The 72,089-nt window shown below is 42.3% G+C and overlaps 1 protein-coding gene, 1 long non-coding RNA gene and 1 pseudogene across 3 annotated transcripts; 1 reads left to right on the top strand and 2 right to left on the bottom strand.

Annotated features, from left to right (window-relative positions):
• Positions 1-7,212: 7,212 nt before the first annotated feature.
• Positions 7,213-9,851, bottom strand: LOC132657114 (3 beta-hydroxysteroid dehydrogenase/Delta 5-->4-isomerase type 6-like; annotated as a pseudogene).
• A 40,067-nt stretch (positions 9,852-49,918) lies between these two features.
• On the bottom strand, positions 49,919-56,239 carry LOC132656958 (3 beta-hydroxysteroid dehydrogenase/Delta 5-->4-isomerase type 6-like). The gene is made up of 3 exons (XM_060393002.1): positions 56,036-56,239; positions 51,939-52,103; positions 49,919-50,761 (listed from the first exon to the last, which is right to left on the bottom strand). Exons 1-3 carry the CDS (start codon positions 56,178-56,180, stop codon positions 50,283-50,285), a joined length of 789 nt encoding a protein of 262 aa, XP_060248985.1. The 5' UTR covers positions 56,181-56,239; the 3' UTR covers positions 49,919-50,282.
• Positions 51,925-64,386, top strand: LOC132656959 (uncharacterized). Of its 2 annotated transcripts, XR_009594802.1 has the most exons (5): positions 51,925-52,044; positions 52,168-52,214; positions 53,023-53,121; positions 60,134-60,194; positions 61,091-64,386. It is a non-coding gene; the product is annotated as an uncharacterized LOC132656959 (long non-coding RNA). The 2 variants fall into 2 exon arrangements; XR_009594801.1 differs by lacking the exon at positions 51,925-52,044 and having other exon boundaries at positions 52,097-52,214.
• Positions 64,387-72,089: the final 7,703 nt, after the last annotated feature.

Below are 72,089 nucleotides of genomic sequence, written 5' to 3'. Positions count from 1 at the left end.
CCTGGTCAAAGGGTAGTCTTTCTGGGGCTTACATGTAATGCTTTTTGTTATTGCTTATAAAATCTTCTCTTGGCCTCAACCTCTTTGAGCATCTCACAGTCAACTGTAGTCATGCATGTGCTCATCTGAAAGAAATAACACTGTTTACTTGAATAAGCTTCTTTTGGTGTTTGTTTGTTCAGATTGACAACAGTAGATGAGTAAATGAATGGCCTTATGGGAGAAACACACTAAGGCTTATGCAATCTACAGCCCAAACGCCCATGTAGCCAAGCATTGCTCTGAACGCAGCCCAACATGAAGGTGAGATTTTACTTAGAACATGATGAACAGTTCATCCCATTTAGTGACTTTATCATGAGGTTTCTGAGCATGAGCTTTGGAGGTGACCAAGTCTAGGTGCATGGAAGGGGCTCACTGCCTTTTGGTGTTTGAGGTTCACATGGAGCCCAGTGTAGGTCCCATATGGGACTACTGTGCAGAACCTTTCTCTACAATCACAGCAGCCTTTACTTTGTACAGGAGAGCTCATATGTTGTGCTGGTTCACACCTAGCATAATACCTGAAAGTGGTATAAACATGGCAAGGGACGTGCTTAGGTTATGTAGGTAAAGAATCAGAAGATTCCAGAGAAGGCACCAGAAACAGACTCATGGGTTTGCACATCCAGGAATCCTATAAAAACAATCAACTGAAAGACATATACACAAGGTATCTGAATGATAAAAGGAGAAAATATATAAACTAAATAAAGTAACATAATAACAATTAGATAAAAATAAGAGAGGTCTGACATGATCTTATGAAACAAAAAACACCTCCAATGATGCCATTTTGTTAGTCTTCTGTTGGCCAACTAGTGCCTGACATGCATTCTACTCTTATGAGTAAGTAGTTTGTTTCCCCAGTGAGACTTCCTTAGAAGAAACTAAATTTTCACTTGCAAGTGGTATGAACTGGAGATTGCTTCTTAGCTAGGAATGGGAGCATTTGTTCACATCTTCCTTCATCTCCAGGACTCCAGTCGATGCAGACCTGCACAGGCCTTGACGTGCTGCCTCAGTCTCCGTGAGTTCACATGTGTATTGATCATAGGGAATAAAAAGGCATTGTGATTTGGTGTTCTCCAGGCCCTCTGGCTCTTGCTATTTTTGCCTCCTCAACCATGGGGTTTCCTGAGCCCTTTCTGGGCTCTCATATTTATATCTCTCAGAGTTCTAGACCATGTCCCATCTGTATGCTGCATGAGGCGGGCTGTTATCAGCTGGCAAGGACCATGTCTTTAAGGAGGCAATTACCAGCTGTGTACAAACTAAAGCCCAAACTAAAATCCTGCACTTGGCATAAAAACAAAAACAAAAACGTATTTACAAAACACAAAGAAACCCAAACTTCTAGTACAGATGTGACCCAGTCCTGGTACCTGAAGCTTCATTTGCTGACAGGAGATACTCAGTTTGGGCTCTGTCTCACCCAGTATTTGTTCATTTTATTTAGACCACCTTCATTTATGCATATATTTTAGGAAGTTTCTACTATATCAGGTGTCCATGTTACCCATCAAATGGCCTTTAACTTTAGGTGTCTCCCAGTATTACATTCATCTTCTCCTTCTTTCCTCATCAACTTAATTCTCTCATTCCAGTCACTTCCCTTTATCGACTCATAGATATTTATTTTATTTCCTTTCCCTAGGGAGATCTGTTTGCCCCCAAATCATTTATTGTATGCCTAAATTTGGTTGTTTTACTAATTGTAGCTTCTTATCACTGACTCAATAGATAAATATCCACACATAAGCAAACACATACCATATTTATCTTTCTGGGTCAGAGTTATCTCACTCATGCTGTTACTGTTCCTCTCAACGGTTTTCCCACATTTTCACTATTCATTCATTTGTTGATGGACATCTAAGCTGTTTTTAATTTCTGGCTCTTATCAAGAGAGCATCGATACACTTGGCTGAGGAAGTATCTCTATGGCAGGATGAAATGTCCTTTGGGTATATGCCCAAGAGTCTTGAGGTAGATCAATTCTCACCTTCCTGGGGAACCCACAATAACTTCCATATTATTTGTACAAGTTTGCACTCCCAACAAGAATGGATGAGTGCTACCTTTGTTTTACATCCTCACCAGCATGAGCTATTACTCATTTCATTGACCTTATCTACCCTGACTGGTGTAAGGTAAAATCTCAAAGTTGTTTTCATTTGCATTTCCCCATTGACTAAGGATGTTGAACATCTTTAAGTCTTTCTCAACCATTTGAGGTTTTTTTTTCTTTCAGTCTTGTACACCACTTTTAAATGGGTTGTTTTCTTGTTATCTAGTTTGTTGAGCTCTTTATATAATTTGCATATTAGTCCTCTATATTGAATGTGTAGTTGGTAAAACACTTTTCCCATTCTGTAGTCTGCTGCTTTGTCTGAATTCTGGTGTCCCTTGTCCAGCTGAAGCCTTTCAGTTTCATTAGATCCTATTTGTTAATTATTGATCTTAGGGCCTGTGCTAACAGTGTTCTGTTTAGAATGTCTTTTCCTGTGACTATGGGTTCAAGGCTATGTTCCACTTCCTCTTCTTTCAATGTCAGTATATTTGGTTTATTGTTCGAGGTCTTTGATTTATTGGGTGTTGAGTTTTTACAGAGCGGTAAGTATGGATCTATGTGTGCTTTTCCACATTTAGGCATCTAGTTTGACCAGTACCATTTGTCAAAAATGCTGTCTTTTTTTCCAGTGTACATTTAAATTTGTATTTAAAATTAAGGTGTCCATATATTTGTGGATTTATGTCTCAGTCTTCCATTTGATTCCATTGATTGCATCTGTTTTTTTTCTAATAGCACTCTGTCTTAACATTATAGGACTGTTGTACAAATGAGAATCAGACATAGTGATACCACTAGAAGTTCTTTTATAATTCAAGAATGATTCATCTAGGCCAGGGTGTGTGTGTGTGTGTTTCCATATGAAGATCTTTAAAGAATTGTCTTGGAATTTTGGCAGGAACTGCACTAATCTGCATGTTTGCCTTTGATAGGATGGCCATCGTTACTATGTTAATCCTTCCTATGAGCACAGACATTCTTTCCATCTTCTAATACCTTTTTCAAGGTCTAAAAATTTTTATCATTCAATCTTTAACTTGCTCGATTAAAGTTATCCTAAGATATTTTATATTATTTTAGGCTATCGTAGCGACTTTTGTTTCTCTGATTTATTTCTATGTCTATTTGTCATTTGTGTATAGGAGGCTATTGTGTTTTGTGAATTAATTTTCTGTCCTGATACTTTGCTGTAAGTGTTTAGCAGCTGTAGGAGTTTTCTTGTGGAATTTTTCATACTATTTAAGTATACTATCAGAGTGTCTGCAAATAAAGATGTTTTGACTTCTTCCTTTTCAGTATGTATCCCTTTGTTCTCCATCAGTTTTCTTATTGCTCTAGCTAAGACTTCAAGTACTGTATTGAATAGGCATGGAGAGACTGAACAAGATTGTCTTGGTCCTGATGCTAATGAAAATGATTTGAGTTTCTCTCTGTTAGGTTGATGTTGGCTATAGGTTTGATGTAAACTGTCTTCACTATGTTGAAGTATGTCCCTTGTATCCCTTATTTCTACAGTACTTTTCTGATGAAAGGACTTTGGATTTTGTCAAAGGCCTTTCTGCTTGTAATGAGATGATCCTAAGGATTTTGGCTGTCAGTTGGTTTATATGGCCTATGTTTATCAACATACACTTGTTGAACCATCCCTGCATCTCGGGGATTAAGCCAAGTTGACCATGGTGGATGATCTTTTTGATGTGTTCTTAGATTCATTTGAAAGTATTTTATTGACTATTTTTGCATCTATGTTCATAAAAAAATTGTTCTGTAACTTTCTATTCCTTGGTTTCTAACTTGGTTTGGCTATCAGGGTATTTGTGACATCATAAAACAATTTGGTCACTATTTCTTTTGTTTCTTTCTTGTTTTTTTTTTGGAATAAATTGAGGAGTATTGGCAATAACACTACTTGGAAAATCTGGCAGAATTCTCTTTTAAAATCCTGTGGCCCTTTGCTTTTGTTGTTGGTGGTGTTGCTGGAGAATTTTAATGACTGTTTCTATTACACTAGGTTGTGTAAGTCTGTTTAAATTTTCTTATCTTATCTTGACTTAACTTTGATAGGTGATGGGTATTGAGAAAATTATCCATTTGTTTTTGATTTTTCAATTTGGTTGAGTACATGTTTTTACACTATGTCTTTATAATTGCAATTTCTTCAGTATCTGTTATGTTCCCTTTTGAGCTCATACTTGTTAATTTAGTTTTTCTCTGGCTTTTTGTTCATTGGTTATAAGGGTTTGCCAATATTATTGATTTTCTCAGAGAATCAGCTCTTTCTACTGATATTTTCATATGTTTTTGCTTATTTCACATATTTCAGCCTTGAGTTTAATTATTTCTTGCTGTCTACTTTTTTCCTGAATGCTAGCCATGGCATTGGGAAGCTGCATTAGGGTGGCTTTGAAGGCAGTAGTCTAGCTCTGGTTCTACCTTTGCTCTCTACCTCATGGTACATCATGATGTAAATAGTTAGAGAATTCCTAGATAGTCATAAACATATCGTAAGGCATGACTGGTCAGAGAGTAGAAGACTAGAATGCCAATATATATGTATTTGTAAACACTATTTCCATGTGAACTGTATTATTTCAAATGTAAATGAAGACTATTGGCCCAGAAACCACTTGTCTTAGGTTTTGACAATCTCTTTGTCAAAAAGTGTAAGTGCAATCTCCTGAGAAAACATAGGACAAGTGGTTTCTTTGGGCAGAGTGCAGGGAATTCTTTGAAAGAAGTGGAAAAATGTAAGATCAGGTGAGGATAGGAACTCTACAAGGAGAGCAAGAGAACCAAAAAAATCTGAGCACAGGAGTCTTTCCTGAGACTGATACTCCAATCAAGGACCATGCATGGAGATAACCTAAGACCCCTGCACAGATGTAACCAATGGCAGTTCAATATCCAAGTGGGTTCCAGTGTAATAGGAACAGGGACTGGCTCTGATATGAACTGATTGGCTGGCTCTTTAATTACCTTCCCCAGAGGAGGAAGCAGCATTACCAGGCCACAGAAGAAGACAATGAAGCTACTCCTGATGAGACCTAATTGATTAGGATCAGAAGGAAGGAAAAGAAGACCTCCCTTATCAGTGGACTTGAGGCGGGGCATGCATTCAGAGGGTAGAGAAAGGGAAGGATTGGAATAGGAGGAGGGAGAGAACCATGGGGGGGGAATACAAAGTGAATAAAGTGTAATTAATAAAGAGTTAAAAAAAGAGAGATTGTTTCACTCATCCTCTAAAATATTTGACTAAAGCTCAACTCAAAAGTAGTGAGCTAACTAATCTGCAAAAGGAAATCTCACTAGGACAATGTGGTTTTTTGCATTTAGGCTCCACTGGATAAAAGTGTAAGTGCATTCGAATACACTAACATTCAGAATACAGTAATTTTGAGAGCCCTAATCCTTGTCTCAGAAAGGAACATTCTTCTCTTCTCATAAATGTACATGGGCCTTAAGGCACAAGTATGAAAAGTGCCATCATTGGTCACCCATTGACTAACATTGTGTTCCTGCCCATTCCTTTGCTGTGTGAGTATGGATCAGACCATGTACTTTCTTTTTTATTGTATTTCAGTGTATTTACTTTACATCCCAAAGGTGTCCCTCCCTCCTCTCCTTCCAGTTCCCTTCACCTTCTTCCCTCTTCCCCTCTTCCCTTCTTCCCACGAAAGGGGAGCCTCCCTCACCCCATATCAACCCTCACCAGAACATCAAGTCACATCAGAACTGAACATATCCTCATCCCCGAGGAGAGGCAAGGCAGCACTCCCAGAGAGAAGTGATCCCTGTGCAGTATAGTGTGAAATCAGGGATGTTGCACCACCACTATGATTACCCTATAGTTCTACCTGTAGGAATTTAAGAAATTGCCGAACACTTAAGGGGGAACCAGATAAAGAGAGAAATCTTCATGCTCCTCTTTGTAGGATTAGGCCTGTCCTCTCATCAGGAGGGGAAAATGGGGTCTCTGGGAAAGCACTAGTACAGACACAGCTCCTGGCTGACAACTTCCAGGACTCGCTGGACCAGGTCATGGCTTCCACACTGCACAGCTTCCATTCCCTCCAGCAGCAGATAACCTCTCTTGTTGGGTTGTATTACAAAGCAGGAGAGCTCTTGACCTGCTGACAGCTGGGCAGGGAGGGACTTGTGTTGTACTGGGGGAGGAATGCTGTTTCTCTCTTCATGAATCTTGGCTGGTGGAACAAAAGATACATGTATTAAGGATCTCCAGTGAGATTTCTGAGCCTGCTATGCCCAAGTACTTAAGCTCTCTGGTAGCTTGAATCTTCCCCATTTTGGCCCTTTACTGTCCATTGGGACCTTCCTCCTTTTGGCCCCCTGTTTCAATTTCTAAAAGAGAAAACCTCAAAGCCAAGTCAGTTTTCCTACACAGTCAAGGGGGAGAGGGAGGGAGTAAGAAAAGAAAGGAGGGAGAAAGAGAAGGAGGGAGTGAGAGACAGAGAGAAAGAAAGAGAAGGAGAGAAGAGAGAGAGAGAGAGAGAAAGTCATAGGGAGGGAGAGAGAAAAAGAGATGTGTTTAACCCCAGGTGTATAATGTTACCATAGAAGAGAAGTGTCCACAAGGAATCAGTTTGTAATAGTTTCAGGTAAGGAAAAAGTTCCTACATGACAAGAATCCTAAGTGCTCCTTTTTCTTATCCAACCCTTTACACCATGGGTTCAAACAAACAGGGGACCCTTTCTTAAAGCAAAGAGTTCTGAGAAGAAAGCATGCTCCATGTTTTCAGAAACTGGAGAATGTAAATAAGAAGAATTAAGAATTATTAAGGACAATCTACTGAGAACTTTTCAGTTACAAAACCTGACAGTACAGCTTTCTTTCATATAAGGCCAGGCTGGAACCTAATGCTAAATCTATTTATGAATATGTCTTTAGAGGCAGTTGATACAAACAAGCTCTGAAAAGCAGAGTGGTGGTGGTGGGGGTCTCCCTACCCAAAATGCTGGAACCATGCATCAACCAGACAAGACCTCTCTCTACTGGGCAGTCTTTTCAAAACCTGGTCCTACAGTCTGGGATCTGAGGACCATCTCTCTGTACTTTACAAAGAAAAATCAGAAAATCAGTATCTTGTGAAGGGGAGTGGGTTTATTTATAGTTCTGTCTTGACTATGGAGGGAAACTTTCTTACCTCTCCCTACCTTTCCTATACCAGTGTTACAATTTTATAGGAGAACTGGAACAAAATCCTCCAGCCAGGTGTCCATTTTGTTGTGAGAAAACGTGTAAACCTGAGAATGTTCTTTTAGAGGGAGCCTCAACAGGACCCAGCAGGGGTGGGATCTCCTGCAGAAACTGTGATTCTTTGGCATTCCTTCCGTCATGGTTCTTCCTACACAAAATACAGTAATCTATTCTAGTCATGTATTACACCGCAAAAGGACAATGTGCTGGGATTTGTCTCACATCCCCTCTGTTCATGGCTTTTCCTCAGTCCCTCAAATCCACAATCCATTTCTGATTCAGCATGGCCACGTTTATTGACAGAAAAATGTCTGCAGATGAGCTATTAACACATGTTTATTGTTTCTTTCACTCAACTTCATAAACCAAAGCAGAATTTTCCAAAGATGAGAAATGCTGTTAATGGGGAGATGACGCCCATGGAGAAAACTCTTGAGCAACAAGAAGTGCTTAGTAGTTAGGAACCAGGAGCTGAGGCACAATGGCCTGTGTGTCACTGGGCAGGTGTTTGGGGAAGAAAGCTTGTGGCTGGGTCAGTGCCTGGCAAGGATTCTGGGTACTTTAGGAAGACACTAAGGTGGCTTCTATATCAAAGGGAGGCAATAGGACCTGGGTTGTGACTGTATCCTTTCTGAGGACCTGAGGATGATTTCTGATAACACCCAGGGCCATGTCCCTGCCATCTTTACATCACTGAGTCTTTGAGTTCATTGTCTCTTTGTGCTGTTCCACTAGTGTCCCGATCCACTCTGCGGTTTTCTGCTTGGCTTCCTCCCAGGTGACACAGGGCTCATAGCCGAGATCATGCTGGGCTTTCTTGTAGGAGAAGGTGAACATACTGTTTAAAAGTATAACCAAACGGTGGTTAAAGGGGGCCTGTAGTTGTAGACTGGACGCAGCAGGAAGCTCACAGTTTCCAGCAGGAAGGCAAGCCAGTAGAGCAGGGGCAGAGGAAGGCTCCAACTGGAATCAGGGCAGAGGCCCCATTCCTTGCTCAGGGCATAATTTAAATCATCATAGCTTTGGTGAGGGGTGTCATCTGAGATGTAGTAGAACTGTCCTTTGATGCTGGGGGACTTCTTGGGGTCGCGTGGGCCCCTGGCAGCCAGAATGTGTGCCCAGGCAACATTGTCCACATACACTGGGTTGGCTCTAGAGAATTTGCCAGTAGTATCCAAAACACCCTTATTTTTCAGAGCACAAGTTACTGTGTCATAAAGGAATGAGCTTTTTTCCCCATAAATGTACATGGGCCTTAAGGCACAAGTATGTAAAGTGCCACCATTTCTCAGGGTACACCCATTGGCTGCCAGCACTGCCTTCTCAGCCATCTTTTTGCTGTATGGGTATGGATCAGACCATATACTTTCTAGATTGTCTTCTTCATGGCCATCCAAGATGATCTGCTTGTAGGAGTTGGGCCCTGCCACCTCAACTGAGCTGGTGAAGATGAAGACTGGCACACTAGCTTGGACACAGGCTTCCAATAGGTTCTTGGTACCTAATCATAGACAATGCATTGTCTGTGTCAAGAGATAAGCCAGGGGCCCAGTGTGTGCACAGCTTCAGGATTATTCTTGTCTTTTTGCCCAACAATACAACGTTTACAGATTACAGTTCATCTTCCCTACCTGGACTCAGCTACCAAGCTGTTCCCAGAAGACAACAGGTGGGTTCCAGAGAGCACGTATCTCTAGGCTTTTGTGTTCATTGCCTTCTGGATATGTGCAAGCGTGAGTGTATGTGACTGAGTGGAGTTTTCTTTATTATTACTTTAAAATGCTTTAAAGCTTCTCATTAATCTATTCTTAAAGTGCCCATGAAATAAGTATAATTTTATGCATATCAATTCATCCATGATTTTTAAATTATAGAATCGGATCATATTCTTTTAGATTGTGAACGAGAATAGTTCTTTTCACTAAGAATCATTGAAGAATTAACATCATTCAGGCTCAAGTATAGTGTGTACAGTTGATATGCATGGTACATAACCATTTCATAGGTACAGCTTGTTGTTGTTGTTATTTGATAAGAATCAAAATGGGCCAAGGACAACAAGTCTGACTCAGGGAACACATGGATATTGGGTTTGGGGAGATGTAGAGATACAGCTGTATTCCTGATTGTATGCACAATCTTTAAAACCTTTTGGTTCTATCTATGACTTCATTTTACCTGGTTATATAAAGTAGGGGTGATACATATTCCTTCTAGTTTCATTCTGGAACCCAGCACTGATATCTGTTGCTCTTAGTAGTAAACTAAAAGGGCTTATGAGCCTCCTGCTGGGCATTTTTGTAAAGGCAGGACATTGAGAGGTCCTGAAGACAGAACAGCCTGCAGAGCAGGTTCCTGCAAAGTCTAGGCAGAAAATGGGTGGGTGCTTGTCAACTGCTTGGAGTTGGAGTTCAGTCTCCTCTGCATGGAGGACAACAGAAGAGCTTTTCTTGGAGGTGGAGTGACATGGCTGTGGCCTTACATCCAGGGTTACCTACTTTCTAACTGCTGGGCCTTAGCCATGAAATAGCAGTGATCTCTTCAAGCAGGGTATGGTGTGCTAAGGCATTAGACTCAGAGAATGGCAGGTATTCTATGGTGAGAGCATTCCTTCCCAATCTGTGTTAACATTTTCAACCTCCAAAATCTCACCTTCTCCTCTGCAGATACTCTAATTTCAGATTGACATCTAGCATGGTCTGTCTGGGAATGACCCCTGAGACATCAATGACAGCAGCGGTGTGGATGACCACAGAGATGCCCTGGCAGGCTCTCTTCAGATACTGGGCATCCAGAATGTCTCCCTCCAGCACTGACACCTTTGTGTTTGTCTTGAGGTCTGTGGAACACAAGGCAGGTCATTGAGAAGCTCTTCTCTGGGCTAAGATGTTCCCTGTACACAGGTGTTGACTACCTATGTCATCAAGAATTGTCCAGGAAGACACACATGGTATGTATCTGTATAAGCACATTTCAGTTACATAGTCCAAGATAGACAAAATCCAATTTACAGACCCAAGAGTATAAGTTACAAGGAGGACCAAAGGAGGATGCTTAAATCTCACTCAGAGTGTGAAATAGAATAGACTGGAGAAGTGTCTGAAGAGACGGAACAAGACAAGACCCTAGCATAGCTGTCCTCTTAGATCTCCACCCAGCATCAGATGAAAACATATGCTGAGACTCACAGGAAATACTGGGTGAAGAGCAGGGAAAGTGGAAAATTGGGAGGAAGGATAAAAAGACCTTTAATTGCCAGCTCCACAAGAAGACTACCAGAGCAAACTAAGGCCCCAGAGGTGCTTTCGGGGACTGAAACACCAACCACAGATCACGTATAGACTAGACCTAGGCTCCCTACACAGGTGTAGCAGATGGGCAGCTCAGGGTTTGTGTGGGTTACCTGGTAAGGGGAGAAGAGGCTGTCTCTGACATGGACTCTGTTGCCTGCCTGCTCTATGATCACTGCTTCCTGTCAGGGCTGCCTCACCAGTCCATGGGGGAAGAGGATTCCATCAGTTCTGATTTGACTTAATGAGTTGGGGTGTGTGGGTATGTATGGCTCCCCTTATCTGAGGAACAGGATAGGGAGAATAGGTTTATAATGAGAAAGCTTGAGAATGAGAGCAGAGGAGGGAGAGGGCTATGATCTGAGTGTAAAATGAATAAAGAAATTTTAAAAAGTGTATTGTTCTAGGTAGAAACCCGTTAGAGAGGAAGGCTGGAAAGAAGGGAAAGCATTGTTTCTTTCTTCAGGAAAGCAAATCAGCTTAGGAAGCTGTCAAATGTGCCTGGGACATGAACTTGTTCAAGAGGGTGCTGGGAAGTTCATCCATTCACAAAGTGACTCAGGAGGTAATAGAGAGGTGGGGAGAAGTGGGTTAGCAATCAGAATGTCTGTCCCAGGGTTTTGATGAGGAACACATTTCTAGCAGTGGCAGCAGAAGGAAGACTCACAAATATATATCTTGGGTGTTCCCCTTGCCAGAGTCTGGTATTTTCTGGGTCTCTGCTGGGCAAAAAAGGAAAAGTTAACTCAGAGCCAATGGCTTGGCTTCAGTACCCAGGGAGGTCAGAAGCTCTGGCAACATGATTAGGATGGGCCCAAGTTGGATATATCGGAATATCTCCTGTGAGACCTTATCAAGAGCAAATGTCGATGCTCTAACGGGCTTTCTCAGGACTTCCTTGTACCATCTATTCCAAGGCCCTAAATACACTAGCATGTTCATGTTCTTCTGGACTCAGCACATAACACTGCCTATTATTTTGTCACTTAATTCGCAAAATGAACTGTTTGCCACATACAGTCTTTGCCAGTACTCTACACTTGCTGTGCTTCATAATTCAAACCCAGGTTCAAGACTATGCTTCTTCCTTTCCCACACTTCCTAGAGACTGGTCCTGTGTGCCCTGCTTAACAGATGAGTAAAGTGATGCCCAAGAAACCTGAGGACACAGTTATACCTATACCTACTGAGGACACCTTGCTTGCCCTCTGCCTACACCTGTGCCATTAGCCTATGCTCTGGCATTGCTTGGAATCAATTTTTCAGGGAGAGATTAAGGACATTCAAGTGACGTGAAATTGTCCCTGAAGCCAAACAGTGAGAAAGACAGGAGAAATCTAAGGCTAAAGAAACATCTCCAAGGGACAAAAATAGAATGGCTTTCCCCTAATTCAGTACTCAGCATACCCTATCGAAGCCCCTCCTCTCACCATGCAACTCCCAGAAGGCCTGGAATTAGAAAAATGTAAATTTGGGGCTGCTCAGAAGTTATTATCTGCCTGAGGGTTGAATTCTATTATTATGATCTGATCACCCCACTTCTTCCTTTTTCTTCCTTGATACTGATGTTAGACCTGTGGTGACTCCCAACAAAAAAAATTATTTTCAGTTGCTACTTCATGACTGTAATTTTGCTACTGTTATGAATTGTATTGTAGTATCTGGTAGGTAGGATACCTGATATGAAGTCCCTCTAAAAGGTTAGTTAAATCTCAGTGGTCTCGTGACCCACAGGGTAAAAACCACTGTTCTAGACAGACTGTTTCAAGGATGTGGCTGTGACAAGAGGAGAACTCCAGACTTGTAGTGAAAGACTCTCATCCATGAGCTCTCTTAGGACCCTGAGGTCCTAGGAGAGGGCCTGTAGAGAGTGGTTTGGTGGAGCCATAGCTGCAGTAAGATTTAAGTCGTCCTTATGTACAGATAATTGCCAGCAACCTCGTGGGGTGGTGCAACTTATGAGCTAGATCAGAAGGAGACCCCGGTAAACACCACCACCCACCGGGTGTGAAGATCATAAAGGCTGCAGGTAGTCTTCCCGATCTCCACCCCAGTGTGTTTAATCTAGCTGTGGCATTTGTGCAAACCAGTTAACCTTTGCACTATTCCTCTACAGAAATAGACGCTGAAAGCTTTAACTACATCCCAGAAACCTTACACACACCTAAGAAGTGATCACCCCAGTTTGCCCCACAGGCCAAGTTGACTGCTGAACTCTGCCAAGACAGGGCAAGCAAGTCCTAAATGGTTCTGCTTCACATATATGTTTGTCAAAGATACTGGGCCAGAAGGCTGAAGATGATGCTCCACCATTATAGAGAGTTTTGGGTGGTTGTTCAGGTAGCAAACTGTCTCTGTCAATTTCTATTTTTAGAGGTTACTAACATGTATATCCTGTTTATTTATGGTATAAATTTTATTCCTTCTTAAGTGTCTGATTGTGTTGAGAACCAGATGGTCTTTGTTTTACAATTAGCTTAGTTGCTTACAAATTAAAAAGATGTTTTAGGTCTAGATAGATGTTTTTAGGTTGATAGACACAAACTCTAAAAATAACTGAAGCACAAACCTTAGACCCTCATAGATAAGATATTTTTCTCAAGGTTGCCAAATGCATTTAACTTAGATATTATACATAATAGTCTTACCTATTTTAAAAATATTTCCTAATTTTTTTCTTGTAAAAATGATGCCTTTTTATTTAGACAGAAAAAGGGGAATTGTTGGAGGTTGGTCTGAGGTGTGTTACTGGCCCTAAAGATCTGGGTACACCTATCCTTGTTGTATAAACCTACCTGATTGGCTGCTTAAACAGCCTATACCTCGGCATGACAGAATGGTTGTACGCATGGCTAAGGTTCCCATGCTTTGGAGCACAGGAGATTCACGGGAAACAAATGGACAGGAAAAGAAGAGGAAGGAGGACACTGTGATGGATTAGCATGGAGAAGAAACCACATGGGTTGGGAGGTAGGACTCTAATAAAGGCATGAAAGGGCCCAGATGAAGAATAAATGCAAGTATTTATAAGATTACGGGTAGAAGATACTTCAGATGAGGATGATTAAGGATAATGGCATTGGATGGGAGCTGGGAGGTGAATGGTGAGGTTATTGAGACTGTGTAGGTGAAATATCTTCCTGCCCCAATGTAAATAAGGCAATTATGAAATCTAACAGGTATCGTATTATTTCTGTTAATAAAGTTAAATAATACTGCCACAAAAATTATGGGCTACTACTAATAATAGAAAACATTACATATCCCAACACTTAGTTTTTTATTTAGTACAACGAAGGTGCCAAAACATCGAACACCTGTAGAGGACACTTACAGGTGGAATCAGCTGGAGACCATGTGTGCTACAAGTAGCAAAGCCATCTGCATAGCATTGCCCAACCCTGTTGCAGCATACTGGACATGGAGGGCAAAAGTCTTTCTTTACAGAGATTGTCTCCTTTCATTCTTGCCTTTTGCAATTCATGCAACTAATTTTGGACCCGATTTAGATGTGAGCACAGGTTTTTGGTACAAGGTTCTCAGGTATTCTTCTAGAGTCTAGAAAGACTTGTGGCAGGATCAATAAGTTAGTGAACAAGTATAGTCATCAGGAAGTGTGAACCCCTCAGCCTGTATTTAACTTTCTCCAGCAGGCTGGAGAGTCCTTGGGAAAGGTAGCCTGAAGCAAGAGGACATGTGTGAGGAGCTGTATGAGACAAAGTGGGATGTGCTGCAGAAGGGCTAGTCCTGGAGGAGCCTTGATGTAGATGGAGTGTTTTCAAGTGATGGTAAAGGATGGTTTTCTCCCTCACTGCTTCCCTTCTTCTCTCCCTCCCTACATATGGTCCTCTCTCCCTCTTTCTCTTTTGACCATAGATTTCTAGTGGCTTTCTGTTCTTTGATTCTCTTCAGGTTTTTACAACTGTCTCTTGTGTGTTTTGAATTTATAAATTTTTTAACATTAATCAATTCATTACACTGTATTCACTTTGTATCCCAGCTCTAGCCCCCTCCATTATCTCCTCCCAGGCTCACTCAACCCTCCCTCTTCTCCCCCTATACCCCTACTTTTACAACTGGCTCATGTTAATCAGTTCTTGAAATTCCCTTGTATATTTATAGTCAAAACATTCTGTCTCTTGTCCACCCTTTCCTCTTGTAACAGCTATTTGATAACATTTGTTTCTGCTGGACACCGTTTTTCTGTTCAGTTACTCAGAGTAGCTTGCATTGTCAGACAGTGTTGACATAGCAGTGATGTATGACATATCTTCTCAATACAAAAAGAGGAAAATGACCCTCAGCATATTTTTTAGGTTATAGCAGTTAGTTATAGAGAAGTCATGGATGATTTGTAGTGAGAAACATTGTATAGTGAGGGAATAAGGAGCTCAGAAGAATGTGTGAGCAGAAGACACATCTGTTGAGAGTTCCAAAATGTGAAATTTAATTTCTGGGGTAACATGTTTGTGGTCCTGGGTGCAAGTTTAGACAAAGAAGCAGACAAGTTAGGATAGACCCTTGTTCCCAGCCTTGAGGCCCTTGAAAGGCATCATTGCTTGGCAACCATTCAGATGGCCAGCCGTCTCCCACACAGCTAGCCCCTAGCTGGTGATCAAGGTCACATATTCCTGCTACTAGGAAAAAAAAAAAACAACCAAGGTGTGCTAATCATGTCCCCTCCCTAACAGGAACAGAGATGGGCCAGGACCATTATAGCCTTGGTGCCTAAAATAAACAAAGGCTTGAAAGTTCCAGGCTTGTTGTATTACCCTTTAAAAACCCTGTTCCTCCAGACCTAAGAGCTACATATCTCTCTTTTTCCACAGAGATCTTGCACCTGAGCTTGAGCTTGTATTAAACCCTAATGTGTTCACAGTGGAGTTGATTCCTGGTGGTCTTTGGGGGTCAAGTGAACTGGGCATGAGAAATGAGACCATCCTAGACTAGAAAGCAAAACAATTAAATCTTGATTGACGTCCAGATTAGAAAGAAAAACAACTGGGGCTACAGAACCTTGAATAGAGATCAGACCTGATGACCCTCCCTAGAGGACAGAATGAGCTTATTTTGAGAACTAGGGAACCTGGGACAGGGTGGAATGCTCTTGGAAGAAACCACAAGCTGCCAGCTGCAAAACTGTTTTTTATGTTATCTTTTGGCTGACCAGTCAATGTAAAGAAACATGTGTGGTCTGGTTTTTAGGTATAAAAACTCTGTGCTTTGTGTTCTCAGGGTTGTCTCCCACCTTGAAGGGGCGACTCCATCGCAATCAGAATAAATTTATACCTCTTGCTTTTGCATTGAACCACAGTCTCTGAGTCTCTTTGGGATGGGAGCAGTTCCTGCATAGGGACTGCAGGTTTTACATGTGGTGTGTTGGCTGGGAAACCGACGTGTCCCTTCCCTGACTCTCACCAGACTGGGCTTGTAGGTTAGGCCTGAAACAGGTTAGTCTTTTCTATTTGTCAGATCTCTGTTTTACTCTGTTTCTGCATAGGTGCCTGTCTCAACCTTCTTTGTTGTTTGCTTAAGCCATTGTGGTAGACGGATGCTTCAGAATATCGCTTGGCTGGGAAACTGGAGGACGCTCCAGATTCCCTTTGGGAGGTTGGCTCTGAGATAGTCCTCCTCCAGTTTGATTTTTGTAGAGAACGACAGCCACCATGCAGCCGTTCTATCAGGGTATTGTGGTACCACCCACAAGGGCGTCCTTGTTTGATTACTTGCCTGATTCTTTTTGTTTCTGTTGTTGTTGCCTCTCTGACATTTTTGACAGATGATTTCATTATGGGACAGACTGTGACTACACCCTTATCCCTCACCCTTGACCATTTCTCAGAAGTGAGATATAGGGCACATAACCTCAGTGGAAGTTAGGAAAGGAAAGTGGCCAACTTTTTGTTCCTCGGAGTGGCCTACCTTTCAGGTTGGATGTCCACCGGACAGCACCTTTCACCTTGATATGATCCTTGCTGTTAAGGCTAAGACCCTCCAAGCCTGAGGGGGTCATCCTGATCAAGCACCTTATATTCTAACCTGGGAATACATTGTTCGCCACCCTCCTCCTTGATTGTGCCCCTTTGTTCCTTCCAGAGGGACTCCTTTGACAACTGTTTGTGCCATTAAGGAAGAAAAGTGCTCACTTCTCCAGAGGCAGATCTCCTTCTTTTTGACCTTCTGCCCCCTTATCCACCTGCCATCTCACCTGCCAGTTCTTCTGCTGTTTTTCCCACCAGACCTCCAACTGTTTTCTCTTCAGTCTTCTCGAAGGCTGTCAGTTCTCCTGCAGGGCCTAGGGCAGGGCATGCATGCAGTTTTTCCAGTCCTCTTATAGGAACTTCACCAGGAGCTGCTAGTCCCTCAGCACTGCCGCAGACACTGCCAGAGGTCCTGCTGCAACTAATGCCTGATCTTCAGAATGAAGATTGCCCAGCAGCTGGAACACAAAGAACAGCTCAGCCAGACTTGGTGGCCCTCCCAATACGAGCTTATGGGTTCCCTGATAAGCATAGGAATCAACTCCTCCAATACTGGCCTTTTTTCCTCAGCTGATCTCTACAACTGTAAGGCCCACAATCCCCCTTTTTCTGAGAATCCCCAAGCTTTAACTTATTTATTTGGATCTGTCCTCTTCTCTCACCAGCCCACTTGGGATGGTTGCCAACAGCTTTTACAGCCTGACTACTGAGGAGAGGGGATGGGTCCTTCTAGAAGCAAGAAAGAATGCCCCAGGGGAGGTTGGGAGGCCTACAGTTCTCCCTGACAAGATTCATGATGTGTTTCCCCTCTCATGTCCTAACTGGGATTACAATACACCAGAAGGTAGGCAGTGCTTGAAGGTCTGTCACCAGACTCTGATGGCAGGTCTCTGTGGGGCTGCTCGAAGACCCACTAATTTGAATAAGGTAAGAAATGTGATCCAGGGGCTAGAGGAATCTCCTGCAGCCTACTCAGAATGGCTGATGGAAGCATACCTCTGGTTTACTCCCTATGACCCTAATTCAGATGAGCACAAGGCAACAGTGGCTGTATCTTTTATAGATCAGTCAGCTAGAGATATTCGTACAAAACTTTAAAAATTAGAAGGTCTGCCAGATAAGTTGTTGAAGGATTTAATGCAAGGGGCAGAGAAAGTTTTCCATAGTCGAGAGACAGAAGAAGGTTCCTGAGTCCTAACCTTGAACGATGACAGTGATTAGGTGCCACACCCACTCCTGCATCGCCAATGTAGCATATCAATAGATTGTGCTACAGGGCGAGAGACACGCTTTCTTTGGAAATTCACTCCCTGGAGGCCAGTGGAGGTCTTTCTGACTACCTAAGTAAAAAAGATGCAGTCTAGGGTCTCTACGCTTTTTCGGTTGTGGTTGTGGGGCTGGATTAATGAGTTTTTATATATTTCTCCATGATTCCTGAAACAGCACAATTAACTATTCAAGGAATTATATTCTTGATAGATTACCAAAAGCTTTACCAAGAATAGGGCGGAAGAAAGTAGTTTTAAAAGAAGTAATGAATTAGATTTAGTATTAAGAGCATTATAAGAATAGTGAAAAATAATAGGCTCCTTCTTAAGAAGAAATAGCATGAGAAGTACAGCTGGTGGGAGTTTCCCCTCCCTTCAGTGCCTTGTTCCTAGGGAAGATCGTAAATCTTTAGCAGGACATATGAAAGGATGGTTAACAAAGGTGTAATTAGATTTTGATACAGAAAAAGATTTTGGCAGGCATCTGACTTAGCTCCTGACTTTCCTCTTCATTGGTTAGCAATAATGAAACTGCATTTGAGGTTTCTTTCCCTTTGTCTGCTTTGATCAAAAGTTTGCAGGCCGAGATTTCTTGTGGGCACTCCCCTATGTTAAAATGTAAACTTTGTATTCTTGGTAAAAGTCTGAATGTTCTGGGAAGTTTGCCAACTTTAAGGTGCCTTTTTGTTAAATCATTATAAAAGTACTAGCTTGATTTCAGAAAAGTGCAGCAGAGACAAAACCATCAAGGTGTCTCTGTCTGTTAATTCATCACCGAAACCATGTCTTCCTGTCCAGAGCCTTGTTCCCCATGGACGCAGGGAATCCAACTGGGCTGGTCTGTGGCAATTAGGGAAGACAGGGTTCGGTCTCCCTCTCCGAGACTAGGGTAACCCTTAAGGTGGAGGGGAAGCCAGTCCATTTTCTAGTGGACACTGGCACTCACCATTGAGTTCTATTACAAGATTCAGGGGCTAAGAAAGAGAAAAAATCATGGGTTCAAGAGGCCACTGGATGTAAACAATACTCATGGATTACCCGAAGAACAGTGGACCTTGGAGTGGGGTGGGTATCCCACACATTCTTAGTCGTGCCTGAATGCCCATACCCATTGCTGGGTCGGGATATCCTGACCAAAATAGGGCCCACATCTATTTTAAACCAGATGGCCCACAGGTTATAGACAACAAAGGGGATCCCAGTCATGTGCTCACAATTCACTTGGAAGATGAATATTGGCTGTTTGAAAATTTAAAGGATGGGGAAAAGACATTGACTGGTTGTTGGAGAAGTACCCTGAGGCCTGGGCTAAGACAGCGGGCTTGGGAAAGGAAAGAAAACAACTGCCAGTCCAGATAGAGCTAAAACCTCAGGCAGCCCCAGTTGCAGTGCAGCAGTATCTAATGTCTAAAGAAGCCCGTCATGGGATTCGCCCTCATATACAGCGAATCTTTGACCTGGGGGTTCTAAAAAGATGTCAATACGCTTGGAATACTCCATTACTGCCAGTCTGAAAGCCTAGGAGCAATGATTTTTGACCTGTGCAGGACCTGAGGGAAGTTAATAAACAGGTCATGGACTTACTTCCAATGGTCCCCAACCCGTATAACCTGCTGAACTCCCTTACCCCTGACAGAGCCTGGTATACTGTTCTAGACCTTAAAGACGCATTCTTTTGTCTTCAACTTAGCCCTGCCAGCCAAGACATTTTTGCTTTTGAAAGGAAGGATCCCGACTCTGGGGTCTCGGGCCAACTAACATGGATTCGACTTCTCCAAGGGTTTAAAAATTCTCCTACCATATTTGATGAAGCCCTGCACTGATACCTGTCACACTTCTGGGCCACAAATACCCAAGTAACTCTTCTCCAGTATGTGGATGACATCTTACTAGCAGCAGACTGTCAGAAAACCTGTCTCGAAGCCACTGGCCGACTGTTACAAGAATTGGGCGAATTTGGCTATAAAGTGTTGGCAAAAAAGGCCCAGATATCTCAGAAACAGGTCAGTTACCTGGGATATATATTAAAAGAAGAAAAAAGATGGTTATCAGAGGCTAGAAAAAAGACTGTGTTTTACATTCCCCCTCAACAAATTACTAAACAATTGAGGGAATTTCTGGTACAGCAGGGTTCTGCCGATTATGGATTCCTGGGTTTGCTGAAATGGCAGCCCCTCTGTATGCCCTTACAAAGGGCAATGACTCTTTTACCTGGGTAAAAGATGAACAAGCTGCATTTGATAATATTAAACGGGCTTTAAGTCCAGCCTTGGGACTTCCTGAAGTAACTAAACCTTTTAATTCTATTTGGCTGAAAATCAGGGAATGGCTAAAGGAGTACTGACTCAAAAGATAGGACCCTGGAAGAGATCAGTAGCTTATCTATCTAAAAAGCTTGATCCAGTAGCAGCAGGATGGCCGACCTGCCTCCGAATAATAGCAGCAGTCGCTGCATTGGTAAAGGACACTGACAAGCTGACCTTGGGACAAGATCTTACTGTCTATGCCCCTCATGCCCTTGAGATTGTCCTTAGCCACCTGATCGCTGGCTCACAAATGCCCACATGACTCATTACCAGATCTTGCTTTTAAATAACGACAGGATTACTTTTGCCCCAGCGACGAGGCTAAACCCCGCTACCACGTTACCAGATCCAGAAATTCAGCCCCCAGAGCATGATTGCTTGCAGGTGTTAGTAGAAGAACAGGGATGGCAAAAGGACTTAAAAGACCAGCCTTTTCTGGATGCAGAGGTGACATATCATACAGATGGGAGTAGATTTCTGGAAAATGGAAAAAGAAAAGCCAGAGCAGTGGTGGTGGATGGACACACGATAATATGGGCCCAAGCACTGGCAGAAGGCACCTCTGCTCCACTGGCAGAACTAATTGCCTTAACTCAAGCATTAACTTTGGGGAAAGATAAAAAGACAAACATCTACACTGACAGCGGGTATGCCTTTGCTATGGCCCATGTGCACGGGGCCATCTACCAGCAGAGAGGCCTGTTGACATCAGCCAGTAAAGAAATTAAAAATAAAATGAAATCTTGGCCTTGCTCAATGCCCTACTACTGTCCACCAAGGTAAGCATAATTCACTGTCTAGGACATCAATAGGGAAATTCGAAAGCGGCAAAGGGGAATAACATGGCTGATCAGGAGGTTAATGCAGCTGCTAGAGGAAGTCCTGCTCCAATGATATTAACTGCTGAGTTGCCAAGGAAGGAATGACTAAAATACTCAGAGGATGACCTGTAGCAAATACAGAAGAAACAGGGGACATTCGATGCTAATGTGGGAGCATGAATTGACTCCAAAGGTAAGATCATTTTACCACAGGAAGATGCTAAGAGACTAATAGCACAAATGCATCAGTAGACTCATTTAGGGGCAAGAAAATTGACTGAAATTGTTCATCAATCTCCATACCGAATACTAAACCTCACTGCTTTGACTGAGAAAGTGGCTCAGTCATATACACCTTGTCAGAAAGTCAACGTAGGAAAGAATTTCCAGAGCTCAGGAAAGCAGCTGAGAGGAACTAGACCTGGAATGCATTGGGAAGTAGACGTTACCAAAATTAAGCCAGCCATGTATGGAAATGAATATCTCTTGGTCTTTGTGGATACCTTCTCAGGATGGGTGAAAGCTTTTCCCACCAAGAAAGAGACTGCTTTGGTTGTAGTCAAGAAAATTTTAGAGGACATTTTTCCCCAGTTTGGTATTCCAAAGGTAATCGGGTCAGACAATGGGCCGGCCTTTGTTGCTCAGGTAAGTCAGGAGGTGGCCAGATTTTGGGGGATTAATTGGAAATTACATTGTGCTTATAGACCTCAAAGTTCAGGCCAGGTAGAAAGAATGAATAGAACTGTAAAAGAGACCCTTACCAAATTGACCATGGAGACTGGCGGTGACTGGATAGTACTCCTCCCTCTGGCTCTCTTTAGGGTCAGAAATACTCCTACTTTGCTAAACCTTACACCTTTTGAACTATTGTATGGAGTTCTCACTCCCTTAACTCTCCTTGAGGCCCCCCTTGACATAACCAGTAGTAACTCTGACTTGTTGTCCAGGTTAAAAGGACTGCAGCTTATTCAAAAAGAAATCTGGAGCAAGGTTGGCAATGCATATATGCCAGGAACCTTAGAGGTGCCCCATCAATTCCAAGTTGGAGACTTGGTTTATGTACGACAGACTATGTTCCCGCCTCCCACACTCCCCTCTCTGACTCCTAACTCAAAAATAGAAGATTTTTCTCCTAAGCCTCCTGGACAGTACATTACTTCCCTAGCACAGGGAGCCTTCCAGGCCCTAAATAACACCAATCCGGAAGCTACTGAGTCTTGTTGGTTATGTTTTGGGATTGATCCTCCCTATTATGAAGGAATTACCTTTACAGATGAGATAAATAATACCCAAGAGGCAAGAGCCTGTCGTTGGACACAAGGGGAGGCTAGACTTTCCCTGTCTGCTGTTTCAGGGCAAGGACTCTGTGTAGGTATAATCCCTCCACCCCCATTATCAGTTTTTATGCCACCAAACCTTTAATGTTACAGACCTGTCAGGGTATCTCATACTACTGACCAATGGATGGTGGACCTGTGTGACAGGAATTACTACTTGTGTCAGTACTCAGGTGCTATCTAATTCATCTGACTACTGTGTCCTGGTCCAAGTAATCCCCTGTGTCACTTACCACCCGTATGAAGAGCCCTTTTGATACTGGGACTCTGTGGGGGAACCATTAATACGAACAAAAAGAGATTTGGGAATTTCCCTAGCTATAATGCTTGGGATCAGACTGGGAGCAGCAGGGACAGAAGTTGGAGGGTCAGCTATAGCCCTCTGACATAGTGGATTAAATGAGCTCAGGACAACTGTTGATGAGGACATAGAAAGATTAGAGAGCACAATTAGAGAGCTAAAAAATTTTTTACAGTCTCTATCAGAGGTGGTGTTACAGAATAGAAGGGGCTTAGATTTATTGTTTCTGCAACAAAGGGGTTTATGTGCTGCCCTAAAAGAATAATATTGCTTCTATGTTGACCATACTGGAGTTGTCACTGAGACCCTAGACAAGGTCAAAGAAGGCTCAGAAAAGAGAAAGTGAGAATGAGCCTAAAGCCTAGGGTGGTTTGAAGGATGGTTTAATTCTTGTCCATGGTTGACCACTCTAATCTCCACCTTGCTCGGTCCTTTGGTAATTCTTTTTCTAATTGTAACCTTTGGTCCCTGCATTTTTAACCAGCTGCTAAACTTCATGAGAAAACTGATTAGTACCATTCAGGTCCTTATGCTTCAGCAGCAGTATCAGAGGTTAGATGTGCAGGCTGAATCTAGCCTGTAATTTTAGGGTTAAAATTATGTCAAAGAAAAAGGGGGGAATGAGAAACAAGACCATCCCAGAGTAGAAAGCAAAACAATTAAACCTTGAATAAGGTCCAGATTAGAAAGAAAAACAACTGGGGCTACAGAACTTTGAATAGAGATCAGACCTGATGGCCCTCCCTAGAGGGTAGAATGAGCTTATTTTGAGAACTAGGGAACCTGGGGCAGGGTGGACAGCTCTTGGAAGAAACCACAAGCTGCCAGTGGGAAAACTGTTTTTTATATTATCTTTCTTCTGACCAGTCAATGTAAAGAAACATGTGTGGTCTGGTTTTTAGGTATAAAACTCTGTGCTTTGTATGCTCGGGGTTGTCTCCCGTCTTGAAGGGGCGACCCCATCGCAATCAGAATAAACTTATGCCTCTTGCTTTTCCATCAAACCACAGTCTGTGAGTGTCTTTGGGAGGGGAGCTGTCCAGAGTACTCACATACTGAGAGCCTAATCTGAGAGCCAGACCATTCCCTCAATTCCAGACTCAAACATGTTTCTCTCAAATGTCCTTTAAGATCTGTGCTCAGAAAGATTCCTACTCCTTAACCCTTGTGCTGTAGAGCAAGGAGAACAGAACATATTTAAGGGTATTCAAGACACTGTGCCCTTGAGAACAGCTAGAACTACCATTGCCAGCAGAGGCTACTATTTCCTGCCCATGGTATAAATATACATAGTGTGGGCATAACGAACAGAGAGCTCACCCAAGAAAGTTGAAACCTCCTTAACAGGCAGTGCAATCACTGCTTTCTTTGCTATTACAAAACTCCACAGCCAAAGCAACCTATGAGAGAAGGCATTGGAGCTGACTTACTCAGTGTTGGAGAAGCTGAAGGCAGGCCCAACTGAGAGCTCCCTTCTTGATCTGGAAGGAGGTAGTAAATATTTTGCAAATAAGGTTCAATGTTCAGGTTTATTTTTCAGATCCCTAAGCTTAGCTGGCTCTGCCTTGGTGTGACTTATAAACCTCAGGGTTTTGTGAAAGAAATCGATGTGTCAAAAACATTTAATGAAATCCAAGCAACAATGACCTTTCCCTATAAAAAGTTATAGATATAATTCTTACAGTTTAACAGTTTTATGGGAAGATAATCTTGATTAGGTAAACTAGGTCATACATGTAATTTGGATTTAACTCTTTTAAAAATATTTTATTAATTCTTTGAGCATTTCATAATATACATTTTGATCACATTCCCCTGTATCTCTCCTTTCTTAAATGTTCTCAGTTTGACCCTCCATTCAACTTAGACAGAAAAGAGTTTGTAGGTAAGTAGATAAAATTAGAAAAAAAAATCATTCTGAGTGATATAACCTAGACCCCAAAAGACAAGAAAATATTTATTCAGTTATTTGTTCACTGTTCAGTCTTTGATAAGCAAGCTACTATCCTTATAACCACAGAGGTTAGGTATAGATGTAGAGCTAATGAAGAGGGAAGAAACTCTTTGGGGAAAAGGAAAAAGAATAGTTATGGATGAAAAGGGAGGGGCAGGAAAGGGAGACTCAAAAGGTCAGGGGAGGAAAGAAGGGTCAAGAAAGGGAATACAGAAAAGAACAGCTAAAACTAAGTGTCATTTGAGGGGTTATATGGAAATTTAATACAGTAGAAGCTTCTGAAAATAAAACATATATATGATATAAAATAACTATAAATTGGAAACATTAATAACAAGGGAAACAAAGCCCTAACTGGACATCTCTTATCATCAAATTAATCACCAGCACTGAGAATGGATTACATCTAACTCAGTTGTTGGCCCAAGGGGTACCATGGAAATCCCCCAAATAACCCAGGCTATTGTCAAGGCTACTGTCTGCTGACTACGAACTGATGGCAAGGCTTTAGAGGTGACAACAATACCTACTTAACTCAGTGAACATAGAGATGTTGAGCTGGTGCTTACCTAGAGCTTTCACACCTACAGAATACTAGTGTTCATGGTACCAGAAGACACTCTGCGGAATCCCGGAGGGTAAAGATAAACATAAACCTGGCTGTAAAACCTGCAGTCAACATGGTGTTCTACCTACAAAGTTATCCTGGTGTGGTAGTGGCACAAAAGTCATGTGAGCAACCACTCTCTTATTGTAATTAAGGCCTACTCTTTGAGATAGAACCCATGCCTGACACTGCTCCAGTGGCCAAGAACATGAGGCTAGACAGGCCAGGGATCTAGGAGAAACCAAACACTATAGATCTTCTAAAGGTATGTAGCAATAGAATGACTCCTAATGACATCTTCTATGCTCATAGATCAGCACATTGCTCATTTGTCATCAGAGAAACTCCTTCCTGCAGAAGATGACAACAAATACAGAGACCCACAGCTGCACACTATGCAGAGCATGAGAGACTTGAAAGACTCAATCTCAAATGAATTGTCTTCATCAAAACCCTATATTCCTCAGAGAACTCTTCAAAAGAAGACGCAGAAGTCATGTAAGAGCCAGTAGGGATGGAGGGCACTATGGAAACATGGCCCTATAGACACAACAAGTCTTAAACAAAAGTGAATTCATAGAAACTGTGGTAGCATACACAAGGCCTCACAGGACTAAACCAGATGGGGTTCCAGTGCTGAGAGTGGAAATAGACACAACCCCTCTTTCCTACCCAAATCTATCTCCATTTGATAATGGCATTCAGAGGGAAAGGAGTTGTTTTTCCAACCAATTCTCACTGAGTATGCAAACCAGACTGAATGACAGGCCTCGTGACGAGCATAGTTGGCCAACACAAAATGAACAAAATGGTATTTATTGTTTTTTGTTTATCCTACAGACCATTTGCTTACCTACTATGGTTACCGATTTTGTTCTTATGGGTTTTCTGTCTGTGGAAATGTGTTATTGAACTGGAGGGAGTTGACATCTTGCTTCCAGGTGAGACTCTTGTGATGTCTATGGTACCTTGCCACGGACCAACCCAACCGGGTCCCACAACCGTGGGAGAATGAGGGGATTTGGATATCAGGAAGGCACAGTTTCAGGCGAATGACAGAATGAGAGTCAGAGACGACACCGAGATGGTTTTGACCCTGCTGTAATTTTACTGAAGTCAGGCTAATAATTTTATAGTGATTTCACAAGGAAGCACCTTAAAATTGGCATGCTTTCCAGAACATTCAAACTTTTACCAAGGATACAAAGTTTATGTTTTAACTCGAAAGTGTAGCCAAGCATAAATCAATGCCCACAAGAAATCTCAGCCTAGAAACTTTCTGACCAACGCAAACAAGAAACAAAATCCTCAAACTCTGGTTTCATTATCAGTGACTAGTGAAGGGGAAAGTCAGGAGCTCTACTAGTCCTCCGAGCAAAGTTAAATACCTGCCAAAGTCTTTTTCTACATTAAAGTCTAAATACACCTTGGTCACCCATCCTCCTATATGTCTTGATAAGATTTATAATCTTCCTTAGAAACAAGACGCTAAAGGGAGGCATGCTCAAGCCTGCTGTACTTGCTTATGCTATTTTTTCCTAAGAAGAAGCCCATTATTTATTCACTATTCTTATAATGCTTTCTAATACTAAATCTGATTTATTACTTATTTTTCTTTTCCTCTATTCTTTTTTTTTTTTTTTTCTTTTTTTTTTTTTTTTTTTTTCAATGCAGTTTATTCAGGAACATTGAACAATCCTCGGACCCCGGGGAAAGCCAGCCCACAGCTTAAATAGCCTCTGGGTAGCCAACCCAGGCGTGCCACGGGGGCAATGCAGATAGGTCCACATACATGGAAGCAAGCCAGATCCTCGGCCTTAGCCAAATGTGGAGTTGTTCCTGACAGAGAGCACTCACCATCGGGAAGGTGGAAGGCGGAAACCAGCTCCATCTTTAAGGCATAGCATTCTGCAGCTCTCTACAGTTCCCCCTTTTTGTTTTAGACGCATCAGGCAAGAGTAGAGGTCTGATCTCTGATATTAGAAATAAATTGGGACTTTGTACCGATGTTCATTTAGGTGTCATCCACCCAAAGAGCATCGGACCCGTCCGATACCTTTTTCTCAGAGGCGGGACCTGGGGCATCAACCCGCATGCAATCAGACATGCTCTTCTCTGGGTCCAAAGCGGCTGACCCTGAGTGCAGTGCTTAGCCTCGCATCCTTTTGATGTGAACTGACAGACTAAGATCAGAAAGGAGAGGAGAACCTCCCCTATTAGTGGACTTGGGGAGTGGCATGCAAGCAGAGGGAGGAGGGAGGGTGGGATTGGGATGGGAGGAGGGAGGGGCTTATAGGGGGATGCAGAATGAATAAAGTGTAATTGATGAAAAATTTAAGAAAAAAAGGGAAAAAATAATTTAAGAACCTTAAATGACTTTCAAAATTGGAGGAAAACATGGAGTTAGTCAATTGGCATGGAGCACGTCTCGCCCCTGGGGGCAATGGTCTCCTGAACCTACTCAGACCTCGGACACTACCACTGCTAGTTCTAGAACTGACGCAGGATGTTCCAACGAGGGGTTAAGGCTTCTCATAATATTTCCTATAAGCCCACACCTGTTTGTCTATATCCCCCATTTTTATTCATTATTAGCCAGATAGAGCCAAGTAATTGTGGTAATGATACTCGCTTTTTTTTTAAACCCCAATGCTAGTAAAGTTAGGTATGCCCTGGTTACTCGCATGCCTCACTGGGTGCCTATGCCCATTGATGCCCCTCACGCTATGACTCTCTTCAGACAGAAAAGGGATCTTGGAACTACAGCCACCATTGTTACTACCATCTCATTGACGGCTGTTGGAGCTACCACCAGGGCATTAGCCATGAGTCATACTGGGCAGACTGCTCAGACCCTGAATAATCATTTAGCCAATGTAGCTCATGCCTTAGTTGTACATAAAGGAATTAATGCTCAACTAAAAGGAAGCTTGATGGTGTTCAATCAGAGGATTGACCTCTTGCAGGAGCAAATTGATACCCTATGGCAACTCGCTCAACCTGGCTGTCAATGAAAGTATGCTGGACTTTGTGTCACTAGCATACAACATGAGAATTTTTCCTGCGCTGCAAATCTGTCTAAACAATTGTCGAGCTATATTTTAGGTAATTGGACTGGAGAATTCGATACTACGATGGAGCAGCTGAGAGTGGCCATTGTCACAGTAAATTCTACCGGAGTGGACGCAGGACTAGCCACAGGATTATCAACATGGATTGCTGCAGCCATGAATCATCTGAAGGAATGGGCGGGCATGGGAGTGTTAGCAGGCCTTCTGGTGTTGGTCTCGTTGGTTTGCCTGTGGTATATATGCAAGATTAGAGTCTCACAACAGTGTGATGCAGCCATGATCATTCAGGCCTTTACAGCCATTGAAGCAAGACATTCTCCCCAAGCATGGTTGGATACCATAAAAAGCTAAAATGATACGCTCAGGATGCGAGGCTAAGCACTTTTCCTCTATTCTTGCAAAAGCTTTTAATAATCTATCAGAAGTATATTTCTTGAATAGTTAGCGGTGCTGTACCAAGAATCATAGAGAAAAATCAAAAGGCTCATTCAATCCTTCATCTGAAAAAGCAGGATTTTTAGAGTACATCTTTGTGGCAAAGATGGCCAGGGGGAACAACCCGGGACTTCAAGGGAGCAGATTCCCGTAGGAAACATGTCTCCTCATCTTAGCAGCATAATTTTATGCTTATATAGCATATTTTTATGTTCATATAGACTCTGGACGTTTTCTTTGACTGAGGTATCCATCTCTTTCACCTTGTCTTCAGCACCCAAGAATCTCTTTTTCCATGTCTTGGACTGTGTGGTTTTTTGTTTGACTCCCTAAAGTTTTCATTTCCAGTTTTATCTCATTTTGGGTGTTCCTTAGCAATTCTATTTCTACTCTTATGTCTTGAACCATTTTTTTCCTTTTACTTAGTGTTCCTTTATATTTTCATAGACATCTTTATGGGATTTTTTTTTTCATATTCTCTTCAAGGTCCTTGAACATAGTCATAATTGCTGTTTTCAAATCCTTGTGTTTTCATGTTGGTGTCTAGGCATTTAGTTAAGGGGCCCTGAAGAGATTCCAGGTGTTGATATCTGGTCTGTGTTGGGTGGGTTTTCTCTTTCTTGGTTTCTGTTGCCCTCTCTGGATCTTAGGAAAGTGTGGTGCCTGTGGGTTTCCTGGACAGAGTGCTTCTACAGTTTGGTTGGTGGCAAAGAGGAGAAGAGGTGAGCTAGTTTTAAAAAGCTGAGCAGACTCCTGGAATGAGGTCAGGGGCTCCTGTGCATATCAAGAGATGGGGTCCCAAGAGAGCTGAGGTGTGGTGTGAAGAGGGCCTCTGCAAGTAGCTAGCACTAAGGCAAAGGATGATCTGGAGAGACAGGATTGAATGAAGCCTTCAAGGGTGGAATCTCCAGTGAAATCAACTGAAGAGGCTGAGAGTACAGAGGTCCTAATTGAGGACAGGCAGGAGAGTGCGATTCACTAACCTAAATCCCTGCCAGATGTGGCCTGACAGTGCTGTAACACTCTCTTCCCCTCACTACCAGAAGGGGCTGGAGAAAAACATTTGTTCCCTCTCTAACAGAACTTTTGTCATAGCTCCATTCTTTCCTTCATTGTGTCACTCTTCACCAATCCAGACAAAAACAAAGAACAGAGGACACTGAGAAGAACAATTATATGAACTTAGAATACCACCTTAGGTTCAGGAAGACATGCTTTTTTAAAAAAGTGACACAGGTTGTTATTTCCCATCAGCTCTAGGAGCAGACAAAGCTTTCTCCAGAGCTCACATTAGACAACCACAAAAGCCACTGGTTTCTGTTTGTCTCAGGCATTCTCAGGGAATTGCTAAAAAATATGTCAAATATAAATGTTAAAGAGCCAAAATCAGTTCCCCTGCACAGGAGAGAGAGCTAGCAAGAGAGAGAAAGAGGGAGAGGGGGAGAGAAAGAGAGAGGAAGAGAAAGAAAGAGAGGGAGAGCGATAGAGAAAACGCTGTGTCCATCCAAAGGAGTGGAATGTTAACCCCCCCCCCCAGTAGAAGAGAGTGTCCACAAGGAATCAGTTTGCAATGCAGTTTCATGTGTGGAGATATGTCCCCACATGACAGGAACCCTAAGTTCACATGTTTCTTATCCAAAACCCTATAGAAATTGGGTTCAAATAAACAGGAGCCACTTTCTTAGGCAAAGAATTCTGAGAGACAAGCAGAATTCCTTACATTTTTAGAAACTGGAGAAAGTAAATGAGAGGAATGAAGAACAATCAAGAACAGTTTACTGAGAACATTCCAATCATGAAAGCCAACAGCACAGCTTACTTGCAAGCAAGGTCAGGCAGGAACCCATCACGTAATCTCTTTACCAAATGCATTACCAAATGAGAAATGCTGTTAATGGGGAGTTGAAGCCCATGGAGAGATCTCTGAGCAACAAGAAATGCTGAGAGATTAGAACCAGGAGCTGAGGCCCAGTGGCCTGTGTGTCCCTGGGCAGGTGCTTGGGGAAGAAAGCTTGTGGCTGGGTCAGTGCCTGGCAAAGCTTCTGGAAACTTGAGGAAGACACTAAGGTGGCCTCTGTGTCAAAGGGTGGCAAGGGGACCAGGGTTATGCTTCTGTCTCTTTTGAGGACCTGACAATGATTTCTGATAACACCCAGGGCCACGTCTTTGCCATTTTCACATCACTGAGTCTTTGAGTTCAGTATCTCCTGAACAGTATCTCCTTTGATTTCAGTATCTCTTGAGTTCAGTATCTCCTGCTCCACTAGTGTCCCGATCCATGCTGAGATTTTTTTGCTTGGCTTCCTCTCAGCTGACACGCAGTTCATAGTCCAGATATCTCTGAGCTTTCTTATAGGAGAAGGAAACCATGCTGTTTAACCGTGTGATCAAGTGGCGGTGAAAGGGATGACCTGGTCCACAGGTCATTTCCAACAAGACCTTAAGATGAAAGGGGAGAAAGTCCTCCCCAATCTGAGGACTTGGAAAGGGGCAGGGAGAAGCTGAGGGAGGGAGGGTGGGATTGGGAGGGAATAAGGGAGTGGGATACAGCTGGGATACAGGGTTAATAAAATGTAACTAATAATAATAAACAATAATAAAAAAAAGAAAAAAAGAGAGGGGCTGAGAATTGGGTGGGACAAGAGACACAAAGAATGAAGACCAAAGCAGGCTGTCTGATCAAGGTCTCAGTTTACTAGTTTTAGTATATCCTTTATATAGTCAGGGCAAAAGGAATGTAATTGCCTTTAGCAGGGTTACTAAGTAGGAGTCACAGGACGACCCACCACAGGAGTCACAATTTGTGTTAATAGTGATTGTTTAAAAAGTTCCTCAGAAGTGTTGCTCAGAGTGCAATTTAAATCATCATAGTTTGGTGAGAGGTGTCATTGGATATTTGAGGTCTTGTAGGCCCCTGGCTGCCATGTTTGCCCAGGTCAGATTATCAACATATACTAGCTTTGCTCTGGAGAATTTGCCAGTAACATCCAGAACACCCATATTTTCAAGGGCCTGAATAATCATTAAGTAATCATTATTTAAAATAATGGAATTTCTTTCTCCTTAAATGTACATGAGCCAGAAGGCAAAAGTGTGCAATATGCCATCATTTCTCAGTGTGCACTCACTGGCTTCTAGCCCCACCTTCTCAGCCATTTCTTTGCTGTATGGGTAAGGATCAGTCCATGAATTTTCCAGATGGTCTTCCTCACAGCCATTCAGGACAGGCTCCTTGTAGTTTGGTCCAGCTACTAAGCTGCTGCAGATGAAGACTGCCAAACTGACTGCCACACAAGCATCCAACAGGATCTGAGTACCTGCTCACAGGAAGCTCACCATCACTGTTGGGAAATCAGCCAAAGGCCCCACTGTGGCAATGGAGTCAGAGCCAACTCCATCCCAACTCTGGTGGAAGGGTTACCCCAGATATAAATGCTTTCTTTTTTTTTTCAATGCAGTTTATTCAGGAACCTTGAACAATCCTTGGACCCTGGGGAAAGCCAGCCCACAGCTTAAATAGCCTCTGGGTAGCCAACCCAGGCGTGCCACGTGGGCAATGCAGATAGGTCCACATACATGGAAACAAGCCAGATCCTCAGCATTAGCCACATGTGGAATTGTTCGTGACAGAGAGCACTCACCATCGGGAAGGTGGAAGGCGGAAACCAGCTCCATCTTTAAGGCATAGCATTCCGCAGCTCTCTACAGTTCCCCCTTTTTGTTTTAGATGCATCAGGCAAGAGTAGAGGTCAGATCTCTGATATTAGAATAAATTGGGACTTTGTACCGATGTTCATTTAGGTGTCATCCACCCAAAGAGCATCAGACCCATCTGATACATTTTTCTCAGAGGCGGGACCTGGGGCATCAACCAGCATGCAATCAGACATGCTCTTCTCTGGGTCGAAAGCGGCTGAATCTGAGTGCAGTGCTTAGCCTCGCATCCTGAGCATAACATTTTAGCTTTTTATGGTATCCAACCATGCTTGGGGAGAATATCCTGCTTCAATGGCTGTAAAGGCCTGAATGATCATGGCTGCATCACACTGTTGTGAGACTCTAATCTTGCATATATACCACAGGCAAACCAACGAGACCAACACCAGAAGGCCTGCTAACGCTCCCATGCCCACCCATTCCTTCAGATGATTCATGGCTGCAGCAATCCATAGTGATAATCCTGTGGCTAGTCCTGCATCCACTCTGGTAGAATTTACTGTGACAATGGCCACTCTCAGCTGCTCCATCATAGTATCAAATTCTCCAGTCCAATTACCTAAAATATAGCTCGACAATTGTTTAGACAGATTTGCAGCACAGGAAAAATTCTCATGTTATATGCTAGTGACCCAAAGTCCAGCATATTTTCATTGACAGCCAAGTTGAGCGTTTTGCCATAGGGTATCAATTTGCTCCTGCACGAGATCAATCCTCTGATTGAACACCATCAAGCTTCCTTTTAGTTGAGCATTAATTCCTTTATGTACAACTAAGGCATGAGCTACATTGGCTAAATGATTATTCAGGGTCTGAGCAGTCTGCCCAGTATGACTCATGGCTAATGCCCCGGTGGTAGCTCCAACAGCCTCCAATGAGATGGTAGTAACAATGGTGGCTGTACTTCCAAGATCCCAATGTAAAGAGGTGACATTGTAAAGAGGTGACATTTACATTCTGGAAAACAGAGATTTCCAGGTTTCTAAGTTTAAGTAGTTTAAGTAGTACCCCCCCCCGTGAGTGTATGTGTTTGTATGTGCTTGTTTTTTCGTTTGTTTTGTTTGTTTTCAGTCCTAGGGAACAACCCTAGGCTCTTCCACAGGTTACACACACCCCTCTCACTGAGCCACTGTCCTATGTTGTTCTAACAACAAGAGGAGAGAGGGGTTCATACACGTCCAGATCACAGCTCATCTCTGAGGAAAGTCACTGCAGGACCACAGGCAGCAACCATGGATGCTCCTACCTACTACCTTGCTTCCATAGGCTGCTCAGCTCGCTTACTCAGATAACCCAGGAACACCTGCTCTATGTAGACACAGCCCACGGTAGGCAGGACCCTCCCATATGAATAATTAATCTAGGAAATAACCTACAAAAATACTCCCATGACCATGTCGTGGAATCAGTTCCTCAGTGAGGTTCCTTCTTTCTAGTTTACTTATATGTGTCGAGCTGAAGAAAACCAAATTGTTGATCTTACTTTGGAAAGTTCTTCCCTAGTTGTTCCTTTAGGTTTTCTAAAAACTGACACCAATAAATACGTTTGGGGATACTGCTCAGTGATTGATGGTTTGCATGTTTTCATGTTGTGATAGCTAGAAACAACAGAAAACATTTAAAAGGATGCCCACACCAAATTAAAGCACTTACTAATATTCATGCATTTCCCATCATTAAGGAGGGAGAGTTTTAAATTTGAGAATGCACATTCTCAGAGGTAGTTCAGAACTTACAGCATGCACACTCAGGTATAGGGTATAGGCAATATGTATGTTTATTTACTTTTATTTTCTAGATAGAGTCCTTAATGGCAGTGTGCCTCATGCAGGGTGTACCAGTACTCCACACTGGCTGAGCTTGACACTTTTCACATGACTTTCTTAGTTTGCACTTTCCTTTTTCAGCTATCTCATGATAATGGGGATTCTGTTGTTCCTGGTATAGGTTGGGGAAACACAGAAAGCTCCAGGGACACACATCAGCCTACTGAAGGGTCTATTGTGCCTGTGCCTTAGTCCAATCCAAGCTCACTTCATGCACGTAAGCACATGGCTGACTGTTTGGGGACAACTCTTCTGAGACATTCATGTTAACCGAATTTGCAGTGAAGCCAAAGAATAGTTTGACAGAGGCAGAAGTAGAAATACACAGCTGGGGATATGGATATCTCTCTTGGGACAGAGTTAAACTTCTGCTGGATTAGTTTAGTCTAGGTTCCTCTCTCCTGTCAGGCAACCCCGAGGAAGGCCTTGAAGAAGAGAAAGATGGGTATGATAGTTAGGGTTTTTGTAGCTGGGAAGAGACACCATGATCAGGATAACTCTCATAAAGGAAAATATTTAATTGGACCTGGCTTACAGTTTTAGAGGTTTGGTCAATTACCATGGTAATAAGCACGGCAGTATGCAGGCAGACTGGTGCTGGGGGAGCCAAGAGTTCTACATCTTGATCCTCAGTTGGCAGAAGGAGACTGCCTTCCACATTAGGCATAACTTGAGCATAGGAGAGCTCAAAGCTCATCCCCACAGTGACATACTTCTAACAAGACTACCCTGCCTAATATGCCACTTTTTATGTGCTAGCTTTAACCACAAGTATTTATGGGGCTCATTATTATTCAAACCACCACAATAAGGAAAAGCTGTCCATGAAGAAGACAGGTACCAGGAGGTGGGTCTCTTTCTGAATGCTCTTTCCTCTCGTTTGCGCTGAGCTTACACAGACTGTATCAAATGAATGGCTGTGACATGGCAGGTGGAGCCAGACACAGAGTGTAGTAGATTCACACCTTGGTTCTTTGCTGGTGTTGTGATCCCAGGAGGGGGCATCGTGAGTGCTTTCTGGTAGGGCCACAGCTCCCACATTGGGACTTGTGGGACACTGTGGACTTGGCAATTGTTCTGCAGTGTCACATCATGGAGCTGATGTCCTGCTGTGAGCTGCAGTAGAAGGAGATCAAGAGAAAGGCTCCCACACACCAACCTTTAAGAGGACAGAGCTCCTGGACCCCAGTCTTTCTTTCCCTTATCTTAGCTGCGGTCTCTTGGGGATTTCACCTAACATCTGTATTGCCTCCTTCTCTGTGTAATCAGAAGACAAAGTCACCTTTGCGTACTCATTTCTTGGGACAGGGGTGGACAGTGTCATAAGAAGTTTCCATCATTAAGATGTCTCTTTGGGTGGATGACACCTAAATGAACATCAGTACAAAGTCACAATTTATTTCTAATATCAGAGATCTGACCTCTACTCTTGCCTGATGCATCTAAATCAAAAAGGGGGAACTGTAGAGAGCTGCGGAATGCCGCGCCTTAAAGATGGAGCTGGTTTCTGCCTTCCACATTCCCGATGGTGAGTGCTCTCTGTCACGAACAACTCCACATTTGGCTAAGGCTGAGGATCTGGCTTGCTTCCATGTAGGTGGACCTATCTGCATTGCCCACGTGGCATGCTGGGGTTGGCTACCCAGAGGCTATTTAAGCTGTGGTCTGGCTTTCCCCAGGGTCAGATCATTGTTCAATTTTCCTGAATAAACTCTATTGAAAAAAAAAAAGATGTCTCTGATGCAAAATGGACACCAGAAGGATCTTCTGCTGTTACTGAGAGGAGGGAGCCTCAACTAAAAAAAAAATTCCTCCATAACATAGTGCCAAGGGAAGCCTGTAGGGCATTTTATCATTAGTGATCCACATGGGAGGGTACTTTCCATTGTGGGTGGGGCCATCGCTGGGCAATCATACATATGTTCTATAAGAGAGCAGGCCTATCAATCCATGAGAACAGGCTATTAAGTAACACTTTATGTCTTCTGCATCAGCTGCTGCTTCCAGTTCCTGTCCCATTTGAATTCCTATCTTGGTTTCCTTCAATGATGAACAGTGATCTAGAAGCTTAAACCAAATAAACTCTTTTCTCCCCACATAGTTTTTAGTCCTGATGTTTCATCACAGCAATAGTAACCCCTAACTTACACAGAACTATCATGTTATTTATTTCTTTTTGCTTGCTTGCCTTGAGACAGGGTGTCTAGGTTATTTCTAAGGATGTTACAAAAACTATAAAACATTTGGTATTTGGGTATATGAAACAAAGTAAAACAACTAAGTATGAGAAGAAAGTGTGACATGTTTTACTAGGATGTGTAAGGAGAATTATAAAATAGAATATTTTGTTGTGAATAAGGGTTAAGGTAATGTTTGTTTGTTTGCTTGCTTGTTTTCCCTAAAACTAAAATCTGCTGTGTTTCCATTACTGAAGAAAGAGATAAGACCCAGAGTGATAGAAACTTTTGGATTATTCCCAAAGGGTTTCATAAAACTGCACAAGAATTTCAGAAAGGCACAGGACTTCTTGTAGATTCACAGAAGTTTCTGTGCCAACTGTAAGAACCTAGAATGTAAGTATACAGAGCTGGTCCTTGAAGGAAAGAAATGAAGTGCCAGTTATCTGTCCAGAAGCCTGGAATCAGATGTACATTCTAGCCTGGTGAGCTCTGTACAGTCTGTGTGGCTGGAGACCACACTGAACTCTCCCCTACACCCTTATCATACGGGTTGTTTTTCAATCTATAGAACCCATTTTTGTATATGGACTTTACAAAGTTTTTCAATGTGTTATGTCTGGTATTTATTTACCTTACTTTGTTCCTCAAGGAGATTTATGTGAGCTTTCTTGTGTACATGAGATTGAGTTATTTATCACCAGGGAAGTTTTCACCAAATTGTGCTGTGCTTTACAATTCTAAATTAAACCACTTGGATCACACTCCAGAAAAGTGAAGCAACACCAGCTACTTAGTCATGCTGATCTCAACTACCTTCTTGCCTCCCTTGGATTGTTACCCTGTTGGTCTTGGTGGTGGAAGAGACCCTCAACTTCTCAGACAGATACATATGAGATCAAACAATGTTGACTTTTGTAGATAAGAACAGATATTGTATTGCCAGGTTCACGGGACCCTTAGAGACCATCAGGAGGTGACTCAATGCAATAGCAAAAGAGCTTTATTACGAGAGTGATTAAACTCTGTACCCAAGATTCTATGACACAGCAATAGAGAAGTGAGACCCCGAGCTCTGAGTGAACAGGATTTTTAAAGGGAAAGTCTGTGAGCAGGGCATTTCCATGGCAGCAAGGAGAGGGGCACAAGTCTTGGAGTTACAGAATTGGGTGAAGTTTAGCACAGTGGGATGACCTTTTCTGAGGCACACAATCACAATGGCTGAGGCATATAATCACAATGGCTATTTTTCTAAACCATATCTGAAACATTGGGGAGAATTTTCCCACCCAATTCTCAGCCGATTCCCATTGATTATTGCCAGGGAGTTTGCCTCTATTTTCTTTTTATTTTTTTTTATTTTTTTTTATCAGTTACATTTTATTAACTCTGTATCCCAGCCGTGTCCCGATCCCTCATTCCCTCCCAGTCCCTCCCTCCCTCCCTCATCTCCACCGTGCCCCTTTCCAAGTCCACTGATAGGGGGGACCTCCTCCCCATTCATCTGATCCTGTTTTATCCGGTATCTTCAGGACTGGCTGCAAAGCCCTTCCTGTGGCCTAACAGGACTGCTCCTCCCTTCGGGGATGGGGAGACCAGAGAGCCAGTCATTGAGTTCCTGTTAGAAATAGTCCCTGTTCCCCTCACTTTGGGAAACCAATTGGTTACTGAGCTACCACAGGCTACATCTGAGTGGAGGTTCTAGGTTATATCCATACATGGTCCTTGGTTGAATGTCAGTCTCAGAAAAGACCCTGTGCCCAGATATATTTGGTCCTTGTGGAGCTCCTATCCTTTCCCCATCAGACTAACTCCCCTTCTTTCTTATGATTCCCTGTACTCTGCCAAAGGTTTGGTCATGAGTCTTTGCTTTGAAAACACTGCTAGTTAGAGTCTTTCAGATGCGCTCAGTAGACTCCTGTCATACGTTCAATGCACATCCCATCTGTCTTTCTAAACGAGGATTGATCATCTTACCCCATGTCCGCTCAATTGATTATGTTTTTTAGGTGTATAGATTTCGTTATGTTTATCATATCTTATAGGTCTATATAAGTGAGTATATCCCATGTTTGTCTTTCTCCTTCTGGGATATTTCACTCAGAATGATCTTTTCTAGATCCCACCATTTGCCTGCAAATTTCATGATTTCCTCCTTTTTGATTGCTGAGTAGTATTCCATTGTATAAAAATACCACAATTTCTGTACCCATTCCACCGTTGATGGACATCTGGGTTGTTTCCAGGTTCTGGCTATTACAAATAGAGCTGCTATAAACATGGTTGAGTAAGTGTCCTTTTTGTGTACTTGAACAAACTTTGGGTATATACCTAGCAGTGGTATAGCTGGGTCTGGAGGAAGCACTATTCCTATTTGTCTTAGAAAGCGCCAGATAGCTTTCCAGAGTGGTTGTACCAGTTTACATTTCCACCAGCAGTGGAGGAGGGTTCCCCTTTCTCCACAACCTCTCCAGCATGTGTTATCGCTTGAGTTTTTCATCTTGGCCATTCTGATGGGTGTAAGGTGATATCTCAGGTCGTTTTGATTTGCATTTCCCTGATGGCTAATGAGGATGAGCATTTCTTTAAGTGTTTTTCTGCCATTCGATATTCCTCTGTCGAGAATTCTCTGTTTAGCTCTGTTCCCCATTTTTTAATTGGATTACTTGGATTGCTGCTTTTCAGCTTCTTTAGTTCTTTGTATATACTGGATATTAGTCCCCTGTCAGATAAAGGGTTAGTGAAGATTCTTTCCCAATCTGTAGGCAGTCGTTTTGTTTTGATGACGGTATCCTTTGCTTTACAGAAACTTTTCAGTTTCATGAGGTCCCATTTATTGATTGTTGCTCTTAGAGCCTGTGCTGTTGGTGTTCTGTTCAGGAAGTTGTCTCCTGTGCCAATGAGTTCTAGGCTGTTCCCCACTTTTTTTTCCAATTGATTTAGGGTATCTGGTTTTATGTTGAGGTCCTTGATCCACTTTGACTTTAGTTTTGTGCAGGGTGATAAATATGGATCTATTTTCATTTTTCTGCATGTAGACATCCAGTTGGTCCAGCACCATTTGTTGAAGATGCTGTCTTTTTTCCATTGAATGGAATTGGCTTCTTTGTCGAATATCGAGTATTCATAGGTGTGTGGATTTATTTCTGGGTCTTCTATGCGGTTCCATTGATCCTCCTTTCTGTTTCTATGCCAATACCATGCAGTTTTTATTACTGTTGCCCTGTAGTACAGCTTGAGATCAGGAATGGAGATACCTCCAGATGATCTGTTGTCGTACAGGATCGTTTTGGAGATTCTGGGTTTTTTGTTTCTCCATATGAAGCTGAGAATCTTTTTTTCAAGGTCTGTAAAGAATTGAGTTGGTATTTTGATGGGAATTGCATTGAATCTGTAGATTGCTTTTGGCAGTATGGCCATTTTCACAATGTTAATCCTACCAATCCATGAGCACGGGAGATCTTTCCATCTTCTGATATCTTCTTCGATTTCTTTCTTCAGAGACTTGAAGTTTTTCTCAAACAGGTATTTCACTTGCTTGGTTAGAGTCACACCAAGGTACTTTATGTTATTAGTGGCTATTGTGAAGGGTGTTGTTTCCCTAATTTCTTTCTCAGCCTTTTTGTCTTTGGTATATAGGAGGGCTTCTGATTTTTTTGAGTTGATTTTGTATCCTGCCACTTGCTGAAGGTGTTTATCAGCTGAAGGAGTTCTCTGGTTGAATTTTTGGGGACGCTCATGTATACTATCATATCATCTGCAAATAGTGACACTTTGACCTCTTCCTTTCCGATTTGTATCCCCTTGATCTCCTTTAGTTGTCTTATTGCTCTGGCTAGGACTTCAAGTACTATGTTGAAGAGATATGGGGACAATGGACAGCCTTGTCTTGTCCCTGATTTCAGTGGGATTGATTTAAGTTTCTCTCCATTGAGTTTGATGTTAGCTATAGGCTTGCTATATATTGCCTTTACTATGTTTAGGTATGTGCCTTGTATCCCTGTTCTCTCCAAGACTTTAAACATGAATGGGTGTTGGACTTTGTCAAATGCTTTTTCAGCATCTAAGGAGATGATCATGTGGTTTTTCTCCTTCAGTTTGTTTATGTAGTGGATTACATTGATGGATTTCCGTATGTTGAACCACCCTTGCATGCCTGGGATGAAGCCTACTTGGTCATGGTGGATGATATCTTTGATGTGTTCTTGGATTCGGTTTGCAAGTATTTTATTGAGTATTTTTGCGTCAATGTGCATAAGAGAGATAGGCCTGAAGTTCTCTTTTTTTGTTGGGTCCTTGTGTGGTTTAGGTATTAAGGTGACTGTGGCTTCATAGAATGAGTTTGGTAGTGTTCCTTCTGTTTCTATTTTGTGGAATAGCTTGAGGAGAATTGGAGTTAGCACTTCTTTGAAGGTCTTGTAGAACTCTCTAGACACCAGAGAGAGACAGCACCAGTCTGATCTGCAGAATCCAAAAACAAACAGGGAAGGTTTCAGATAAGCCAATGGCCAGAGGTAGGCAAAAGAACACTTCCAACATAAATCAGGACATCTTGACTTCACCAGCAAACCCCAAAATTGATGTATACACCAATTCAGCAGAAGCACAGGAAAATGATTTTAAAGCCATGCTTGCCCAATTATTTGAGGCTCATAAGGAGGAAATGAACAAGTCTTTCAAAGAGATGGCCAGTCAATTGGAGGCAAAGAAAGAAGAAATAGACAATATCCTTAAAGAAACACAGGCAAACATAGCCAAACAAATAGATACACAAGTAGAGGAAAAATTAGTGGCATATAAGAAGGAAATGAAAAAAGAAATAGAGGCCATCGTAGAGAGACAGGAATCCAAATTCAAACACATGAAAGAAATGGTGCAAGGCATGAAAACAGAATTAGAATCAATAAAGAAAACACAAAATGAGAAAACCCTTGAGCTGGAGAACTTGGAGAAAAGATCAGGAACCACAAAAGTATGCCTCTATTTTCTATGAAGCATTTATTCTGCTGTATTTACTGGAGGTTGTTGCTAGGAGAGTTAACTTTGTGTTCTGCCAGCTGTGTATTCTGTGATATTTCCTGGTACCTGAATTCAGTTCCCAATCAAGATCTTTATTTCAAACTGGAGCTATATTCAAACTAAGTTAAACTCTTCAATATCAGGAAATAGAAAACATTGGTCTTATAGTCAAGCCTTTGATTCTCCATGTCCAAATTGGAGAGTTTTCTCAACAAACAAACAAAGAAATAAACAAACAAACAAATAGGCTTTGGATTCAATCACCAATTCTATGAAAACAATGAAACTTTGGTTCTCCATTTTCCATTGGAGAATTTTCCCAATAAACAAAAATCCTTTGTGTTCAATCCCCACTACTCTGTAAACCAGCCCCGAAATCCTATGTTTTACTACTGCCTCTGGGATTTCAGAAAGCCCTGCATATCCAAGGTATATGTACATAGAGATCCGTATTTACAAATACGCCTTTGCACATGTCCCAAGTTTATATAAGCACTCTAGAAATCTGATATGTTTAAATATATTTTATGAACTGTCATTCTAGAATAATATATCTAAATGCTTCAAAAATCACCAAATCAATTTTTTCTATTTTTCTTAGGGCAAAAATGAAATTGCATCAAAAATGTGTTTTTTGGCTCAAAACTACTATAGGAATAGAATTTGCTTTGTTTTTCTAGGTTTTTGCTTTGTGTTTGTGTGTGTATTTTCCTTTTAAAATTTTGCAACTGTCAGTTCCCAAAACTCTGAAGATTATTACTTTTAAAAGAAGAATACTGGCTCAGAACCTTGAGATGTTAATCGTTCTTCAAAAATAGATAAAATTAAACTTGACTGTGGAGTCCAGATAAGTGTGGCCAGAGAACCAGTCTTTCTAATCCTCAAATGTGTCTTAGAGTGTTTACATACTGACTTGTGGTGGGTAGAATGAGAATGGTTCCAGGTTCCAGGTGATTTGTGTATTTGTATACCTGGTCCTGGTGGGTGGAAACATGAGGGGGTGTGGCCTTGTTGGAGGAGGTGTGTCAGTGGAGGTGGCCTTTGAGGCTTCTGAAGACTTGCAACATTCCCAGTTAGTTCTCTGCTTTGTGCTTGTTGATCAAGATATGAGGTCTCAGCAACTGCAATAGTGCTATGCCTGTCTAGTGCATGCTGCCATGCACTCTGCCATGATGGTCATAGGTTCTCATCATCTGAAACTGTAACTCCCTAATCTGTTCCTTCTATAAGTTGCCTTGGTCATGGTGTCTTATCAAAGCAACAGAAAGCTAACTAAGATGGGTTAGGCCCATATGTTGTGCTGGTTCACACCTAGCATAATACGTGAAAGTGGTATAAACATGGGAAGGGCCGTGCTTAGGTTACTGAGCTATGTAGGTAAAGAATCAGAAGATTCCAGAGAAGGCACCAGAAACAGACTCATGGGTTTGCACATCCAGGAATCCTATAAAAACAATCAACTGAAAGACATATACACAAGGTATCTGAATGATAAAAAGAGAAAATATATAAACTAAATAAAGTAACATAATAACAATTAGATAAAAATAAGAGAGGTCTGACATGATCTTATGAAACAAAAAACACCTCCAATGATGCCATTGTGTTAATCTTCTGTTGGCCAACTAGTGCCTGACATGCATTCTACTCTTATGAGTAAGTAGTTTGTTTCCCCAGTGAGACTTCCTTAGAAGAAACTAAATTTTCACTTACAAGTGGTATGAACTGGAGATTGCTTCTTAGCTAGGAATGGGAGCATTTGTTCACGTCTTCTTTCATCTCCAGGACTCCAGTCGATGCAGACATGCACAGGCCTTGACGTGCTGCCTCAGTCTCCGTGAGTTCACATGTGTGTTGATCATAGGGAATAAAAAGGCATTGTGTTTTTGGTGTTCTCCAGGCCCTCTGGCTCTTGCTATTTTTGCCTCTTCAACCATGGGGTTTCCTGAGCCCTTTCTGGGCTCTCATATTTATATCTCTCAGAGTCCTAGACCATGTCCCATCTGTATGCTGCATGAGGCGGGCTGTTATCAGCTGGCAAGGACCATGTCTTTAAGGAGGCAATTACCAGCTGTGGACAAACTAAACCCAAACTAAAATCCTGCACTTGGCATAAAAACAAAAACGTATTTACAAAACACAAAGAAACCCAAACTTCTAGTACAGATGTGACCCAGTCCTGGTACCTGAAGCTTCATTTGCTGACAGGAGATACTCAGTTTGGGCTCTGTCTCACCCGGTATTTGTTCATTTTATTTAGACCACCTTCATTTATGCATATATTTTAGGAAGTTTCTACTATATCAGGTGTCCATGTTACCTATCAAATGGCCTTTAACTTTAGCTGTCTCCCAGTATTACCTTCATCTGCTCTTCTTTCCTCATTGATTTAATTCTCTCATTCCAGTCACTTCTCTTCATCCACTCATAGATATTTATTCTATTTCCTTTCCCTAGGGAGATCTATCTGTTTGCCCCCAAATCATTTATTGTATACCTAAACTTGGTTGTTTTACTAATTATAGCTTCTTATCACTGTCTCAATAGATAAATATCCACACATAAGCAAACACATACCATATTTATCTTTCTGGGTCAGAGTTATCTCACTAATGCTGTTACTGTTCCTCTCAACGGTTTTCCCACATTTTCACTATTCATTCATTTTTTGATGGACATCTAAGCTGTTTTTAATTTCTGGCTCTTATCAAGAGAGCATCGATACACTTGGCTGAGGAAGTATCTCTATGGCAGGATGAAATGTCCTTTGGGTATATGCCCAAGAGTCTTGAGGTAGATCAATTCTCACCTTCCTGAGGAACCCACAATAACTTCCATATTATTTGTACAAGTTTGCACTCCCAACAAGAATGGATGAGTGCTACCTTTGTTTTACATCCTCACCAGCATGAGCTATTACTCATTTCATTGACCTTATCTACCCTGACTGCTGTAAGGTAAAATCTCAAAGTTGTTTTCATTTGCATTTCCCCATTGACTAAGGATGTTGAACATCTTTAAGTGTTTCTCAACCATTTGAGTTTTTTTTTTTTTCTTTCAGTCTTGTACACTACTTTTAACTGGGTTGTTTTCTTGTTATCTAGTTTGTTGAGCTCTTTATATAATTTGCATATTAGCCTTCTATATTGAATGTGTAGTTGGTAAAACACTTTTCCCATTCTGTAGTCTGCTGCTTTGTCTGAATTCTGGTGACCCTTGTCCAGCTGAAGCCTTTCAGTTTCATTAGATCCTATTTGTTAATTATTGATCTTAGGGCCTGTGCTAACAATGTTCTGTTCAGAATGTCTTTTCCTGTGCCTATGGGTTCAAGGCTATGTCCCACTTCCTCTTCTTTCAACATCAGTATATTTGGTTTAGTGTTCGAGGTCTTTGATTTATTGGGTGTTGAGTTTTTACAGAGCGGTAAGTATGGATCTATGTGTGCTTTTCTACATTCAGGCATCTAGTTTGACCAGTACCATTTGTCAAAAATGCTGTCTTTTTTTCCAGTGTACATTTAAATTTGTATTTAAAATTAAGGTGTCCATATATTTGTGGATTTATGTCTCAGTCTTCCATTTGATTCCATTGATTGCATCTGGTTTTGTTCTAATAGCACTCTGTCTTTAACATTATAGGACTGTTGTACAAATGAGAAACAGACATAGTGATACCTCTAGAAGTTCTTTTATAATTCAAGAATGATTCATCTTGTCCATGTTTGTGTGTGTGTGTGTGTGTGTGTGTGTGTTTCCATATGAAGATCTTTGAAGAATTGTCTTGGAATTTTGGCAGGGACTGCACTGAATCTGCATGTTTGCCTTTGATAGGATGGCCATCGTTTCTATGTTAATCCTTCCTATGAGCACAGACATTCTTTCCATCTTCTAATACCTTTTTCAAGGTCTAAAAATTTTTATCATTCAATCTTTAACTTGCTCGATTAAAGTTATCCTAAGATATTTTATATTATTTTAGGCTATTGTAGCGACATTTGTTTCTCTGATTTATTTCTATGTCTATTTGTCATTTGTGTATAGGAGGCTACTGTGTTTTGTGAATTAATTTTCTGTCCTGATACTTTGCTCTAAGTGTTTAGCAGCTGTAGGAGTTTTCTTGTGGAATATTTCATACCATTTAAGTATACTATCAGAGTGTCTGCAAATAAAGATGTTTTGACTTCTTCCTTTTCAGTATGTATCCCTTTGTTCTCCATCAGTTGTCTTATTGCTCTAGCTAAGACTTCAAGTACTGTATTGAATAGGCATGGAGAGACTGAACAAGATTGTCTTGGTCCTGATGCTAATGAAAATGATTTGAGTTTCTCTCTGTTAGGCTGATGTTGGCTATAGGTTTGATGTAAACTGTCTTCACTATGTTGAAGTATGTCCCTTGTATCCCTTATTTCTACAGGACTTTTCTGATGAAAGGACTTTGGATTTTGTCAAAGGCCTTTCTGCTTGTAATGAGATGATCCTAAGGATTTTGGCTGTCAGTTGGTTTATATGGCCTATGTTTATCAACATACACTTGTTGAACCATCCCTGCATCTCGGGGATTAAGCCAAGTTGACCATGGTGGATGATCTTTTTGATGTGTTCTTAGATTCATTTGAAAGTATTTTATTGACTATTTTTGCATCTATGTTCATAAAAAAATTGTTCTGTAACTTTCTATTCCTTGGTTTCTAACTTGGTTTGGCTATCAGGGTATTTGTGACATCATAAAACAATTTGGTCACTATTTCTTTTGTTTCTGTCTTGTTTTTTTTTTTTTTTTGGAATAAATTGAGGAGTATTGGCAATAACACTACTTGGAAAATCTGGCAGAATTCTCTTTTAAAATCCTCTGGCCCTGGGCTTTTGTTGTTGGTGGTGTGGCTAGGAGAATTTTAATGACTGTTTCTATTACACTAGGTTATGTAAGTCTGTTTAAATTTTCTTATCTTATCTTGACTTAACTTTGATAGGTGATGGGTATTGAGAAAATTATCCATTTGTTTTTGATTTTTCAATTTGGTGGAGTACATGTTTTTACACTATGTCTTTATAATTGCAATTTCTTCAGTATCTGTTATGTTCCCTTTTGAGCTCATACTTGTTAATTTAGTTTTTCTCTGGCTTTTTGTTCATTGGTTATAAGGGTTTGCCAATATTATTGATTTTCTCAGAGAATCAGCTCTTTCTACTGATATTTTCATATGTTTTTGCTTCTGTTTCACATATTTCAGCCTTGAGTTTAATTATTTCTTGCTGTCTACTTTTTTCCTGAATGCTAGCCATGGCATTGGGAAGCTGCATTAGGGTGGCTTTGAAGGCAGTAGTCTAGCTCTGGTTCTACTTTTGCTCTCTACCTCATGGTACATCATGATGTAAACAGGTTAGAGAATTCCTAGATAGTCATAAACATATTGTAAGGCATGACTGGTCACAGAGTAGAAGACTAGAATGCCAATATATATGTATTTGTAAACACTATTTCCATGTGAACTGTATTATTTCAAATGTAAATGAAGACTATTGGGTCAGAAACCACTTGTCTTAGGTTTTGACAATCTCTTTGTCAAAAAGTGTAAGTGCAATCTCTTGACAAAAGCTAAGACAAGTGGTTTCTTTGGGCAGAGTGCAGGGAATTCTTTGAAAGAAGTGGAAAAAAGTAAGATCAAGTGAGGATAGGAACTCTACAAGGAGAGCAAGAGAACCAAAAAATCTGAGCACAGGAGTCTTTCCTGAGACTGATACTCCAATCAAGGACCATGCATGGAGATAACCTAAGACTCCTGCACAGATGTAACCAATGGCAGTTCAGTATCCAAGTGGGTTCCACTGTAATAGGAACAGGGACTGTCTCTGACATGAACTGATTGGCCTGCTCTTTAATTACCTTCCCCAGAGGGGGAAGCAGCATTACCAGGCCACAGAAGAAGACAATGCAGCCACTCCTGATGAGACCTAATTGATTAGGATCAGAAGGAAGGAAAAGAAGACCTCCCTTATCAGTGGACTTGAGGAGGGGCATGCATGCAGAGGGTGGAGGAAGGGAAGGATTGGGATGGGAGGAGGGAGAGAACCACGGGGGGGGAATACAAAGTGAATAAAGTGTAATTAATAAAGAGTTAAAAAAAGAGAGATTGTTTCACTCATCCTCTAAAATATTTGACTAAAGCTCAACTCAAAAGTAATGGGCTAACTAATCTGGAAAAGGAAATCTCACCAGGACACTGTGTTTTTTTGCATTTAGGCTCCACTGGATAAAAGTGTAAGTGCATTCGAATACAATAACATTCAGAATATAGTATTTTTGAGAGCCCTAATCCTTGTCTCAGAAAGGAACATTCTTCTCTTCTCATAAATGTACATGGGCCTTAAGGCACAAGTATGAAAAGTGCCGTCATTGGTCAAACATTGACTATCACTGCGTTCCTGCCCATTCGTTTGCTGTGTGAGTATGGATCAGACCATGTACTTTCTTTTTATTGTATTTCAGTGTGTTTACTTTACATCCCAAAGGTGTCCCTTCCTCCTCTCCTTCCAGTTCCCCCTTCACCTTCTTCTCTCTTCCCCTCTTCCCTTCTTCCCAGGAAAGAGGAGCCTCCCTCACCCCATATCAACCCTCACCAGAACATCAAGTCACATCAGAACTGAACATATCCTCATCCCCTAGGAGAGACAAGGCAGCACTACCAGAGAGAAGTGATCCCTGTGCAGTATAGTGTGAAATCAGGGATGTTGCACCACCACTATGATTAACCTATCATTCTACCTGTAGGAATTTAAGAAATTGCCGAACACTTAAGGGGGAACCAGATAAAGAGAGAAATCTTCATGCTCCTCTTTGTAGGATTAGGCTTGTCCTCTCATCGAGAGGGGAAAAGGGGGCTTCTGGAAAAGCACTAGTACAGACACAGCTCCTGGCTGACAACTTCCAGGACTCGCTTGATCAGGTCATGGCTTCCCCACTGCACAGCCTCCAGTCCCTCCAGCAGCAGATAACCTCCCTTTTTGGGTTATCTTACAAAGCAGGAGAGCTCTTGACCTGCTGACGGCTGGGCAGGGAGGGACATGTTTTGTACTGGGGGAGGAATGCTGTTTCTCTCTTCATGAATCTTGGCTGGTGGATCAAAAGATACAGGTATTAAGGATCTCCAGTGAGATTTCTGAGCCTGCTATGCCCAAGTACTCAAGCTCTCTGGTAGCTTGAATCTTCCCCACTTTGGCCCTTTACTGTCCATTGGGACCTTCCTTCTCTTGGCCCCCTGTTTCAATTTCTAAAAGAGAAAACCTCAAAGCCAAGTCAGTTTTCCTACACAGTCAAGGGGGAGAGGGAGGGAGTAAGAAAAGAAAGGAGGGCGAAAGAGAAGGGGGGAGTGAGAGCGAGATAGAGAGAAAGAAAGAGAAGGAGAAAGAGAGAGAGAGAGAGAGAGAGAGAGAGAGAGAGAGAGAGAGAGAGAGAGAGAAAGGCATAGGGAGGGAGGGAGAAAAAGAGAGATGTGTTCAGCCCCAGGTGTGGAATGTTACCATAGAAGAGAAGTGTCCACAAGGAATCAGTTTGTAATAGTTTCAGGTATGGAAAAAGTTCCTACATGACAAGAATCCTAAGTGCAACTTTTTCTTACCCAACCCTTTACACCGTGGGTTCAAACAAACAGGGGACCCTTTCTTAAAGCAAAGAGTTCTGAGAAGAAAGCATACTTCATGTTTTCAGAAACTGGAGAATGTAAATAAGAAGAATTAAGAATTATTAAGGACAATTTACTGAGAACATTTCAGTTACAAAACCTGACATTACAGCTTTCTTTCATATAAGGCCAGGCTGGAACCTAATTCTAAATCTATTTATGAATATGTCTTTAGAGGCAGTTGATACAAACAAGCTCTGAAAAGCAGAGTGGTGGTGGTGGGGGTCTCCCTACCCAAAATGCTGGAACCATGCAACAACAAGACAAGACCTCTCTCTACTGGGCAGTCTTTTCAAAACCTGGTCCTACAGTCTGGGATCTGCGGACCATCTCTCTGTACTTTACAAAGAAAAACCAGAAAATCAGTAGCTTATGAAGGGGAGTGCGTTTTTCTGTCTTGATTATGGAGGGAAACTTTCTTACCTCTCCCTACCTTTCCTATACCAGTGTTACAGTTTTATAGGAGAACTGCAACAAAATCCTCCAGCCAGGTGTCCATTTTATTGTGAGAAAACATGTAAACCTGAGAATGTTCTTTTAGAGGGAGCCTCAACAGGACCCAGCAGGGGTGGGATCTCCTGCAGAAACTGTGAATCTTTGGCATTCCTTCTGTCATGGTTGTTCCTACACAAAATACAGTAATCTATTCTAGTCATGTATTACACCGCAAAAAGACAATGTGCTGGGATTAGTCTCACACCCCCTCTGTTCATGGCTTTTCCTCAGTCCTTCAAATCCACAATCCATTTCTGATCCAGCATGGCCACGTTTATTGACAGAAAAATATCTGCAGATGAGCTATTAACACATGTTTATTGTTTCTTTCACTCAACTTCATAAACCAAAGCAGAATTTTCAAAAGATGAGAAATGCTGTTACTGGGGAGATGACGCCCATGGAGAGAACTCTTGAGCAACAAGAAGCGCCTAGTAGTTAGGAACCAGGAGCTGAGGCACAATGGCCTGTGTGTCTCTGGGCAGGTGTTTGGGGAAGAAAGCTTGTGGCTGGGTCAGTGCTTGGCAAGGATTCTGGGTACTTTAGGAAGACATTAAGTTGGCTTCTATGTCAAAGGGTGGCAATAGGACCTGGATTGTGACTGTATCCTTTCTGAGGACCTGAGGATGATTTCTGATAACACCCAGGGCCATGTCCCTGCCATCTTTACATCACCGAGTCTTTGAGTTCATTGTCTCTTTGTGCTGTCCCGATCCACTCTGCGGTATTCTGCTTGGCTTCCTCCCAGGTGACACAGGGCTCATAGCCGAGATCATGATGGGCTTTCTTGTAGGGTTGGCTCTAGAGAATTTGCCAGTAGTATCCAAAACACCCTTATTTTTCAGAGCACAAGTTACTGTGTCATAAAGGAATGAGCTTTTTTCCCCATTAATGTACATGGGCCTTAAGGCACAAGTATGTAAAGTGCCACCATTTCTCAGGGTACACCCATTGGCTGCCAGCACTGCCTTCTCAGCCATCTTTTTGCTGTATGGGTATGGATCAGACAATATACTTTCTAGACTGTCTTCTTCATGGCCATCCAAGATGATCTGCTTGTAGGAGTTGGGCCCTGCCACCTCAACTGAGCTGGTGAAGATGAAGACTGGCACACTAGCTTGGACACAGGCTTCCAATAGGTTCTTGGTACCTAATCATAGACAATGCATTGTCAGTGTCAAGAGATAAGCCAGGGGCCCAGTGTGTGCACAGCTTCAGGATTATTCTTGTCTTTTTGCCCAACAATACAACATTTACAGATTACAGTTCATCTTCCCTACCTGGACTCAGCTACCAAGCTGTTCCCAGAAGACAACAGGTGGTTTCCAGAGAGCACGTATCTCTAGGCTTTTGTGTTCATTGCCTTGTGGATATGTGCAAGCGTGAGTGTATGTGACTGAGTGGAGTTTTCTTTATTATTACTTTAAAATGCTTTAAAGCTTCTCATTAATCTATTCTTAAAGTGCCCATGAAATAAGTATAATTTTATGCATATCAATTCATTCATGATTTTTAAATAATAGAATCAGATCATATTCTTTTAGATTGTGAACGAGAATAGTTCTTTTCACCAAGAATCATTGAAGAATTAACATCATTCAGGCTCAAGTATAGTGTGTACAGTTGATATGCATGTTACGTAACCATTTCATAGGTACAGCTTTTTGTTGTTGTTGTTATTTGATAAGAATCAAAATGGGCCAAGGACAACAAGTCTGACTCAGGGAACAGATGGTTATTGGGTTTGGGGAGATGTAGAGATACAGCTGTATTCCTGATTGTATGCACAATCTTTAAAACACTTTTGGTTCTATCTATGACTTCATTTTACCTGGTATATAAAGTACGGGTGATACATATTCCTTCTAGTTTCATTCTGGAACCCAGCACTGGTATCTGTTGCTCTTAGTAGGAAACTAAAAGGGCTTGTGAGCCCCCTGCTGGGCATTTTTGTAAAGGCAGGACATTGTGAGGTCCTGAAGACAGAACAGCCTGCAGAGCAGGTTCCTGCAAAGTCTAGGCAGAAAATGGGTGGGTGCTTGTCAACTGCTTGGAGTTGGAGTTCAGTCTCCTCTGCATGGAGGACAACAGAAGAGCTTTTCTTGAAGGTGGAGTGACATGGCTGTGGCCTTACATCCAGGGTTACCTACTTTCTAACTCTTGGGCCTTAGCCATGAAATAGCAGTGATCTCTTCCAGCAGGGTATGGTGAGCTGAGGCATTAGACTCAGAGAATGGCAGGTATTCTATGGTGAGAGCATTCCCTCCCAATCTGTGTTAACATTTTCAACCTCCAAAATCTCACCTTCTCCTCTGCAGATACTCTACCTTTCAGATTGACATCTAGCATGGTCTGTCTGGGAATGACCCCTGAGACATCAATGACAGCAGCGGTGTGGATGACCACAGAGATGCCCTGGCAGGCTCTCTTCAGGTACTGGGCATCCAGAATGTCTCCCTCCAACACTGACACCTTTGTGTTTGTCTTGAGGTCTGTGGAACACAAGGGAGGTCATTGAGAAGCTCTTCTCTGGGCTAAGATGTTCCCTGTACACAGGTGTTGACTACCTATGTCATCAAGAATTGTCCAGGAAGACACACATGGTATGTATCTGTATAAGCACATTTCAGTTACATAGTCCCAGATAGACAAAATCCAATTTACAGATCCAAGAATATAAGTTATAAGGAGGATCCAAGGAAGATGCTTAAGTCTCACTCAGAGTGTGAAAGAGAATAGACTGGAGAAGTATCTGAAGAGATGGAACAAAACAAGACCCTACCATAGCTGTCCTCTTAGAGGCTCCACCCAGCATCAGATGAAAACACATACTGAGACTCACAGGAAATACTGGGTGAAGAGCAGGGAAAGTGGAAAATTGGGAGGAAGGATAAAAAGACCTTTAAGTGCCAGCTCCACAAGAAGAGTACCAGAGCAAACTAAGGCCCCAGAGGGGCTTTTGGGGACTGAAACACCAACCACGGATCATGTATAGACTGGACCTAGGCTCCCTACACAGGTGTAGCAGATGGACAGCTCAGGGTTTGTGTGGGTTTACCTGGTAAGGGGAGAAGAGGCTGTCTCTGACATGGACTCTGTTGCCTGCCTGCTCTATGATCACTGCTTCCTGTCAGGGCTGCCTCACCAGTCCATGGGGGAAGAGGATTCCATCAGTTCTGATTTGACTTAATGAGTTGGGGTGTGTGGGTATGTATGGCTCCCCTTATCTGAGGAACAGGAGAGGGAGAATAGGTTTATAATGAGAAAGCTTGAGAATGAGAGCAGAGGAGGGAGAGGGCTATGATCCCAGTGTAAAATGAATAAAGAAATTTTCAAAAGAGAATTGTTCTAGGGAGAAACCGGTTAGAAAGGAAGGCTGGAATAAAGGGAAAACATTGCTTCTTTCTTCAGGAAAGCAAATCAGCTTAGGAAGCTGTCAAATGTGCCTGGGATATGAACTTGTTCAAGAGAGTGCTGGGAAGTTCATCCATCCACAAAGTGACTCAGGAGGTAATAGAGAAGTGGGGAAAAGTGGGTTAGCAATCAGAATGTCTGTCCCAGGGTTTTGATGAGGAACACATTTCTAGCAGTGGCAGCAGAAGGAAGACTCACAAATATATATCTTGTATGTTCCCCTTGCCAGAGCCTGGTATTATCTGGGTCTCTGCAGGGCCCAAAAGAAGAGTTAACTCAGAGCCAATGGCTTGGCTTCAGTGACCCCAGGAATTCAGAAGCTCTGGCAACAAGATCAGGATGGGCCCAAGTTGGATATATCGGAATATCTCCTGTGAGACATTATCAAGAGCAGATGTCGATGCTCTAACATGCTTTCTCAGGACTTCCTTGTACCATCTATTCCAAGGCCCTAAATACACTAGCATGTTCATGTTCTTCTGGACTCAGCACATAACACTGCCTAATATTTTGTCACTTAATTCGCAAAATGAACTGTTTGCCACACACAGTCTTTGCCAGTACTCTACACTTGCTGTGCTTCATAATTGAAACCCAGCTTCAAGACTATGCTTCCTTCTTTCCCACACTTCCTAGAGACTGGTCCTGTGTCCCCTTCTTAATAGATGAGCAAAGTGATGCCCAAGGAGCCTGAGGACACATTTATTCCCATACCTACATGCTTGCCCTTTGCCTACACCTGTGCCATTAGCCTATGCTCTGGCATTGCTTGGAATCAATTTTTCAGGGAGAGATTACGGACATTCAAGTGACCTGAAATTATCCCTGAAGCCAAACAGTGAGAAAGACAGAAGAAATCCAAGGCTAAAGAAACATCTCCAAGGGACAAAAATAGAATGGTTTGCCCCTAATTCAGTACTCAGCATACCCTATAGAAGCCCCTCCTCTCACCATGCAACTCCCAGAAGGCCCTGAATTAGAAAAATGTAAATTTGGGGCTGCTCAGAAGTTATTAGCTGCCTGAGGGTTGAATTCTATTATTATAATCTGATCTCCCCACTTCTTCCTTTTTCTTCCTTGATACTGATGTTAGACCTGTTGTGACTCCCAACCAAAAAAATTATTTTCAGTTGCTACTTCATGACTGTAATTTTGCTACTGTTATGAATTGTATTGTACTATCTGGTAGGTAGGATACCTGATATGAAGTCCATCTAAAAGGTTAGTTAAAGCTCAATGGTCTTGTGACCCACAGGGTAAAAACCACTGTTCTAGACAGACTGGTTCAGGGATGTGGCTGTGACAAGAGGAGAACTCCAGACTTGTAGTGAAAGACTCTCATCCATGAGCTCTCTGGGGAGCCTGAGGTACTAGGAGAGGGCCTGTAGAGAGTGGTTTGGTGGAGCCATAGCTGCAGCATGATCTAAGTCTTCCTAATGTACAGATAATTGCACAGCAACCTCGTGGGGTGGTGCAACTTATGAGCTAGATCAGAAGGAGACCCAGGTAAACACCAACACCCACCAGGTGTGAAGATCATAACGGCTGCAGCTAGTCTTCCCGATCTCCACCCCAGTGTGTTTATTCTAGCTGTGGCATTTGTGCAAACCAGTTATCCTTTGCACTATTCCTCTACAGAAATAGACGCTGGAAGCTTTAACTACATCCCAGGAACGTTACACACAGCTAAGGAGTTATCACCCCAGTTTGCTCCACAGTCCCTGACACAGAAAGGTCACTTCTAGGAAATACCTAGTTCTTATCTTTATGCAGGGCCTTCTCTGTCCATATCCACAGTGGAGCTATTTCTCTCTCTGAACCTTGGCTCTTTGCAAATAATGCTGAGGAACAGTATCCTAATTAATAGAATTGTTGGCTGTGTGTTAATATTTCACTTATGGAAGGAACACTGAAACTGACAGGAGGAAATTGACATCGGAGGAGATCAGAGACAAGAATTAGAATAGAAGGTGAGTGCTGTTTCAGAGGACTGTGGTGGGTCCTGTGTGCAGGGCAGATCCCTAGGGAGAACAGATTTACACTTGACTCTGCAGAGGGGCAAAGAACCAGATTGAGTCACATAGGAGCACCAGGAAACACTGATGACTCTAGCCCAACAGCTGACCATTGGTCAAAATAGTGGAGCATAGTGAGGAACCTCTGTCTTCATCTGTGTTCCTCATTAATCAGGTGACACTGCTATAGTCATTTCTCTTTTTCCAACTCAACGCCCTTGCTGACAAGGTGAATGAGCCTGCTTTCCCACTTTCCCTGAAATTATTTTAATGACCTGGAGTGCAGGCTGAATAGATGGTAAATTATACTACAAAATCAGTTGTTCCAGTTTCACCCAGTTGAACAAATTGGCATAAGAATAAAAGCCTGCACTAGTTTATTCTGCAGTCTTACTCTTAGTGATGATAAACTCCAGTGAGGAATGGTAAGAAATCCTTCAGAACAATCCAGGCAAGGTATGGACAGTCCTGCTCATGCTGGCTTTGTTTCTGTCCCTTGGTTTGACCACATGCATTTACTCAGAAATTCTCTTCTTCAGTCTCTATCTCTTTCTGTCTGGCTGTCCAAATTCCTATCCCTACCTTTGTCTTCTTATACATCTTTTAATTTAATATTTTTTTTTACTCTTTTTATTTTACTTCTGCCCAAGATGCTAAATGAAGACCACCACAAAGCAAACCAGAACAAAGAATTAGATCAGTAGCAATTAGGAGAGACAGGGAGCTAGTGCTGAGCCCTTCAGCTTAGTAATGACAAGTCTACATTAAAGAGCTACAGGAAATGGAGAGAATAAATGGGTTTGTCAGTCCAAACCCATTCTCTTCCTGACTGTACAATGTCATTTTTGCTCAGTGGTGTGTTTCCTCCTGATGAGTGTGGACATGGAATGGTGTTATGACTACAAGTGTTTGTGTACTAGACAAGGGAGGAGTCCTCCCTGCATCTACTCAGTGTTTGCTATGCAGTCACAGGACGAATCCTCAGGTTTACTTACTGAAGAATTCTTTCCTGGTTTCTGGTCTGAAGACCTTGTCCAGGACCCTGATCTCCTCCAGGTCTTTCTCCTGCACCAACATGTGGATGATTCTCTGGCCCAGAAACCCTCCTGCTCCAGTCACCAGGCAGCTCCACCCAGGCATGGCCAACACAGGAAGCAGATTATAGTGGGAGGTGGGGTAATGTAGGGTGACCTTAGAGATGGCAAGAAAGTGAGACACGGTGATTTACCCATGCTCAGTTTTCCCACTGCCCATTCATAACACAGATCACAAAACATGGGGCTATTTCTCTGCAGCACTAAGCAATGCATTTCAATGTGTGTCAAGAGACTGTCAGACTCACAGTGTGTGGCTATGTTGTAAGATTTCTCCTTTTCCTAGATGCCTGTTGCTAGCCCATGTCATTGCACCTTTGCTTCATAACAAATGGTCACAACCTGGGGTTGAATAAAACCTTACCAAGCATGGCCAAGTTATATAAGCTGTTTGTGAAACTTAGAGAAGAGTTTACTTAACTTTGTTGGCCATAAAATGTTGGCATGAGAAGATTCTCAGAGTGAGGCATGAACGGAGGGATCAGGTGTGGAGAGCCGAGACTCAGCCGCCACTAGGTCTCGCTGACATCTCGCCCTCAAAACTGTAAACCTCCAGGGCGCATGCGTAGATTGTGTAAACACGCTAAAGATTGTGTAAGCATGCTAAGAATTGCGTAGGCACGCTGGTAAGAGTGGGCAGCCAATCAGGGTATTGACACGTCACAAGCCCGCTAAGCATAATGGGCCCAAGTCATCAGGCGGGGTAAAAGTAAGCAGCCAGTCAGGGTATTCACACGTCACTCAGGTGCGACCCCGGCTTATATAAACAGCGCCACATCGGGGGCTCTCTCTCTCCTCTCCTTTCATCGCGTGACTAATAAAGGTTTTGTTGCGGAAGAATTCCTGTGGTTGCGTGCGTTTCTGCCGGTGAAAGGCTCACGTGGCTCCCAACAATCAGGAGTTTCTATGCTCTTGAGGAATATACTGCACTCCAGAAAGCACTACAGTTTCAGTGATCTGGGAAGACAGGGAACTTGTGATTTGGGCTGTTTTGGACACTTCACTTATGGGCATGCTTGAACCTTGTGCTCTTTTGTTGAAATGTGATGGGACACAGAGTTTAGCCAAGTGCTGTCTGACTCCCTTTGTGGTGAAGTAATCCCTATTTTTGGAAATTCCGCAGTATTCCTTCCTTGATGTTGTGCAGCTCAACAGAAATTTGAGAATTCACTTAGGCAAGAAGAATTCAAGAGTTTTGGTTACAAGGAAGCATTTACCTGCATTTTAAAGAAAGCCCCTGAACTCAGAGCAAGGTATAGGAAGGATAGATTCCCTGTAGGAAGCCCACTAGAGACTGATGCATGGGGCTACAATGGCAATGCATAGCTGCAATGTAGACCTGATGATTTTAGAGATGTGTTGGAGGTTGGTCTGATGTGTGTTATTGGCCCTCAAGATCTGGGTACAGCTATCCTTGTTTTGTAAACCTACCTGATTGACTGATTGACCTGGGCAGGGCAGAAAGTGGGTAGGTTTGGCTGAAGTTTTCTGACTTTTGAGGGCAGGAGAAAGAGGGAAGAAACACACCATGATGGGATAGCATGGAGAAGGAAGCAAGTGGTCTGGGAGGAAGGACTCCAATAAATGGCGTGCAGAGGCCCAGATGAAGAATAAAAGCGAGTATTTATAACATTATGGATAGAAGGTGGTTCAGATGAAGATGGTTAAGGAGGATGGCATTGGATGGAGGCTGGGAGTCCTGCCCAAGGTAAATAAGGCAATTATAAAATCTAACAGGTGTCTCTGTCTTAGTACTTGTATTAGCAGGTTAAATCATACCACTGCAATGATTATAGAGTTAAGAATAATGATAAATAACATTATTTAGCCCAACATTTAATTTTTTATTTACTACAGCAAATGGCTCTGAACTAATTTTATGTATCCACACTCTTTAAATCAAACTTTATCATAATTTGTTGCGAGGAGGGGAATAAGCTTCTACCTATACAATGCAAACTTAAAACCTAAAAACTCCAGGGGGAAATAATGTCTCTTTAAGGGACTCACTTAAAAAGACCCACAAGCAAAAGGCAGCCTACCACAGACAGACCCAAACTGGGAAGCAAACAGAGCAGACTTAAGGTCAGTTTCCTCTGGGGATGCACAAACATTGCTTCCTGCTGTTGCTGCTGGCTCAGCTCTCATAGAGCAACAACAGCCATGGTTATGAAGACATGGCAAGTTGGAGAGGTAAAACTGTGAGGTAAAGCTAGGTCTGGAACTGCATCTAAAATAAAAAATTCCATGGCAGAGGATGCTTGAATTTCTTTTGGCTTTGTTTTGGTTTTCATAGTCATGGATCTGTTTACAATGTGTTTAATGGTGGTGGCTCTTTTCTGTGCCTTCTCCAAAACAATTCAAGTAGAAAATGGGGAGAAAGCCAAAAGATGGAATACTAAGTTATGGACAATAAAAAGGACATCCTTCTTCAATGGCTGTAAAGGCCTGAATGATCATGGCTGCATCACACTGTTGTGAGACTGTAATCTTCCATATATACCACAGGCAAACCAAGGAGATCAACACCAGAAGGCCTGCTAATGCTCCCATGCGCGCCCATTCCTTCAGATGATTCATGGCTGCAGCAATCCATGATGATAATCCTGTGGCTAGTCCTGCGTCCACTCTGGTAGAATTTACTGTGACAATGGCCACTCTCAGCTGCTCCATCATAGTATCGAATTCTCCAGTCCAATTACCTAAAATATAGCTCGACAATTGTTTAGACAGATTTGCAGCACAGGAAAAATTCTCATGTTATATGCTAGTGACTCAAGGTCCAGCATATTTTCATTGACAGCCAAGTTGAGCGATCCACCATAGGGTATCAATTTGCTCCTGCATGAGGTCAATCCTCTGATTGAACACCATCAAGCTTCCTTTTAGTTGAGCATTAATTCCTTTATGTACAACTAAGGCATGAGCTACATCCCCAAGCATGGTTGGATACCATAAAAAGCTAAAATGTTATGCTCAGGATGGGAGGCTAAGCACTGCACTCAGGGTCAGCTGCTTTGGACCCAGAGAAGAGCATGTCTGGTTGCATGCGGGTTGATGCCCCAGGTCCCGCCTCTGAGAAAAAGGTATTGGACGGGTCTGATGCTCTTTGGGTGGATGACACCTAAATGAACATCGGTACAAAGTCCCAATTTATTTCTAATATCAGAGATCAGACCTCTACTCTTGCCTTATGCATCTAAAACAAAAAGGGGGAACTGTAGAGAGCTGCGGAATGCTATGCCTTAAAGATGGAGCTGGTTTCCGCCTTCCACCTTCCCGATGGTGAGTGCTCTCTGTCACGAACAATTCCACATTTGGCTAAGGCTGAGGATCTGGCTTGCTTTCATGTATGTGGACCTATCTGCATTGCCCACGTGGCATGCCTGGGTTGGCTACCCAGAGGCTATTTAAGCTGTGGGCTGGTTTTCCCCAGGGTCAGAAGATTGTTCAAGGTTCCTGAATAAACTGCATTAAAAAAAAAGAAAGGACATCCTTCCTTGTATAAACTAGGTTAATAATGGCTAAAATTCAAAGCTCTCTGGCTACAAGATGCTTGTCATCTCTTTCTGGGAAGGGCCACTCATACCCTTTATCAACCACTAAATTCCAAAAAATAATAAACTTGGCTTTACTTGTTACATCTTAAATTTGTACATTTGGCCTAAAACTTAAATTTTTCTTGTTTCTTTGCTTGGTTTTTATTTCAGGGCTTTGAGTAACAAAGGCATTTGAGATGAAATATTTAAACAGAAGGATGATAGCACATGCCTTTAATCCCAACACACACACACACATGCACACACACCCATACACAGCACACAAAGGTTGATCTCAGAGTTCTGGATCAGCCCAACTTACACAAGTCAGGGCAGGAACTCCTAGTGATTAGCCACTTGCAAAATCAGTTTAGGATTCAAAATGACAAACTTTTCCTTAAGATTTCCGTATACATTCTCTTTTCTTAATAATGAATGCTATGTCCTTATTGATCTACAGGTGGTTGGATTCACATCACTTTTAGGTTTCTATGAAGAGAGATGTCACACTGCTTAAACAGGTAGCCAATCTCCTCAGAAGATGGGACTTCGACAGAAAACCTGATGTCAAAGGCATTTGGGCTGAAGACATATGTTCTATTGGTCAATGTGAGGACCCAAAATTAGGCTTGGAGATAAACATGCAAACTGCATGCCTCCCACGTGTAAACAGTTTTAAATACTAAGTAAATTAAGAAGTCACATTGCTCTGAAAGGAAGCTTATCCTTTTGGATATGAGACATTTTCACGGAGGAGAAATGTTAGTCACACCTAATGCCAAAAATTAACTGGAGACTTGCAGATGGCAAAATACAGGCCAGACTAGTTAGGTCCTAAACACTCAAAAATTACCACTCTTGTATTTAAAGAAATGAAACTGTCCATTTGATATAAAAAAGAAAACAAGCCAAAGATAGCCACAACAGATGTAAAAACCCAGACACAAGATGCCTAGGATATACTGAAACTCTTTAAAGACAAAAAAGAGTTTATATAAAGTTTGGTTATCAAGGTAGGTTATTAAATCTACTCCTAAACTTAACGCTTTATTTGTTATTTTCAAATAAGATTATTTTTAACTCATTGCTATAGCATATTGTATAGTGGTGCAAAAATAAATGTATTTTTGACACATTGATATAAATGTTAGTGTATTGATATAATTTCAAAATTACTTACAATACATTGAAACTGCTATTACAAACTGTTTAGGATATTAGGTAATGCAAGTTACCTAATGTAAGTTAATCTACTCATGGTCATGTCAGACCCTAGTCTACTTTATCACAGGAATATGCATCCTAGGTTTAAAAATATAATTCTATAGATAGATTATATAAAAATAAATAGATAAGTCTTTAAAAACTCAAGAGACCTACAGAATATTGTATATAAACTGTTTTTATTATTTTAAAGATTCTTTGACAATTGGACAGATCATCTCCTGACAGCGCCCTGACTACCTCAAAGAAGATGATGAGCATCGAAGAAGCTCCATATGGAGATGGCTTCAAATATGGCAAACCAGCCCCCTAGGCAAAAAAAAATGCCCTCACTTCACAACAAACAGAATTCTGCCCTAAATCGGCAGACTCAAATGCAGGCCAAGGTGACTGCTGAACTCTGCCAAGACAGGGTAAGCAAGTCCTAAATGGTCTTTGCTTCACATATATATTTGTCAAAGATACTGGGCCAGAAGGCTGAAGATGATGCTCCACCATTATAGAGAGTTTTGGGTGGTTGTTCAGGTATCAAACTGTCTCTGTCAATTTCTATTTTTAGAGGCTACTAACACACATATCCTGTTTATTTAGGGTATAAATTTTATTCCTTCTTAAGTCTCTGATAGTGTTGAGAACCAGATGGTCTTTGTTTTACAATTAGCTTAGTTGCTTACAAATTAAAAAGATGTTTTAGGTCTAGATAGATGTTTTTATGTTGATAGACACAAACTCTAAAAATAACTGAAGCACAAACCTTAGACCCTCATAGATAAGATATTTTTCTCAAGGTTGCCAAATGCATTTAACTTAGATATTATACATAATAGTCTTACCTATTTTAAAAATGTTTCCTAATTTTTTTCTAGTAAAAATGATGCCTTTTTATTTAGACAGAAAAAGGGGAATTGTTGGAGGTTGGTCTGAGGTGTGTTACTGGCCCTCAAGTTCTGGGTACACCTATCCTTGTTGTATAAACCTACCTGATTGGCTGCTTAAACAGCCTATACCTTGGCATGACAGAATGGGGTAGGCATGGCTAAGGTTCCCATGCTTTGGAGCACAGGAGATTCACGGGAAACAAATGGACAGGAAAAGAAGAGGAAGGAGGACACTGTGATGGATTAGCATGGAGAAGGAACCACATGGGTTGGGAGAAAGGACTCTAATAAAGGCATGAAAGGGCCCAGATGAAGAATAAATGCATGTATTTATAAGATTACAGATAGAAGATATTTCAGATGAGGATGATTAAGGAGAAGGGCATTGGATGGGAGCTGGGAGGTGGATGGTGAGGTTATTGAGACTGTGTAGGTGAAATATCTTCCTGCCCCAATGTAAATAACGCAATTATGAAATCTAACAAGTATCGTATCATTTGTGTTAATAAAGTTAAATAATACTGCCACAAAAATTATGGGCTACTACTAATAATAGAAAACATTACATATCCCAACACTTAGTTTTTTATTTAGTACAACGAAGGTGCCAAAACATCGAGCACCTGTAGAGGACACTTACAGGTGGAATCAGCTGGAGACCATGTGTGCTACAAGTAGCAAAGCCATCTGCATAGCATTGCCCAACCCTGTTGCAACATACTGGATATGGAGGGCAAAAGTCTATCTTTACATGTATTGTCTACTTTCATTCTTGCCTTTTGCAAGTCATGCAACTCATTTTGGACCCGATTTAGATATGAGCACAGGTTTTTGGTACAAGGTTCTCAGGTATTCTTCTAGAGTCTAGAGAGACTTGTGGGAGGAACAATAAGTTAGTGAACAAGTACAGTCATCAGGAAGTGTGAGCCCCTCAGCCTGTATTTAACTTTCTCCAGCAGGCTGGAGAGTCCTTGGGAAAGGTAGCCTGAAGCAAGAGGACATGTCTGAGGAGCTGTATGAGACAAAGTGAGGTGTGCTGCAGAAGGGCTAGTCCTGGAGGAGCCTTGATGTAGATGGAGTGTTTTCAAGTGATGGTAAAGGATGGTTTTCTCCCTCACTGCTTCCCTTCTTCTCTCCCTCCCTACATATGGTCCTCTCTCCCTCTTTCTCTTTTGACCATAGACTTCTAGTGGCTTTCTGTTTTTTGATTCTCTTCAGGTTTTTACAACTGTCTCTTGTGTGTTTTGAATTTATAAATTTTTTAACATTAATCACTTCATTACACTGTATTCACTTTGTATCCCAGCTGTAGCCCCCTCCATTATCTCCTCCATGTCCCACCCAACCCTCCCTCTTCTCCCCCTATACCCCTACTTTTACAACTGGCTCATGTTAATCAGTTCTTGAAATTCCCTTGTATATTTATAGTCAAAGCATTCTGTCTCTTGTGCACCCTTTCCTCTTGTAACAGCTATTTGATAACATTTGTTTTTGCTGGACACCGTTTTTCTGTTCAGTTACTCAGATTTGATTGCCTTGTCAGACACTGTTGACATAGCAGTGATGTACGACATATCTTCTCAATACAAAAAGAGGAAAATGACACTCAGCATATTTGTTAGGTTATAGCAGTTAGTTATAGAGAAGTCATGGATGATTTGTAGTGAGAAATATTGTATAGTGAGGGAATAAGTAGTTCAGAAGAATGTGTGAGCAGAAGACACATCTTTTGAGAGGTCCAAAAGGTGAAATTTAATTGCTGGGGTAACATGTCTGTGGTCCTGGGTACAAGTTTAGACAAAGAAGCAGACAAGTTAGGATAGACCCTTGTGCCCAGCCTTGAGGCCCTTGAAAGGCATCATTGCTTGGAAACCTTAAGGATGGCCAGCAGTCTCCCACACAGCTAGCCCCTAGCTGGTGATCAAGGTCACATAGTCCTGCTACTAGGAAAAAAAAATAACCAAGATGTGCTAATCATGTCCCCTCTCTAACAGGAACAGAGATGGGCCAGGACCATTATAGCCTTGGTGCCTAAAATAAACAAAGGCTTGAAAGTTCCAGGCTTGTTGTATTGCCCTTTAAAAACCCTGTTCCTCCAGACCTCAGAGCCACATATCTCTCTTTTTCCACAGAGATCTTGCACCAGAGCTTGAGCTTGTATTAAACCCTAATGTGTTCACAGTGGAGTTGATTCCTGGTGGTCTTTGGGGGTCTTGTGAACTGGGCATGAGAAATGAGACCATCCTAGACTAGAAAGCAAAACAATTAAACCTTGAATAAGGTCCAGATTAGAAAGAAAAACAACTGGGGCTACAGAACCTTGAATAGAGATCAGACCTGATGTCCCTCCCTAGAGGGCAGAATGAGCTTATTTTGAGAACTAGGGAACCTGGGGCAGGGTGGACAGCTCTTGGAAGAAACCACAAGCTGCCAGTGGGAAAACTGTTTTTTATGTTATCTTTTTGCTGACCCTTCAATGTAAAGAAACATGTGTGATCTGGTTTTTAGGTATAAAAGCTCTGTGCTTTGTATGCTCGGGGTTGTCTCCCACCTTGAAGGGGCGACTCCATCGCAATCAGAATAAACTTATGCCTCTTGCTTTTGCATTGAACCACGGTCTATGAGTCTCTTTGGGAGGGGAGCAGTTCCTGCATGGGGACTGCAGGTTGTACATGTGGTGTGTTGGCTGGGAAACCAACGTGTCCCTTCCCTGACTCTCACCAGACTGGGCTTGTAGGTCAGGCCTGAAACAGGTTAGTCTTTTCTATTTGTCATATCTCTGTTTTTTTTTTCTTTGAAAAATTGGATTTTATTTAAGTATCTAACAAACAAGAAAGCTTGAAATGAAACTGTTGCTGGTACTAACAGGGTGAAAAAGTACATCTTCTATTGTACTGGGTGCTAAAAAAAAAGTTCTTGTGCTGAGGCCTGAAAGACAAAGTCAGCCCATTTCTTTACTGAGGTTACCTCCTGCATGTAGAAGCTAACTCAGCTGAGGTACAGAAGCAAACAGCATCACCACTGTATCACAATCTCTATTTCTGTAACATGAAGAAAACAAGAGCCATCACTTTCAGTATGTACGCACGAGTCCAAGAAAGGCCAGTCCACTTTAGGCTTTTTTTTTTTTGTTTAGAATATAATATGTATTTTTTTTTTGTATGTCTTTTTTGTTTTTCAATGCAGTTTATTCAGGAACCTTGAACAATCCTCGGACCCTGGGGAAAGCCAGCCCACAGGTTAAATAGCCTCTGGGTAGCCAACCACGTGGGCAATGCAGATAGGTCCACATACATGGAAGCAAGCCAGATCCTCAGCCTTAGCCAAATGTGGAATTGTTCGTGACAGAGAGCACTCACCATCAGGAAGGTGCAAGGCAGAAACCAGCTGCATCTTTAAGGCGCGGCATTACGCAGCTCTCTACAGTTCCCCCTTTTTGTTTTAGACGCATCAGGCAAGAGTAGAGGTCTGATCTCTGATATTAGAAATAAATTGGGACTTTGTACCGATGTTCATTTAGGTGTCACCAACCCAAAGATCATCAGAGCCGTCCGATACCTTTTTCTCAGAGGCGGGACCTGGGGCATCAACCAGCATGCAATCAGACATGCTCTTCTCTGGGTAGAAAGCGGCTGACCCTGAGTGCAGTGCTTAGCCTCGCATCCTGAGCGTATCATTTTAGCTTTTTATGGTATCCAATCATGCTTGGGGAGAATGTCCTGCTTCAATGGCTGTAAAGGCCTGAATGATCATAGCTGCATCACACTGTTGTGAGACTCTAATCTTGCATATATACCACAGGCAAACCAAGGAGACCAACACCAGAAGGCCTGCTAACGCTCCCATGCCCACCCATTCCTTCAGATGATTCATGGCTGCAGCAATCCATAGTGATAATCCTGTGGCTAGTCCTGCATCCACTCTGGTAGAATTTACTGTGACAATGGCCACTCTCAGCTGCTCCATCATAGTATCAAATTCTCCAGTCCAATTACCTAAAATATAGCTCGACAATCCACACCTGTTTGTCTATATCCCCCATTTTTATTCATTATTAGCCAGATAGAGCCAAGTAATTGTGGTAATGATACTTGCTTTTTTGCCCAATGCTGGAATGCTAGTAAATTTAGGTATGCCCTGGTTACTCGCATGCCTCACTGGGTGCCTGTGCCCATTGATGCCCCTCACGCTATGACTTTCTTCAGACAGAAAAGGGATCTTGGAATTACAGCCACCATTGTTACTACCATCTCATTGGCAGCTGTTGGAGCTACCACCAGGGCATTAGCCATTAGTCATACTAGGCAGACTTCTCAGACCTGAATAATCATTTAGCCAATGTAGCTCATGCCTTAGTTGTACATAAAGGAACTAATGCTCAACTAAAAGGAAGATTGATGGTGGTCAATCAGAGGATTGACCACTCGCAGAAGCAAATTGATACCCTATGGCAATTCGCTCAACCTGGCTGTCAATGAAAGTATGCTGGACTTTGTGTCACTAGCATACAACATGAGAATTTTTCCTGTGCTGCAGATCTCTGTTTTACTCTGTTTCTGCATAGGTGCCTGTCTCAACCTTCTTTGTTGTTTGCTTAAGCCATTGTGGTAGACGGATGCTTCAGAATATCGCTTGGCTGGGAAACTGGAGGACGCTCCAGATTCCCTTTGGGAGGTTGGCTCTGAGACAGTCCTCCTCCAGTTTGATTTTTGTAGAGAACGACAGCCACCAGGCAGCCGTTCTATCAGGGTAATGTGGTACTACCCACAAGGGCATCCTTGCTTGATTACTTGCCTGATTCTTTTTGTTTCTGTTGTTGTTGCCTCTCTGACTTTTTTGACAGATGATTTCATTATGGGACAGACTGTGACTACACCCTTATCCCTCACCCTTGACCATTTCTCAGAAGTGAGATATAGGGCACATAACCTCAGTGGAAGTTAGGAAAGGAAAGTGGCAAACTTTTTGTTCCTCGGAGTGGCCTACCTTTCAGGTTGGATGTCCACCGGAGGGTACCTTTCACCTTGATATGATCCTTGCTGTTAAGGCTAAGACTCTCCAAGCGCGAGGGGGTCATCCTGATCAAGCACCTTATATTCTAACCTGAGAATACATTGTTCGCCACCCTCCCCCTTGATTGTGCCCCTTTGTTCCATCCACAGCAAGTCCTCGGACAACTGTTTTTGCCATTAAGGAAGAAAAGTGCTCACTTCTCCAGAGGCAGATCTCCTCCTTTTTGACCTTCTGCCCCCTTATCCACCTGCCATCTCCCCTGCCAGTTCTTCGGCTATTTTTCCCGCCAGACCTCCAACTGTTTCCTCTGTCAGTCTTCGAAGGCTGTCAGTTCTCCTGCAGGGCCTAGGGCAGGGCCTGCATGCAGTTTTCCCAGTCCCCTTATAGGAACTTCACCAGGAGCTGCTAGTCCCTCAGCACTGCCGCAGACACTGCCAGAGGTCCTGCTGCAACTAATGCCTGATCTTCAGAATGAAAGTTGGCCAGCAGCTGGAACACAAAGAACAGTTCAGCCAGACTTGGTGGCCCTCCCAATACGAGCTTATGGGTTCCCTGATAAGCATGGGAGTCAACTCCTCCAATACTGGCCTTTCTCCTCAGCTGATCTCTACAACTGGAAGGCTCACAATCCCCCTTTTTCTGAGAATCCCCAAGCTTTAACTTATTTATTTGGATCTGTCCTCTTCTCTCACCAGCCCACTTGGGATGGTTGCCAACAGCTTTTACAGCCTGACTACTGAGGAGATGGGACGGGTCCTTCTAGAAGCAAGAAACAATGCCCCAGGGGAGGTTGGGAGGCCTACAGTTCTCCCTGACAAGATTAATGATGGTGTCCCCTCTCATGTTCTAACTGGGATTACAATACACCAGAAGGTAGGCAGTGCTTGAAGGTCTGTCACCAGACTCTGATGGCAGGTCTCTGTGGGGCTGCTCGAAGACCCACTAATTTGAATAAGGTAAGAGAAGTGATCCAGGGGCCGCAGGAATCTCCTGCAGCCTACTTAGAATGGCTGATGGAAGCATAGCTCTGGTTTACTCCCTATGACCCTACTTCAGATGAGCACAAGGCAACAGTGGCTGTATCTTTTATAGATCAGTCAGCTAGAGATAGTCGTAGAAAACTTTAAAAATTAGAAGGTCTGCCGGATAAGTTGTTGAAGGATTTTGTGCAAGGGGCAGAGAAAGTTTTCTATACTTGAGAGACAGAAGAAGAGAAAGAGGAAAGAAAGCAGAAAGAACAGGAGATGAGAGAAAGAGGAAAAGACAAGAGACCCGATAAAAGGTGACTAAGATTCTGGCCACTGTAGTACATAAAAGTTGTACTGAAAGGGAGAGAGTTCCTGGCAACCATAGGGGCCCTCTGTCTAAGGACCAGTGTGCCTACTGCAAGGAAAAGGGACACTGGGTCAAAGATAGCCCCAAAAGAAAAAAAAAAAGCAGCTAAATACTAGAGCCCTGGGGACCTGAGTCCTAACCTTGAACGATGACAGTGATTAGGTGCCACACCCACTCCAGCATCGCCAATGTAGCATATCAATAGATTGTGCTACAGGGCGGGAGACACACTTTCTTCGGAAATTCACTCCCTGGAGGCCACTGGCAGGTCTTTCCGACTACCTAAGAAAAAGGACGCAGTCTAGGGTCTCTATGCTTTTTCGGTTGCGGTTGTGGGGCTGGATTAATGAGGTTTTTTTTTCTCTATGATTCCTGAAACAGCACAATTAACTATTCAAGGAAATATATTCTTGATAGATTATCAAAAGCTTTAACAAGAATAGGGCGGAAGAAAAGTAGTTTTAAAAGAAGTAATGAATTAGATTTAGTATTAAGAGAATTATAAGAATAGTGAAAAAATAATAGGCTCCTTCTTAAGAAAAAATAGCATGAGAAGTACAGCTGGTGGGAGTTTCCCCTCCCTTCAGTGCCTTGTTCCTAGGGAAGATTATAAATCTTTAGCAGGACATATGAGAGGATGGTTAACAAAGGTGTAATTAGATTTTGATACAGAAAAAGATTTTGGCAGGCATCTGACTTAGCTCCTGACTTTCTTCTTCATTGGTTAGCAATAATGAAACTGCATTTGTGGTTTCTTTCCCTTTGTCTGCATTGATCAAAAGTTTGTAGGCCATGATTTCTTGTGGGCACTCCCCTATGTTAAAATGTAAACTTTGTATTCTTGGTAAAAGTCTGAATGTTCTGGGAAGTTTGCCAACTTTAAGGTGGCTTTTTGTTAAATCATTATACAAATACTAGTTTGATTTCAGAAAAGTGCAGCAGAGACAAAACCATCAAGGTGTCTCTGTCTGTCAATTCATCACCGAAACCACATCTTCCTGTACAGAGCCTTGTTCCCCATGGAAGCAGGGAGTCCAACTGGGCTGGTCCGTGGCAATAAGGGAAGACAGGTTTCGGTCCCCCTCTCCCAGCCCAGGGTACCCTTAAGGTGGAGGGGAAGCTAGTCCATTTTCTAGTGGACACTGGCACTCAGCATTGAGTTCTATTATAAGATTCAGGGGCTAAGAAAGAGAAAAAAATCATGGGTTCAAGGGGCCACTGGATGTAAACAATACTCATGGACTACCCAAAGAACAGTGGACCTCAGAGTGGGCTGGGTATCCCACTCATTGTTAGTCGTGCCTGAATGCCCATACCCATTGCTGGGTCGGGATATCCTGACCAAAGTAGGGCCCACATCTATTTTAAACCAAATAGCCCACAGGTTATAGACAACAAAGGGGATTCCAGTCATATGCTCACAATTCACTTGGAAGATGAATACCGGCTGTTTGAAAATTTAAAGGATGGGGAAAAGACATTGACTGGTGGTTGGAGAAGTACCCTGAGGCCTGGCCTGAGACAGCTGGCTTGGGAAAGGAAAGAAAACAACTGCCAGTCCAGATAGAGCTAAAACCTCAGGCAGCCCCAGTTGCAGTGCGGCAGTATCTAATTCTAAAGAAGCCGGTCATGGGATTCGCACTCATATACAGCGACTCTTTGACCTGGGCATTCTAAAAAGATGTCAATACGCTTGGAATACTCCATTACTGCCAGTATGAAAGCCTGGGAGCAATGATTTTCGACCTGTGCAGGACCTGAGGGAAGTTAATAAACAGGTCATGGACTTACATCCAACGGTCCCCAACCAGTATAACCTGCTGAGCTCCCTTCCCCCTGACAGAGCCTGGTATACTGTTCTAGACCTTAAAGATGCATTCTTTTTTCTTCAACTTAGCCTTGCCAACCAAGACATTTTTGCTTTTGAATGGAAGGATCACGACTCTGTGGTCTCGGGCCAACTAACATGGACTCGACTTCCCCAAGGGTTTAAAAATTCTCCTACCATATTTGATGAATCCCTGTACTGAGACCTGGCACACTTTTGGGCCACAAATACCCAGGTAACTCTTCTCCAGTATGTGGATGACATCTTACTAGCAGCAGACTGTCAGAAAACCTGTCTGCAAGCCACCGGCCAACTGTTACAAGAATTGGGCGAATTTGGCTATAGAGTGTTGGCAAAAAAGGCCCAGATATGTCAGAAACAAGTCAGTTACCTGGGATATATATTAAAAGAAGAAAAAAGATGGTTATCAGAGGCTAGAAAAAAGACTGTGTTTTATATTCCCCCTCGAAAAATTACTAAACAATTGAGGGAATTTCTGGTACAGCAGGGTTCTGCCGATTATGGATTCCTGGGTTTGCTGAAATGGCAGTCCCTCTGTATGCCCTTACAAAGGGCAATGACTCTTTTACCTGTGTAAAAGATGAACAAGCTGCATTTGATAATATTAAAGGGGCTTTAAGCCCATCCTTGAGGCTTCCTGAAGTAACTAAACCTTTTAATTCTATTTGGCTGAAAATCAGGGAATGGCAAAAGGAGTACTGACTCAAAAGATAGGACCCTGGAAGAGATCGGTAGCTTATCTATCTAAAAAGCTTGATCAAGTAGCAGCAGGATGACCAACCTGCCTCCGAATAATAGCAGCAGTCGCTGCATTGGTAAAGGACACTGACAAGCTGACCTTGGGACAAGATCTTACTGTCTATGCCCCTCATGCCCTTGAGATTGTCCTTAGACAGACATCTGATCGCTGGCTCACAAATGCCCACATGACTCATTACCAGATCTTGCTTTTAAATAACGACAGGATTACTTTTGCCCCAGCGACGAGGCTAAACCCCGCTATCACGTTACCAGATTCAGAAATTCAGCCCCCAGAGCATGATTGCTTGCAGGTGTTAGCAGAAGAACAGGGATGGCAAAAGGACTTAAAAGACCAGCCTTTTCTGGATGCAGAGGTGACATATCATACAGATGGGAGTAGCTTTCTGGAAAATGGAAAAAGAAAAGCCAGAGCAGCGGTGGTGGATGGACACACGGTAATATGGGCCCAAGCAATGCCAGAAGTCACTTCTGCTCCACGGGCAGAACTAATTGCCTTAACTCAAGCATTAACTTTGGGGAAAGATAAAAACAAAATCATCTACACTGACAGCGGTTATGCCTTGGCTATGGCCCATGTGCATGGGGCCATCTACCAGCAGAGAGGCCTGTTGACATCAGCCAGTAAAGAAATTAAAAATAAAATGAAATCTTGGCCTTGATCAATGCCCTACTACTGTCCACCAAAGTAAACATAATTCACTGTCCAGGACATCAATAGGGAAATTCGAAAGCAGCAATGGGGAATAACATGGTTGATCAGGACGCTAATGCAGCTGCTAGAGGAAGTCCTGCTCCAATGATATTAACTGCTGAGTTGCCAAGGAAGGAATGACTAAAAAACTCAAAGGATGACCTGGAGCAAATACAGAAGAAACAGGGGACATTCGATGCTAATGTGGAAGCATGAATTGACTCCAAAGGTAAGATCATTTTACCACAGGAAGATGCTAAGAGACTAATAGCACAAATGCATCAGTAGACTCATTTAGGGGCAAGAAAATTGACTGAAATTGTTCATCAATCTCCATCCTGAATACTAAACCTCACTGCTCTGACTGAGAAAGTGGCTCAGGCATATACACCCTGTCAGAGAGTCAACATAGGAAAGAATTTCCAGAGCTCAGGAAAGCAGCTGAGAGGAACTAGACCTGGAATGTATTGGGAAGTAGACATTACCGAAAACAAGCCAGCCAGGTATGGAAATGAATATCTCTTGGCCTTTGTGGATACCTTCTCAGGATGGGTGAAAGCTTTTCCCAACAAGAAAGAGACTACTCTGGATGTAGCCAAGAAAATTGTAGAAGACATATTTTCCCAGGTTGGTATTCCAAAGATAATTGGGTCAGACAATGGGT

The sequence above is a fragment of the Meriones unguiculatus genome, chromosome 10, assembly GCF_030254825.1.
Source record: "Meriones unguiculatus strain TT.TT164.6M chromosome 10, Bangor_MerUng_6.1, whole genome shotgun sequence".
Classification (NCBI taxonomy): domain Eukaryota; kingdom Metazoa; phylum Chordata; class Mammalia; order Rodentia; family Muridae; genus Meriones; species Meriones unguiculatus.
The sequence above is the reverse complement of the archived record's forward strand: the minus strand, read 5'-3'. Positions and strand labels throughout refer to the sequence as shown.

What these genes read in the sequence shown, in the direction of transcription:
- LOC132656958 (XM_060393002.1), bottom strand. Translation starts at nt 56,180, where the DNA reads ATGCCTGGGTGGAGCTGCCTGGTGACTGGAGCAGGAGGGTTTCTGGGC. An exon ending in AACCAGGAAAGAATTCTTCA is followed by an intron (nt 52,104 to 56,035) that starts GTAAGTAAACCT and finishes TGTGTTCCACAG; the next exon opens with ACCTCAAGACAAACACAAAG. An exon ending in GCTAGATGTCAATCTGAAAG is followed by an intron (nt 50,762 to 51,938) that starts GTAGAGTATCTG and finishes GTCTATGATTAG; the next exon opens with GTACCAAGAACCTATTGGAA.